General features: G+C 28.9%; 7 protein-coding genes and 1 non-coding gene across 10 annotated transcripts in view; 2 read left to right on the top strand and 6 right to left on the bottom strand.

The window, feature by feature from the left end:
* LOC124926322 (photosystem II CP43 reaction center protein-like) overlaps nucleotides 1–179 on the bottom strand; it is a 3750-nt gene extending 3571 nt beyond the window's left edge. The window contains 1 exon segment of the mRNA XM_047466521.1: nucleotides 1–179. This exon segment is cut by the window's left edge and continues 1902 nt beyond it. The gene's annotated coding sequence lies outside the window, so the exon portion shown is untranslated.
* A 62-nt stretch (nucleotides 180–241) lies between these two features.
* Nucleotides 242–313, bottom strand: TRNAT-GGU. Its single transcript has one exon. It is a non-coding gene; the product is annotated as a tRNA-Thr (tRNA).
* Nucleotides 314–2595: 2282 nt separating this feature from the next.
* On the bottom strand, nucleotides 2596–8661 carry LOC124925764 (SUMO-activating enzyme subunit 2). Its single transcript, XM_047465849.1, has 11 exons — nucleotides 8423–8661; nucleotides 8239–8328; nucleotides 7965–8048; nucleotides 7660–7878; nucleotides 6984–7085; nucleotides 6071–6526; nucleotides 5711–5940; nucleotides 5505–5598; nucleotides 5051–5233; nucleotides 4869–4966; nucleotides 2596–3319 (listed from the first exon to the last, which is right to left on the bottom strand). The coding sequence occupies exons 1-11, from the start codon at nucleotides 8453–8455 to the stop codon at nucleotides 2968–2970; spliced, it is 1941 nt and encodes a 646-aa protein (XP_047321805.1). The 5' UTR covers nucleotides 8456–8661; the 3' UTR covers nucleotides 2596–2967.
* Nucleotides 8662–19358: 10697 nt separating this feature from the next.
* Nucleotides 19359–20902, top strand: LOC124926358 (dnaJ homolog subfamily B member 4). The gene is made up of 3 exons (XM_047466566.1): nucleotides 19359–19745; nucleotides 19937–20262; nucleotides 20462–20902. The coding sequence occupies exons 1-3, from the start codon at nucleotides 19581–19583 to the stop codon at nucleotides 20898–20900; spliced, it is 930 nt and encodes a 309-aa protein (XP_047322522.1). The 5' UTR covers nucleotides 19359–19580; the 3' UTR covers nucleotides 20901–20902.
* Nucleotides 20903–21007: 105 nt separating this feature from the next.
* LOC124926357 lies at nucleotides 21008–28115 on the bottom strand. Of its 2 annotated transcripts, XM_047466565.1 has the most exons (6): nucleotides 27979–28114; nucleotides 26190–26401; nucleotides 23224–25232; nucleotides 22677–22797; nucleotides 22213–22272; nucleotides 21008–22120 (listed from the first exon to the last, which is right to left on the bottom strand). In XM_047466565.1, exons 3-6 carry the CDS (start codon nucleotides 25167–25169, stop codon nucleotides 21215–21217), a joined length of 3033 nt encoding a protein of 1010 aa, XP_047322521.1. In that variant the 5' UTR covers nucleotides 25170–25232; nucleotides 26190–26401; nucleotides 27979–28114; the 3' UTR covers nucleotides 21008–21214. The 2 variants fall into 2 exon arrangements, with proteins under 2 accessions (XP_047322521.1, XP_047322520.1); XM_047466564.1 differs by lacking the exon at nucleotides 26190–26401 and having other exon boundaries at nucleotides 27979–28115.
* A 4589-nt stretch (nucleotides 28116–32704) lies between these two features.
* On the bottom strand, nucleotides 32705–35944 carry LOC124926185. Its single transcript, XM_047466366.1, has 7 exons — nucleotides 35743–35944; nucleotides 34560–34602; nucleotides 34381–34473; nucleotides 34224–34286; nucleotides 34052–34147; nucleotides 33883–33960; nucleotides 32705–32962 (listed from the first exon to the last, which is right to left on the bottom strand). Exons 1-7 carry the CDS (start codon nucleotides 35871–35873, stop codon nucleotides 32876–32878), a joined length of 591 nt encoding a protein of 196 aa, XP_047322322.1. The 5' UTR covers nucleotides 35874–35944; the 3' UTR covers nucleotides 32705–32875.
* Nucleotides 35945–40559: 4615 nt separating this feature from the next.
* LOC124926849 (FRIGIDA-like protein 4a) lies at nucleotides 40560–43536 on the top strand. The gene is made up of 3 exons (XM_047467159.1): nucleotides 40560–41500; nucleotides 42214–42389; nucleotides 42780–43536. The coding sequence occupies exons 1-3, from the start codon at nucleotides 40627–40629 to the stop codon at nucleotides 43368–43370; spliced, it is 1641 nt and encodes a 546-aa protein (XP_047323115.1). The 5' UTR covers nucleotides 40560–40626; the 3' UTR covers nucleotides 43371–43536.
* A 12644-nt stretch (nucleotides 43537–56180) lies between these two features.
* Nucleotides 56181–63011, bottom strand: part of LOC124927446 (protein ANTI-SILENCING 1) — an 11339-nt gene continuing 4508 nt past the window's right edge. For both annotated transcript variants that reach the window (XM_047467852.1, XM_047467851.1), the window contains exons 8-13: nucleotides 61980–62058; nucleotides 61723–61813; nucleotides 57740–57848; nucleotides 57523–57639; nucleotides 57373–57433; nucleotides 56181–56583 (exon numbers count right to left, since the gene is read on the bottom strand). In XM_047467852.1, coding sequence (XP_047323808.1) covers nucleotides 57386–57433; nucleotides 57523–57639; nucleotides 57740–57848; nucleotides 61723–61813; nucleotides 61980–62058 — 444 coding nt within the window. In that variant the 3' untranslated portion in view covers nucleotides 56181–56583; nucleotides 57373–57385. The remainder of the gene's footprint in view (nucleotides 56584–57372; nucleotides 57434–57522; nucleotides 57640–57739; nucleotides 57849–61722; nucleotides 61814–61979; nucleotides 62059–63011) is intronic.

Raw genomic sequence — 63011 nt, 5'->3', positions numbered from 1 at the left:
GGGTCAGGTCCACTTACTTTTTTCTTTTGTTGATTGGCATAATGGAAAGTGGAGATATTTGTCGATTCAAAAGACGACTTATCACTATTCATGATAATTCAAATTTTATGACAAAATGCTCAATTTTATAACTACTATAACTCATTATATAACTTATAATACAATTGTTTTTTTTTACAACGATTAACAATCTCTTTATTCTCCCTTCAAACTTAGGAATACTTTTATCAAAAAAGGTAAAAGCCCCTTATCGGATTTGAACCGATGACTTACGCCTTACCATGGCGTTACTCTACCACTGAGTTAAAAGGGCCCGTTTGATTCAAATGTGGAATCATTCACTATGCGGATAAAATCCATCTCTGTACATATATTATATACATAAGTATATGCACTAAACTCATAGTGACTAGTTTGTGGTTCATTCTAGAATTTTAGAAGGAGTTACCTAGCAAGTCTAGAAAAAATACAATGAATTGTTTTAAATCCAACCTTTTGTTTTATTAACTTGATTTTATTCCCATTCCAACGAAATGAATTTGATTGATACATGTACACCTACCAATTCGACATAGATTCAAAATCTAGATATTTTTTTTGGATCGTGTGATGAAGAGATTGTCCTTGTCCCCTGAACTAAGAAAAACCTTTTTCGAAAACTTCTTGAGCCCTCTTTCATTTCCAGATTTAGCGGTTATTAATCCCCTAACTTAGTGTAAGCTAGAGATAAATATCTCTCATCTTACATCTTAATAATGAATGAATGAAAGTGGAAGAAATGGGATTTAATCCCCTTCTGATCTGACGAACAAATTGCTCTCTAAGGGAATCCTATTTTTGGATTATGTATTAATATTTAATTTTTTTTGTATTATCCTTTTTTATTATAATGTATTTTAAAAATAATTTGAAAGATTAAAAGTAATTGTAACCTTTTAACTACTCAAATACTTTTAACACTTAAATTATTTTTTAAAATGTATATTATATAAATATTATATATAAATTAGTTAAAGATAATATATATAAATTATATATATATATATAGATAAAAATAAATAATATATATATTATTTATTTATTATATAAAATATTTAATAATTATATAAAATTTAATAATATATATATATATATAATATTATATATAAGCGATTTAATAATTATATATATAAATATAAAATATAAGATTAAAGATAATATATAAAAAAAAATAATATTTTAAATGGTGACTTTTATAAAAGTTGAAGGGCGATTTGTTTCAAAAATTAATTTTATTTAAAGATATATGTAATATATTTTATTTAATAGATGTATTATTAATTTTAATTATATATGTTTATATTTATAAAATAAAGTATTAATTAAGTTTAGTGAGAAATATGTAATTAATAGGTTAATTATTGATTTAGAGAGAGAAATGTGGGTTTTTTAAGAATGAAAATGAAAAGGTGGATATAATGAGAAAATTGTTTGAAACATGGGTAAGACAAGAATTGGTTCTCACTTCTTATGCCCCGACCCCGAACCCAATTTAAAATACCCGAACCCGACTATCGGGTACCCACATATATCGAACATTCGGCTGCCCATTATCATCATACTTAAGAATATTTACTTCATATAATAAAGATTTTTAAGTTAAACAAATATTAATCATATATTATTATTTTTCTTTATATATAACTAAATATAAAAATTAATTTAAAAAATAAATATTATAAAATCTAAGTAGTAACTTATTTTTTAAATTATAAAACTAAAATTAATTTATAAAATAAAAATTGAATGAATTTATCTCATTTAAAATCTACCTCGTAGTCTCTACTATTTTAAATTTTAAAAATCAGCATTTTACTAATTTAAAAATCAGCTCAAAATATTTAATGGTAAAATTTTACTCCATAAATGAGTTAGAGTAACTTTTAAATACAACAAAACCATAATGGTCAGAATTAAGAGTTTTTTATTTTAATCAAATACTTATTAGTGTAACTTTAAAATATAGTGTTTGTTTAATTAAAAGAAATATTACTTGTATATTATTTTTATTTATATATAATTAATTTTTTTATACTTAACAAATTTTTAAAATTTATATATTTAAATATAAAATAATTTAAAAAATAATAATAAATAACACTATAATAATTATATTTATAAAATTTATTATATTAATTAATTTATTTAAATAAATAATAATTTTTAATGTGTAAATATAAATTTAATTTCTAATATAAAATAGTATAAAATTATAAAATCAAAATTATTTATATCTCGTATAATCTTATTAACGTAAATTTAAAATCGTAAAATTACTTTAATTTTATCAAATCATACCATCAGTAATTTTGTCTGAAATCATACCATCATTAAGAGTTAACTAAAAAAATAGGTTCATATCAAAACAATACATTGTGAATGATTTAAAAAATTGCCTTATAAAATAAAATTTGTTTCAATTTTTAACATTAACAGTTTTCAAATAAAATCTTGGTGGTGACAAAATAGTTATATTAAGTAGATTCAGAAATTCATTCACAACTTCAAAAGTGTTTTCTTGTCTATATTAACAGAGTTTCTAAGAAGATATGGATGCACAATATGAATTTCAAAGTTATTATGTTCTTTTAATCAGAATAAGCCCTTCAAAATTCAAACATTTGAAAACGATAAAACATATCCCTAAATTAAATAAATACAGCAATCCCCAGTCCCCACAAAACCCAGAAAGTTTACCAGGTATAAAAAGAACAAATTGCTCCTAAATCTCGAGGATGACGAGATGCAAGCAGCGAAAAGGTGTGTAAAAATATATCCGTTAGTTGTCAAGATTCGGATCAAACCTAACATACTAAAATGAAGAGCAAACTATATCTAGGGTTGGTGATCTAAAGCCAAAGAATAGCGTTAACAAAAATTAGCATGTCAAAGTTATAGGATTCCAACAATATACCTGACCTTACTGATCTATTGCAGCCTCCTCTTCTTACCGCTAATGTCATCGCCTTCATCAAACATGACAAGATCATCATCATCCTCATTATCATCCACAACTTGTTCCACTCTTTTCTTACTACCGCTTTCATCATCAGCCACCTTTCTTTTCTTGCCATTCTGGACGGTTCCAGGATCTGTAGTGATGACCAAATCAGTATCTGCTTCTTGTTCTTTTTCTGTCTCCACATTATCAACTCCTTTGGACGTGCTAGCACCATTCACAGCCGATGTGCTGCTGTTATTCTCCTTATCATTTGCAGGAGCTTGTGTCCATCCCAATAGGATCATGGCATCCGGTTCTTTCTCCTCATCAAATTCCTCCCTGATATATAAAATCACCAATGGCAGTTTTATATTTTATCAGTAGCAATCAGCATGTAACAGTAGATGATACTGGTTGTAGAAAATCACCCTTTACTATTATGGCCATATAAGTTTCTTAACCAAAGGTGGAAGATCATTTGGTAACACTTATTAGACAGTATTTGAAAACCAAATTTAGTGAGACAGATTCAGAAATTTAATTTTGTTTTCTTTATCTGGAAGCTGATTCAGGTACAAAAACAGTAACTTAAAGGGTGTGTTTGGTAACATTTGAATTTGGATTGGGGGTTTAATTTCAATTCCTATGTGATTTTGTAATTAAGAATTAGAATTCCAATTCCAATTAATATGATTTTGTAAATCTTACTTTTCCTAACTCGGAATCCCAATTCCAATATTTATTATTTCCATTCTTTTTAAGCAAAATATCTTGTTAATTTCTCATTTCAACTTAGTTAACGAATCAAACTGTATCTATTTTTTTCTTAGTTTAGAAAGCCAATGTGTTAAACCGGTATCCTTTTTTTATCTTAGTGGGAATCGAACCTTAGAAAATATTCTTGAGACTTGAGTTACCCTAGTGAGTTTTGTCGAATCCATATCTTAATAATATAGATAATATTTATTCAAATTAGTTTATTATAATTTTTTCAAACATAGAAATTGGAATTGAATTAAAATTCTATAATTTTTTCTAACATAGGAATTGACTTATAGTTCACTGCATAAGAATTAAAATTAGAATTCTAATTCCAATTCCAATCGTCGAAACACACCCTAAGTGTTTACAAATTGGGTTCTCAAATAATTAGCTAGCAATGAAGAGCTGAAGCAAATACTGAATCCTTTAAAAATGGTTATAGGAGATGGTATTTATTGAAGTGGAAGTAATGACTGTGGGGGTCACATGCTAGCTTCTTACCTTTAACAATAACAATAAAAATATATACAAAACAAAAGGAGATGATATTGTTTTTTGGGAAATTAACGGAAAACTAGCATGACACTCCACGGCCATAACCCCCGAACCCTTTTTGAACTGAAGTAGTGTTGTATTGATTTCTCCTTAAATAAATAGGGTCATTGTTCGTGTATACCGGTGAGCTCAATTATTTTCTTAAAACATCAAAATACAGAACTCCACACTAAATATCAAGTTGAATATTAACCCACTAGGGTAGTTCAAATGACAAGAGTCTTGCCTATGTGGCCAACCAAAGGTCACAGGTACGATTCCCACTAAAAACGCCTTAAGTTGTAAGTTATAATTGTATGGGGAGTGCTAACTTTTTATAATTCTAAAATTAAAACAAAAAAAAAACACCAAGTTGCATAAACTACATCCAGAAAAAAAAAAATCTACTTACAAAAGTAACAGTTATCAAATTGCATAATTCTAATGAAAACAGAAAGGGATGGTATTATAGAATAATTAACACCTAAAAAGCTTGAGGAAGGCAATTAAAAACCAGAACTTTGGGCAGCTTGGAAATATAACACATGAACCTAACATGCATATATTAAACAAGTCAAGCAATTAGACAAACCTGTGCTTGATATTGATATTACAGGAGAGTTCTTGCTGAAGATCCTCAACAGTAAGAATCGTCCCACCAGTAACAGGAGATGGAAGTGCCGACAAAACCTGAGGTTAAATGCAGTATAATTAACATAATGAATGGTAAAAAGGAAAAGAAGGGTATAGCCCATAATCAAAAATTGATGCTACCTTGTCCAGATTTGCTTCATAGTTTGCGACCATAGCTTCATCAAGATCATCACCGACCTCGTAAAGAAGGGCAGAACCATGCATTATCAATGGTAAATTCATCCCCAGCTTAGCTTTGACAATTTTATCAACAAACTCCCTCAATTTTGATCTATTAGTATTAATCTCGAGTGATAATGGCGTCTGCAGTAAGAGAAAATAGATGATATGGAAGAGCAAAAGTGAATAGATATAATATAATAAGATGATCTATAACTTCTTGTTTTGTTGTCCTTTCTGAATGTCTACATATCCCCATTTGTTAACACTTATCGTTTACGGATTCAGAATTTTTTTTTATAAATACAGAAATAAAAACAATAAATGTTTTGAAATGGGGATTATGAATTTTTGGGTCCCTTTTTTCCTTTTCTGTGGGAGGGGCTTGTTTGGGATACAAGGAAAAACATGTCACCTCAGAACAAACATAACAGGACTTGTTAGGCTCAAATGGTTCCACTGGCATAAGAAGCATCTTCCTTGAGGGATGCTCGAGACAATATGTCATCCTAAAAGGCGGCAGAGAAATACAAATTGAAATTTTAGTTGCGTAGAAAAAGATTTCAAATTTTAAATTATTGAAATACAAATCCAACAAAAGCCCATGGAATTTAGTTCTACCTATAAAGTTTTGCATCATTTTGCAGCACCTTTATTGCCTCAATGACAATCAGTCCAGCAACTATAGCATTTGTAGTTGCCACAGCATGCACTATATTGCCAGCAATGCCTTTAGCTTCAAAAAGGCTATGCAAAGGTATACCAAAAGAAGTTGCCCGGATATTTGCAGCAGCAGTAACGAATTCTACAGCTAACTGGTCATCCTTATCAAAACACAAGCTCCCTATTTCCTGCAAGAGATTCCAGAGGGAGGGAAATGATTAAGAAAACATTAGGTGAAACAGGCTGCAAGGAGTATTCTCTCAGGACACAACGAAAAAATTGAATTGAATTGAATTAGAAGATCTCTCAGGACACAACCTTCTCTCGTTTCTGGAAAAATAACTTAAGTGCCGCAAGGAGTATTCTTGAATTTTCCTTCAGGCTCCATATATCTTGAGGATTCTTCAGCCCAATAGATGCCATAGCAGACATAGATAGAGGTTCATCAACTGCAGAAGTATTACCAAAATCTCCATTTTGTTCAATCTCTTCATCATGCAGGATGTCTCTTATATATAAAGGCCTTGGCTTATTACGACTTTTCCACGTCTCCTCATTGGATAAAGCAACTTCAATGTTGTAACCAAAAACATGGTCAAATACTCTTTTTCCATATTGGTGAACATCATCATCCTTTTTTCTTTCGAAAACATTGTCTGCGTGTTCAGATGAGTTGGAATCACTGGTACGAACATTGAGGTCATTCTCTTGATTCTTGTCACCAAATAGCTTTGCAAAAAGCAATTCCTTTGCCCATACAATACAGTGAACATACTGCAACAAAACATTCTAAATAAGCATACAAATAAAACAAACAAAAAAATGAAGAATAAAGAATGAATAAATAATTCTTCTTGAAAGACTTTCTGTTCAGCTCACAATACTAATTCCCTTGATTTATTGAGTATTCTGGAGTTGTCACCACTAAATCCATGAGAAGTGAAAATACATAATCAAGATTTGAGAAGGCAGAATTCAATTTGGCATGTAGGAGGTTGTTTCAGAAATTTAACGTCAAAATATCCTAACCCAATTTCCATTGGGCATGTCAGTAAGCATCCACATAACAAAGTTAACTGGAAGTATTTTTGGTAGTATGAAAAATGATGGAGATGGCCCTAAAGCCACAATACAGTTCTTAAAAACCTTGTAGATAGTGGGGGAATGATGGAAATCATCAGATAAAAAAACAAATATAACCTAAAAAACAATGTAAACCTAGGATAAGTACCTTTGATGGGGTACTTGTAATAGTACACACAGGATAAGTTTTTGGAGCTGGTTTTGGCTGGCACTCATAGCATTCAGTGCGCCCTTTTATGTGTATGGTAACCTGTTTCCAGTGCATTATCCAGATAAAGCACCATTAGTAGTCGCAAAATCTAAGAAGAAGAAGCAAGTGAATGGACAACAATTTTCATGATTTATCAGAAGTTAGGGAACCCTGAAAATAGGAATAGAATATTTAACCATGCTCTTGTTGATATCAAATGTACAATAATTAAACAAATCTACAAGGAAATGTGGATCGGGAAAGGGAAATTTTGCTGCAGCTAAAACGTACTAGTAAAATTAGTACTAATCCAGATCCGCATACAAACATATCAGAAATCGTAGAAACATTGTATATGAAAAAGAAATATTCATGGTAATCAATAACATACAACACTCTATTTTCTGTATACTTTACTTTAACAAAATGTATAGTCCCTGGAATTCATCAGCAGTCTATCTTGAGTTGCTTTCTTTCATCAGTATTTCTATTTGTATTCAATTATTAGCAGATACAGTCTAATTCCCAAACGGATTGTAACCTAGGGTATTTACATATGTTCTTACATATAAAAGCTCAGATAAACAAAAAGGGGAAACAAAAAAGAATAAATAGCTTAAGAATTGACACTAACCTGTCCCAGAAACCCAGTGGTTCCACTTTCTACCAATGGGACATCAGCTGCCAAACAGAGGCGATTTACATGCCGCCTAGCATCTAAGTTGTCAAGTCCATTGAGGACAACATTAAATTGCTTAAAGAAGTCAACATTGAATTCCGAATCTTTAACATTCGCATGGTAAGCAGTAATGTTAATGTGAGGTCTAAACTTCAAAACAGCATCTCGAGCAACCTAAATAAGTCAAAAAATTATATTAAATAACGAATAATTTCACAGCCAGAAAAATGGCCATGGGATGCTAAACATTGTCCACTTACTTTGGCCTTGGATTGTCCAACATGTGATTTTCGAAACAAGAACTGCCTATTCAGGTTACTCACTTCTATTGTGTCCATGTCAATCTGTATATGAACAAAAAAAAAAACTTATAATAATACAACATGAAGCTGAAATCCTTCCTAAGAACCGATTTTTAAAGGTATAAAATCATATTTAAATATGTACAACAGTCTAAACTGAAACCCTAGTAATTATCAGATCAAGCAAGTTGCAAGTTTCAAAGGGCAGATGAGAAAAGAAAAGTATACTCACAACATGAATATCCGGAAAGTCAGAAAGAGCTAGGGTTTTAAGAAGTTCACACCCAATTCCTCCAGCACCAACCATAAGTACTTTCGAACCCTAAACAGTGAAAAATAAGGTAAATCACAGTACAAGACAGAAGCATGGATAACGATCAAATAGTGAAAGACTATATAAATAAGTATACACAAACCTTGACAGCAGATAACCGTTGTTCGGCGGCCATGGAAGAAAGATTAGTCAAAGGATGAAAGGAATTGAAGAAGAAATTGGGGAATCTGGAGAGGTTTCTTGTGCGGGTATTCCAAAATTGTGGTGCGAAAAGGCGGCAAGAAAGGCTTGGCCTTTAGAAAATATAAGCAGCAGTTTCGAACCTACTATTTCCTCGTCCTCGTCGTCTCTCAGTTTAAGTCCTCTCCGTAAGTAGACTTTCGGTCTTGTTCGTTGATATCTAACCCATCTTAATTTTATATATATTGCCAAATGTGATTGCCCTCCTTAATTTTCAAAAAAAAATCCTTCTTTTTAATTATATTTTTTTATTTTATTTTTTATTATATTTAAGCCAATAAATAATTCTGAAAATAAAAGAAAACAAAACAAAAGTTTGTTAGGTAGTGAATTTTTCAATGGGTTAATTTTGAAAAGTTAAATTTTATATAGTAAATAAATTTAAATGATATTAATATATATTAATAAAATAATTTGTTTAGAAAAATTGGTTTATTAGAATTTTAATTTATGAAAGAAATGACAATTGATATAATATTTAATTATGCGATTTTTTTATTTCAAATATTGAGAATATTAAAAAAGAAATATTTTATAAAAATAAGTAACTTAAAAGTTTATAATAGAAATTGATTTTATATTATGATATTTTTTAAATCATGATTTATATTACTATAATTTAATGTTTTAGTAAAAAATTTGTTTTTAATATCATAATCTAAATTAATATAATAAAAAACTTTGGTATATATTTTTTTTAACTATTTTTAAGTCGGTATAATTATATAAATTGATTCTAAGGCATGATGACTAAGTATATCTCTCCTATTTATTAATAATTTCTCTCTCTTATCTTCGATAATAATTTTTTTTATCTCTTCAATCTTTATTAATAATTTATTTTAAATATTAATAAAGACAATAATAAATCAAATAAAAAATAAAAAATTTATATTTTCAAATATATATTATATTTGATAAATATATATTTAAGAAAATAAAAAATTTAATTTAATTATTTTAAATTAATTATTTCTCCATTCTCTTTTTAAATTTTTCTATATTTTAATTTCTTATAAAATATATTATAAATTCAATCAATTAAATCAAAATGTTATATATTATCAGTTAACTCTTATAATAAAGTATTTTTTTTATTTAGGTTGAATATTAATAGTCTATAGTTTGAGTTATATTTATTTTAAAAATTAGAATGTATGATTTGAGTTAGATCTTGACACATTCTTATTTTTCCTATTATAACTCATTTTAAAAATAAATAAATTATTAACGCAAATATATATATATATATATATATATATATATTAATAAAGGAGAGAAATAATTAATTTAAAAAATTAAAATTTTATATTTATTTTATTATTCTTTTAAAAACAAAAATTATTAATCATTTTATTCAATAGAATGATTATCTTTTTTAAACTCTCTTAAGTCTCTTAAGTGTTATTTCTCTCTTTTCTCTCCTTAAAAATCACTTTCTTTTCATGGGATTTATTAGAAACTCAATTAAGTTCAGTCAAAAATGAGATTTTTAAGAAAAGAAAAGAGAGAAATAACACTTAAGAGTTTAAAAAAAAATCAATCAGTTGAATAAAATGATTAATATTTTTTTTTATTATTATTAATATATATTATTAAATTGATAGATGATAGAATTAATTAATTGAATTAAAAAATATTTTTTTTATTCTCTTATATATAAATTTTAATTAACATAATTAATTATTATTTATTTTAATTTGAGTCATTTTTATTATTGAAAATAAATTTTATTTTTTTAATAAATAAAAGAAAACAAATTATTGAGAGAAAAAAATAATTTAAATGCATTTATAATGGTATGTATAATAATTTTAAAAAAAATATTTATAATAATGAAAATTAAAGAGATAAATTATTAAGTGTTTTTTAATAATAAAAAATTAATTTTTTATATTGAATGCGTCTTATTGAAGAGAGAGAGAAAATGTAAGTAATGAGAAGAAAGAATATTATTAATAAATATAAAAGAGAAAAATAAATAAATATTGAGTCAGCATGTCTAATCAGCCATCCATGTCGTTCGCTGCCCCATTCGGCTACAAATCTTTCGCTCTCCTATCATTACTTTTATTTTTATTAGGGATGACAATACAACGGTTCGAAGCGAGAAATGCATTTATCATCTCATCCCGTTTTATTTCAGAATTTTTTTTTTACTACATCATTGTCATGTTTGGTTTCGAAAAATCCTCGCAAGATACGATTTATATCATATTTTCTAAAAAAATAATTATATAATAAAATTATATAAACTGATATTTTAATATAATATATATTATAATATGTTGAAAATCTATATTATTATAAAAAAAAAATTAAAACTCTTATAAAATATAATAAATAAATAAATATATTGGTAATTTTATATATTTAATTATATTTATAGTGTTCAAAACGGAATCAGGATGAGATTAAGGCGGGGACAAAAATATCATCCCACCGTGGGATGATATTTTTGTCCCCGCTTTAATCTCATCCTGATTCCGTTTTGAACACTATAAATATAATTAAATATATAAAATTACCAATATATTTATTTATTTATTATATTTTATAAGAGTTTTAATTTTTTTATAAGAGTATTAAATTATTTATTTATACTATATTTTATAAGAGTTTTATTTACTATATTTTATAAGAGTATTAAATTATTTATTTATAATAATATAAAATTTTAATATATTACAATATATATTATATTAAAAAATTGGTTTATATAATTTTATTGTATAATATTTATTTATTTATTTTAAATAAAAATTATTAACGGTGCCCCGCGGGATTCTCTGAAACCGAAAAAAACCGAACGGGGCGGGGATGGTATTAAAAAAATCCCCGAAATTAAAACGGGGCGGGGATGGTAATTGCATTCCCCGCCCCGAACCGCCCCATTACCATCCCTAATCCCACCCCATCCCTAGTCAATCCGGGAAAAAACTGCTTCAAACGGAATAATTTGGTTTGATTATCGTTGTGCGATTTCAAATTATTATCAATTTTGAACTTTTTTTTAAATGATTTCAAATGAAAATCAATTATAACACCGTCCTATTAAATCACAATATATTTTAAATTTTCACATTATATATTAAATTTAGATTTACAAGTCAATTTGTTTTTTTAAAATGATAATGTATTAATAAAGATGGTAATGTCTTTCATTATTTCTAATTAGTGTGAATTTTGCACTGGGAGACATGTTATCATATGTAAAAGCTTTGTTTATATTTTTTCCAACAATTTTTTTTTTTTTAAGATAATAATAAAATAATTTACTTTGTCAAAACCAAGATAGGTTATCAATAAAATTTTCATTTATTTGTTCCTCTACAATTTATTAATTCTTTTCTTGTATGCAATCATCAAATACATTCAAATAGTATTGTTAGGTTGTTCAGGTTTAAAATTCTTAAATATTCATTCCTTTTGTTTTAACTTTAGTCATTATGCATTTGATTGGAGGAAAAATATAAGAGATGAAGTGTTCATAAAATGAATCTAAGAAATAGTAATGCGGAAATGATTCTTTCTATTTTAGTGTCACGTTTATAAATCTATCAATATCCAATCAACCAATCAAATAACATAATATAAAGACACACAAATTTTAGCATGAAAATCTCTTCAACAATAGTAAAAATTACATAACCTTAAACTATTTAAATCATCTATTATATCACTTATAATGGTTATACAATATTCTTATAAAATTGAGGTTTACAATTTAACAGATTACCTAAACCTTTAAAAATAACATCATCATTTAATGATGATACATACATATATAATTTATCTTCACCAATAATATAAATACATAAGCATAAGTATCTATGGAGAGAATAAAAGTAGTTGTCTCACCAAATCGAAAATAATCTGAAACGTTCTCTCGCTAATAAAGAAAAATGATTTTTTTTCTTCCTGATGGTTGACTTTGTCTTCCTCTTTTTGTGATGGTTGACTTCATCTTCCTCTCTCTAACTTGTAAGTTGTATCTTATCTTGGACACCCCAACAAACTCCCATCTGGCTTATATGGTGCGCTTCAACAAACTCGCTCTTCGTCAACATGCCTCGAACTTTTCACTCGACAAAGGCTTCGTTAACATGTCTAATTCGTTCTCACTAGTGTGCACTTTTGACAAATATAATTACTTTGTTTCAAACATGTCTCGAATCTAATGATATCTCACATCAATATTCTTCGACCTAGAATGAAATGATGAGTTATTGGAGAGGTGGACAGCACTATGGCTATCGCTAAACACAACAAATTTCTCTTGGTTCAAACTCAACTCTTCGAAAAATTTCCTCATCCATAAAGCTATTTTACAACCCTTTGTAATTGCAATGTACTTATTTTCGATGGTAGACAACACAACAATATTTTTCAGTTTTGAATGCCATGAAACATCTCCCCCTACAAAAATAATCAGAAATCCTGAAATAGACTTTTTGAAAAAAATACTGATAACACCAATATAATAAGCAATATCAGGCAGAGTATAAACCATGGCGTACATCAAACTACCAACAACAGACGAATAGAGAACTTTACTCATTTATGCTTCATCTTTCTCACTCTTAGGACATTACTTAGAAGTGAGCTTGAAATGACCTGAAAGTGGAGAACAAACCATCTTGGTCTTATTAATATTGAATCTTTCAACAACTTTCTCGATGTATCATTTTTTAGATAACCACAGCTTCCCATTCTTTCTATCACGAGAAATGTTCATGTTGATTATCTTCTCCGTCGGTCCAAAATCTTTAATTACAAAAGACTTACTCAACTCTCTTTTCAGTATATCAATCTTATTGGTATCACCACTGATGATTAACATGTCGTCAACATATAAGATAAGAATAATAAAGTCATTTTTTGAGTATATTTTGATAAACACATAGTGATCTTGAAATATTCTATTGTACCCATGACTCAATATAAAAGAGTCAGAATTCGTGTGTCATTGTCTTGGAGCTAATTTGAGACCATACAAGCTCTTTTTTAATTTTCATATAAGATACTATTTTCCCTTGACTTTGAATCAATCTAGTTGCTCCATATACTTTTTTTTTCCAAATCACCATGAAGAAATGCAATTTTCACATCAAGTTGTTCAATCTCTATGTTCAAACACGATGATAAACCAATAGCAACTCGGATCGAGAACATTTTCACAACCGGAGAGAATATCTATTCAAAATCAATACATTCTTTTGACCAAACCCTTTCACAAACAATTGAGTCTTGTATTTTAGTTGTGAATTATTCTTTTCTTTTTTCATCTTGTAAATCAATCTATTTTTTAGAGTCTTCTTGCATTGTTGCAACTTTACCAAGTCATAAGTGTGGTTCGCATATAATGATTAAATCTCTTCTTCCATAGCTTTCAACCACAACTTTTTCTCATCAATATAAATTACATCTTTTTAAGTTTCTGGTTTCCTACATTTGTAAGCATCACATACTCACCTGAAGGGTACCTCATTGAGGAACGATGCACTCTAACGAATTTTCTCAAAGAAGGTTCAATTGGTTCATCCTGAATTTCTTCATCAACTTTTTCGGTTTGATCAATATCACTAGTCGGTGGAATTTCATCATTATCGATACTATTACTATCATTTGACACATCTTCCCCATGATTAAGATGCGCTGCATGTATATGAACTAGATCCAACTCAATAAAATTATCACTATTATTCTTAGTTGTTCATGTTTTATCAATATCTATTATATTTTGGTTTTCTATAAACACAATATCTCGACTTCTAATTAATTTTTTTTCAAATCATATCATAGAATATGTAACCAAACTCATCCAACCCATAACTAGTGAACGAACATTGTCTCGTATTCATATCAAGCTTAGATCGTTCATTTTTTGGAATGTGAATAAAAGTCTTGCATCCAAAGACGTGTAGATGGTCATAAGAAACTTATTTTTCTGATCATATCTTGTCTGGAACCTCAAAACTAAAAGGAACGCATGACGTAAGATTCAAAATATGGACCAATGTATTCAAAGCCTCGTCCCAAAACGGTCTTGGTAGATTTCATTACGAAGTCAAATATCTCACACTTTCAACTAGTGTCGATTCATTCTCTCAATTAAACCATTTAACTGAGGTATTTTTTATATTGAATTCTAAGTTAAATTGATATCACCAAGCCCTTCTCACTTATATGACTATGTTTGTTGTGCCAAAGTTCTACATTTTCTTCATCATCAATTGCATTGACTAAAAAGTTTGTAATTGTTGTCCGTATCATACACAATTAGAAACAGTTATCTCCCTTTCCCAATTTCAAGGATCCTTTAGTATGTTTTCATTTTTCATCACAAAAAGTATTGCAAAACCCTTCATCATCGAGCTTACTAGTGGAGATCAAACTCATACGGATGTCGGGGATGTGCTTTACATTCTTCAAAACCATTTTGGTGTAATTTTCAAACTTTAGGCACACATTTCCAAATTCAATAACTTTGGCAATACTATTGTTACCCATTCTAACACTTACATAATCATTGGAAGTGTAATATAAATATATATATATATATATATATTTATAAAATTCATTCTTCGATGTGGCATGTATTGAAGTGCCACTATCAACCACCTAGCTAGTCTCTTGATGAGTGATATTAACATCACAGTTATACAAAATAAAGAAATTATCGGTGGTCATAGTAACTTTCTCATATTTATCTCTTTTATTGATTTTTCATTCTTTATCATTTGTACAATTGTTCTCTCTTAGAACATTTGGAAAATTTTATTGATAAGCCCATTTTTGCCACAATAAAAAACACTAAATGTTAGTATTGTTACAAAATTTTCTTTTGTTTATACTTTTCTCATTTGGGCCTCTACTATTAGTCATTCATCTTCTTTCAGTAAGTAGACACCAGAATGCGAAGAAGAATCATATGATTTTTTTCTTATCTCTTCATTGATGACACTACCTTTTACCACCTCCATAGTACAAATACAATTTATGGTTGAGTTGGACAATGACATTCTAAACGTTTCCCATGAGTCCAATAGTGTACCAAGAAGCCATAATCCTTACACTTCATCATCAAATTTGATACTCATTTCAACCAACTAATTAATTATTCCCTAAAACATATTCAAGTGATCGAACGTAGTTTTTCCATCTTAGTACTTCAAGCCCATCATTTACTTGATTAGAAACAATTTATTGTTATCATGGTTGAGAATATTATCATCCACTCATTGCCTACTATAGTCACACACCTGATGATGACTCAAATTCCATTGATCATCAATTTTATCTTCTAACTTTTCACTAGCAAGTATATATAAATAATAATTTTAGATTCGAACCCTAATTGTCAGTATAAAATGTTAAGACTTTAACCACTAGACCATTTATGATTGTTGAAATAATTTTATAATTGTGTATATGTATACATATTTGTAAGTTAAATTTTGAATAAAGGGTCTAATAGTACTTATTATTATATTTTCAACCCGGCAATTCGAACACTTTTAAAATTAAGCATCATTATATATATATATATATATATATATATATATATATATATATATATATATATATATATATATATATATATATATATATATATATATATATATATATATATATATATATATATATATTTATTAGTTAGTTAAAAAGTTGAACTTATATTGTTAAAATTTCTCGCGTTCATCAAATTTGGTGTTAAATTTAAAATATAAAGTCTTATTAGCCTATTTGGTTAAAATGTTGTACTTATTTTGTTAGGTTGCTAGGTTGCAAGTTCGAAACATACCTATATCATTTTTAATTTTAGTTTTAGCCGTTTTAAGTTTATGAGCGGGTCAACCCACAATCCGACTCAAGTATCCATTTACTCTCACATATATATCCAAATTAACCATAACTCTCGACCCGACAATTCAAATACTTTTAAAATTAAGCATCATTATATATATATATATATATTTTGAAAAACATAGGTTCTAATTTTCTAAATTACCTAAGCAACGGTAAAAAAAAATCGTCACTATTATAATTAAAAAGAAGTTATATATTAAAATATATATATATATATATATAAAACAATATTTCCAAAATTTCTAAAATAAAGATGCCACATGCAGCATCCTTGATAAGACGACCAAATCAATGGTCCAGATTGTGTATACTTTCTTTCATCTCCAATGTCGCACTACTGCTTGAAAATTGCGAAAATATTTTATTTTTGTATAAGATACTTAAGTTACGTGTTCGATTATCACTTAAAACGTCTTAAATTTATAGAAGGTTACAACTTTGGTAATCGTACTATTTTCCTAAATTAAAAATATATATTTTAAAAAAATTGTATTGTAATGTAAGATATCATCGGCATATAAATGGTAGTGTTATATAGTTCCTTTAACTTTTTTTTTTTTTTATAATTCCACCTATTAATAATAATAGAAAATTGACATGAGTTGTTATGAATTAATTAAATTATATAAATATAACCCATTATTTGTTTTTATCTAAACAAATCTTCTCAAGCTTAATAAGATATAATATACTGCAGGTATAGTATACTTGTACTTACAGTGTAATTTATCAATTGTTTGGTTGGACAACTTGATACCTACAGTAGCTTATGTGGTATAATTTATCCTTCAAATAAGGTATAAAATTGTAACTGATTTAACCAGTTACAAACCTTCATTAGAATTATATTCCATTATTATCCTTGTATATTTTTTTTTTATATTTATGTTTTTATAAAACTCATCTTTTTTCTTCATTTCTTTCATCTTCAATTCATCTTCTTCCATCTATTCTCAAAAAAAAAAAAATATTACCTATTATGTCAATTTTATTATTTTGTTTGTATACACATTGATAATATTATTTATTTATATTATTATAAAGGTTAAATTACAAGAAATTATATATAAAATAATGTAAATCATATAATAATATCATTTATTTAAAAAATACATTTATTTAATAATTATATATTATTTTTTTTTATTAATTTCAATATAATTAATAATATAAACTACCTATAAAATAAATATATTAATTTTAATATGATTAATAATACAAACTACCTATAAGATAAATAATAATTAAAAATAATTTATATAAATATAAGAGTAAAATAGTCTTTACACTTTCGTACTACATTTTTATACCATTAACCACACACAAAATAATAAAAATTTTATATAATTTATACTTATTTTATACTCTCAACCAAACACTAACAACCTATATAATTTATACATTATAATACATCTTTACAATTTATACCCTTTACAATTAATACCTACATAAATAATACCGCATACCAAACACTACCTAATAGTAATGGAATTGATTATATTTTTGTTTTTATGAGGGAAAAAATATTATATCTTTCATTTACTAAAAACTTCTCTTAGACTTCAACTCAACCTAAGATTTAATTGAGAATATCATTGTTAGGTAATATCTTGATTTGAGAGTAACTTTTTATTGTTAAATATATTTGTCTACAAATAAGTTATTATAAACTTTGAATTTAGTTTTTGTTAGTTGAAATTGAGAGAAGATGGACTAAGTAAACATTATATGTTATTCAAAAATTTAAAATATATTAATGTAAAGATTAAGAATTTTAATAGAGTGGATTAAATAATCGGTGAATGTATTTATCATCTTCACTTTATTCTATCATTTCATATCTGATTCAATTTTAGGGAATCTTCGTGAAAAATAAATAAATATATTAGTTATATATCTAATTGTGTTTGTTATTTTATGACAAAGAAGTCAATATATCGGATCAATTAGAGATGACAACGGTACCCTAGTGAATTATTCATTTCTGAACCCAATTTTCATTCTACTATTCGGCCCCCATCCCGACGAGTATCTTTATTTCTATCATTATCCCCGATTTGTCGGATACCACATTACCCAATTAAAAACTTAAAAGATTATAGAGGTTGAAGAAGAAAAAACATAACTTTAATAAATAATAAAATTAGTAATATCAAAATGTAAAAAAAAAACAAAAGCATTACTTCCATGTATATATTCTTTGTTGTAGATCTTGAAAAAGATTTGTTGCTAAAATGAAGAAAAATGTAAAATGATTTGAAGAACAAAAATTAAAGATTGAATATAAAGAGTTTAAATAGAAATACATTTTTGTTATTAAACAAAAGTTGAGGATGATGAGATAAATAAATGTTTTGGGAATATAAACAAAATAATATTGGAGTGTAGTGTGGATAATAACAAAATATTTATGATGATATCTGTAATAATGATAGGTTTGAAATGTCACATTAAATTTTAATTAAAAAAACATTTTATTTTTTTATATATAGTCTGGTATCGGGTTTGGGTTCCGCACACTCTCATTCCCGATTTCGTACCCAATCGGGTATCTTCTCTCATACCTCATGTCCAATCCGACTCTGTATCCGATTTAAAATACTTAAACTCGACTATCCGATACTCACGAATATCAAACACACGGGTACTTATTATCATTGATACAAATGTCATCACAAATATAGAGTTCACGTTAACTTTTTAATTAAAAAAACTTAATTGTGTGAATATGATTATTTAAAAAAAAACATCAATTATAATAAATCAAATATTCAACGCCATCTTATTTTATTTTTTTATGTTTATGATGATTTTATTGAGAGATCTCATCATTATAAAATTAAAACCAAAATTATAAATAATTAATAAAATATTATAATTAATTAACTAATAAGCCAGGTAATTCGATCATCTGTTTTACAATGAGAGGTCAGGGCCTTGAATTCTTTTTACAATCGTATCAATAAACCTCCTTTCTCTCTCCTCTTCCAAAAGGAATGAAATTGATGATTCAAGGTCACGCGATCCGATTCGAGAAGATGAATTATATTCAAAGATAGTAGAAACGTGTTTGAAGATTTGGATTTCCGTATAGATAGATAGCATAACGCAGAGAAATCGGCAATTTTGATGGTTTGAATCTAACATTAGGGCTTTAATCAGATAACACACGCAAAAAGAGAGAAAAGATGGGGGTGGATTACTATGAGATACTGGATATGGATAGAAACGCGACAGATGAAGACGTGAAGAAATCTTATAGAAAGCTGGCTATGAGATGGCATCCTGATAAGAACCCTACAAACAAGAAGGAAGCTGAGGCAAAATTTAAAGAAATTTCAGAGGCTTATGAAGTAATATATCTTCTATCCTTTATTTTTATTAATTTTTAATTGGATCATTGATTGGTTGATTGGGGGCAAAGAAGTTTAATGATTTCATACCTCAAGAACCCTAAGAAACTTAACTGATAAAGTGTGATGTTTTTCGAATATGAATTGTGATAGTTATCATTGTATCTTGTATGCACATTGTGTTTCTACAGGTTTTGAGTGATCCAGGCAAAAGGCAAATTTATGATCAACATGGGGAAGAGGGGTTGAAAAACAGACCACATACAGGTTCTAGTAATGGTGGAGGATTCCCAAATGTTTTCAATCCTCGGAATGCAGAAGATATTTTTGCAGAGTTCTTTGGGGGTAGCCCTTTTGAATTTGGAAGATCCATGAGGTTTTCTTCAGATGGTACAGGTGCTAGTGGACCAAAGAAACCTCCCCCAGTTGAGAGCAAATTGCCTTGTACACTTGAGGAACTCTACAATGGTTCCACTCGGAAAATGAAGATATCGAGAACTGTCGTCGATTCTAATAGGTGTGTGCACCCAAATCTTGTTATATGCCCATTTGGAAATATAAAAATCTGAATTTGTGTAATGATTAAGAATCTCACAATTAAAAAAGTCTTTCCAAATGGGCATGTGTTTAAACTTATTGAACTGTTTTTGGATTTGGATTTGGATCTACACCAAAATATCCCAACTAAAATAAGTGTTTTGTAATGTTTTTTACAGCCGATTGCTATCAGAATCGGAGATTTTGACAATTGAGGTAAAACCGGGATGGAAGAAAGGAACAAAGATAACTTTCCCAGACAAGGGGAATGAACAGTTGAATCAACTACCAGCAGACCTAGTGTTTGTAATAGATGAGAAGGATCACAATATTTTCAAGAGAGACGGAAATGACCTAACCATGAGCCGCAAGGTGAAGCTGGCCGAGGCACTGGGAGGCACATTTGTCAATCTCACCACACTTGATGGGAGGGAGTTGTCCATTCGGGTGCCCGAGATTGTTTCACCTGGATATGAAAAGGTGGTTTCTAAAGAAGGAATGCCCATAGCAAGGGAACCTGGGAACAAAGGTGATTTAAGGATCAAATTTGAGGTTAAGTTTCCCAGAAAGCTAACCCAGGATCAAAAAACAGCTCTCAGACAAGCTTTAACTGGATGATCCCTGGATGATCCCAGGATCATATATTTTCTTTTTCATTTTTGTAAAGAAGCAAACATCTATCTATTGTAATGATGACATGTACAAATACCATTTTAAAACATGCAAATATAAAAAAAGAAGTTTATTATTCTAGAAGATGGGGTTGGTGAAAAGAGTTGCTTTGACAGTACGCAAAAAGAAACAAGTTTGTATGATAAAGAGTCTAAAATCCTAGCTTTTTTGGGTTGCCTAATTACATAACTAAACATCAAAAAAAGCATTGATCTAAAATAATAATCAATAAAAACCAGGCTTTTTACATTGACCAAAATTCAAAACCCCCTATTATTTCTCGAAGCAGCTTCCGTTCTCCTATCGATTTTCGGCGGCAATTGACCATAATAACCACCACCAGATGTCGGCGGCAGCTGGTGGGGACCTGGCGGCCTCGCCCACCTACCATCACTTCCATGAATTGATGGCCTAACCGGAAACTGTTCATTTGTTTGAGGTAACATCATAGGCTGCTGCCTAACAGGATATGTTTGGGCTGCCTCAGATTGAGGCTGCCATTCAGGTATATCATCATCGTCATCATTCCAAGGTTGAAACCCAGTGGTGGTAGTAGAAGTATTTGATGGATTTTGACCATATTTCAATATAAGTTCTCGAACTTGAGATACAGGGCGAGTCATTTTGGGTGTAGCAATAGGTCTAACCCCACCACTTCTATTAATTACTTTAGTCGGGAGAGAAGGCATGCTGCCGCTCGTAAAGTTAAATTCAGGCAAGTCATCTTCTTCCCTGGTTGGAATTTGGCCCGGACCAAACCCAGGAGGGACTTCGTCGTCATCATCGTCATCATTATTATTATTGACGGTTGGCACCACAGGTCTAGCTGAGGCTATACTAGGTGGTGGTCTATATTTAGAATTAAGAATAGGGTCTTGTTGCTTTACTAGTTGTTGTCTCCTGGTTGAAGAAAAGTGATGATTTTCTGAAGAGTGTTTGTGTGCAGATGATGAGTTGGGTGAAATGACAACAACTTTTCTCCAAACAACAACAGCTATTAGACCGTTGTTAACTGAATCAATGGTTGTTGTTTCATTAGAATTCCTAATCAGATGTTTTGCGATAAGTGCTTTGATTCTTGGGTGAGGAGGACAGAAATAAACTTCTACTCCTGTTTCCGGTTCAGCGAAACCAAGTCTCTCATCAACCACATACGAATTCACAGCCTGAAAAATAAAAAATAATTTTGTTTTAAGAAAGACAGTTCTATAACCATGTCATTATATTAACAAGACCATACGAATCAAACAATTTTTACCTCATTAATAATTACTTTATCTTCCTCAGAACGCTCATCCTTCAAGACAAAATGTGCAATCTGTGAAGAAAAAAGATTATTCAAGAATTATGTAGATGCAAAAAACATATAACAATAACAGAGCCTTTCTTTACTATTATTATTTTTTAAACGCTTTTTTGCCTGCAAGGGTCATTTTTATAGTGGTCTTGAACATTTATTTCTAATACTTATTCATTAATCTACAGCATGAAATTGCAAATAGTTGTATTGTTTTTAAGACTGTCCATTAGCAAGCACATAATTACGAGGTTGAAAATGTTGGTTAACAAGGGTGCCATAACTAACTCTTTAAAATGATCTTGGACAATGCGATTTTCAAACTTATAAAAAAAAGAAGATATAAATTTATATAGACTAAGGAGGGTTTCAGTATATAATAAAAGTATAGTACAATGAATGACACATTGGGGGAGCTGAGATACCATGACTGCTCTACTGCGAGACATGGGGAGCTCTTGAACAAACTTCTCAAATGCATCCAGCCTCACTCTTCCCTTAATCTCCAGGGATCTCGTCCACTTATTTATTACAGCTTTCTCGCCACTGCACCACAAATGTTCGTACAATTAGGTTATTAGTACACACAACAACAGCAAACAACACTATGTTCACTTTTTAAGAAAATTTTGGACCTGTGTGACATTTGCTATTTGAGATTAATTTCAAATAAAACAATGTCCAATCAACAATCACTCATCTAATCATCAACAAAAGTGCCATCTAACTTTTGTTTTTTAAATATACATATATTTTCTCATTATTTATACCCTCTAATGTCTTTGTACCCAACAAACTGATTTCCAGGCTAATCAACAAGATTATTTGGAGATAACACCTTGGTTATTCAAATAACCCAAAATCAAAATAAGAGAAATAGTACAAAATGAGGAACAAGCAACCACAAGAGATAATGCACGTATTGAAGAGTGATGAAGAAACTAAAAAACATAGAATATTAGAAGAGCAAACCTTTTATAACAGCCAATCATCATGACAGAAGATGAGACACTCATCTGAACTGAACCTTCCCAAACTGCATCAATCTTGGTAACATACTTCTTGCTTTCTTCTGAAGCTGCTGCTGCCTGTTTCTTCTCACCATCATCTGGAATTGACCTAGAATCTTCATTTTCATATTTATTGTGTTCATCCTCTATTATTAATTTTGCTTCACTACTGGCCTTTGCTTTCAAATCCATATTTGAACTCTCATCCGTTTTAGACTTACTACTAGAGTCCACCTTCGCACCATCTGTTGTGGGCGATGCCAATTTCTTGATGTTTGGAGAGCACGACGAAGATGGTGATGCAGTTTTCTTTACATCCAAGGGCAGGTTTTCAAAAGGAGGTTCAGCATCTAATGACTCCATAAACTCATCCAGGGAGACAATAGGAGGAAGATCAGAATCTTTAAATTCATCATCTACCATCAACCCTTGCATTAAATCCGTACCATCATTTGGAATGGTAAACTTGTCTGAAATAGTATCCTGTTTGTGAACTGCTGCTGAACTTCCAGAATAATCTCTAGAAACGGAACTTGGAGCTATTGAGACCTCAGCAGAAACAACATGGTCGTCTTCTACCTCTACTTGAAACTCACCTTTGTGAGTTTTCTTCACCAAACGCCTTACATTTGAATCCGGCAAAACAACCATCTGTGCAAGTTCTTCAGCTTTTGCTATCCGCCATTGTGAAAGCTCTTCCGAAGCAAGATCCTCGGCCGACATTGAACACAATCTTTCAGGACTGATTTCACCCGATATAACTTTTTCTCTCAACTCCGGGTTGCTAGGATCTTTTAGATTAAAAAGAAGGGACCTACCCTTTTCTTTATATTTCTTATTCACACCTCCAAAAAACTTGAAGAGTTCAGCTTCGATCTTGGAAGCAAGTACTATAGGACATTGCTCCTCTCGCTCTTCTTTGATGGTTTCATTTGCTGTTGTTTCTACATCCATAGGAAGATCATATGCCCAAGTAAGCCCGTTACCCTGCAAAAGCTCATCCTTTGCAAAAAAACTATCACCAAAGGGGGTATTATTTTCATTGTTGACATGAAGGCCTTGCCTCCATGTTTGAACAATACCTTGAACAATACCTTGTCCTTGAGAAGTAGCGATATAGACATCATTAGACTTATCCATGGTATTGGGTAATCTATCTACAGAATCAGATAATTCAGATTTCTCTATTAACTGCTGTTCCAATTGTTGTCCTCCCTCACTCATCGTGAAATCGTTCTCAACCTTTTCATTGTTCAAACTTTTATTTTTCTGAAGAGAAACAAGACGCAAGGCAGCAACTAAGGATTCCCTCATCTTTGACCTAACAGTTTCAGAAGAGCCGTTTCTTACTTTTGGAGAAGGTGACTCCATTTGTTGCATAACTCGATTTCTAGGAACCTGCACTTGTTTAGAGCCTGGTCTACCAGAGATAACAGGATCAATGCGCACGGTTTTCTTATTTTGAGATAATTGGTTTTGAGTATCTGAAGGAGTGAGCTTTGCATTTGCCTGTACAATTTTCCTGGGTGGTTGTTGCTGAAATCCAGGAACATTGACCTTATGTTGCATTTTTGACAGCAAAGGTTCACCATTGTAACTTCGTTTGATTGGTAAGCTTGGATTATTAATCATAACATGTCCCATACTACCTAATTGCTGATTTGGTGAAACAAAAGTCTGCACTCCAGAACTGTGTACTACCACAGGTGGTTCCATAGGAAGGTTTGCTTCACTCAACATGGGCTGCTGCAACAAGCCCCCCATCTGCATATTTGATATTTGATTATTCATTGCAATACCTGGCACTCCTGTTTGCATGGTTTCCATTGATGAGTCCATGTTGTTGGAAGAATGGTCCATCTGTAATTCCTCCATTGACAATGGCCTCGAGATAAGATTGTTGGACATGATATATCTGAGTATTCAAGTATGCTCACCACATCCTTCTCTTCTCCAGAACATCAATCCAATCTGCATAACAATAGGACATCAATGTCAAGTGCTTATTCATGAACTATTATAATCTATAACTCTTTAGAATCATCTCCTAGGATTCTTCACAATTTAATTTGTTTTGCAAGATACTTTGGATAAAAAAACAAAACAACTCGCATTCAAGTAAAGTAAATAAAGAAAGTAAAGCCATCATATTTCAAACAACTGAAACAGAAAAAGCCCAAAAGTGGAACCTCTAAAATATACAAGAATTCTACCACATCAGTGGTCTAAAATAAACCTGTAGATCCATAAATGACTCATCGACATGGAAAGTAGTCAAAGTTATGGTCCAAGTATCAGTAGCAGGTTCTTGATGAAATAGAATACGCAGAATGATTAAGTGGCAATCATCTTATCATTCGGTCATGCTTTGTTCTAGTGTCATTAAAGGATAAAGTTCTCAATATACACACGAAGTACTCACTAAATGACATACAAAGCATCATAACTTTTGGTAGTTGATCAAGGGATGTTATTTGTGACATCTTCACCTAATTCCAGGTTAATGCAGAATTTATATAATTGTTGTTTACAAAATCTTATGTACTCACTTTTTTCCAATTAAAATATTAAATTAACCACCCTTGTATTAACTCGATTATAATGCCCAAATAATTACAGAGATTGTGTTTTTGTTCCTTCAGATGGATGTTTAGCTAATAGCATAGATGGATGTTTAGCTAATAGCATAACTACTGTAACAACAACCCAACACTTTTTACTTCACGTTTGAGTTAAATAAAAATATATAATGGATGTGTATGTGTATTAACCAATGACATACATTGAGTTCACAAACAACTTTTAAGATAAGAGGTCTTTAAATAAGATAAATAACTTGTCTTTAACTTTTAAGATAAGAGGTCCATCAAAGCAGAGTAGATGATCAATAACCTGTTTTTCATGTATAATATAATTGGATACCCTTACAATATATTATAACATATAAGTTGAGCCAGAATCGGTAGAAGATCCAGTTGAAGAAGTTTCAAAAAGGTCTTCTTGAACATGAAAAGTCCTGTTCCTTTCTGACAGGATATTAGACATATGCAAAAGGAATCCTGTGGCACTACCCTCCTCCAACCATTTGGTTACCCAGCAATGAGAAGACTCCGAAGAGAAATTCCCACCAAACAGAGAGCCTGTAGACGATTCATCCATCAATTTTCTTTGTCATGTCATAGAATCATTAGAGCTCATCAGGGGCTACTATTTCTTCTATTTATTAATTTTAACGTGATGTTAGCATTATATCGTTTCAGCATTCAGACATGATTATTTTGAGCAGAAGATATAAGAGCCAATTTATACAAGGCACGGGCAGAATCCAGTATAATAATCTTGTTAGTGCCAACATATCAAAAGTCAGAATTTCCCAGCTCAATTAAGGTAAGCACATATTATCATTATAATAAGTATTCACCAACTTTCTGAGGCAGCAAACTTCATTTAAGAGGAATGGTGGTGAAATTTTGATTTGATTTTTCATAAGAGAACAAATTGAGAAAATATTCTATGCAGCTGTTCATCCACCAATCAATTTTTGTATGAAATTTGTTGTGCTTTTCTTGGAAATCGTGAACATTCTTATTAATTGCTACAGAAATTAACAATTAACTACATCTTCTTCTATCAATGATCCTTCACTACAAAATTGAACTCTCCTACTTATTCACCTAATGTATATAGATTCAATACTCCATCTATGAAATGATTTGACAAGGAACTTGAGTTAATCATAGTTCATTAGAGTTTGTTTGAAAAGATCAAATTTTCCTAAATGGACAGATACTTTACTGCAGGAAGCTTAGCAACAGACAAGTTCCATTCAAATATACAAACTAGATATTTTGGGTACTATTAAAGTTCTGGGATATGGAGTATGGTGCTGACAAGGCTTTGTGGCAAATTGACACCAGAACATTTAGATCCATACAAACCCATGGTCTTCAGGGTTTAGAGCTTTTCAGAGCAATCCAAATCGTTCAGGTATCTGCTCCAAAGGAGGAGGCAAGAACAAAGCTATAGCGAATATGTCAGCTGAAAACTCTTGTGAAATAACATATAATATGTGGCTAATGCTCAAATGGTAGAATAGTACATCAACTAAAAGCTAAAGCCTTGCACTCTCCAGAAATTGAATTATATCATCAAATATGCAAGAAACTAAAGGATGAATGAAAGATAAAATAAAATACAACAATACCACATCAAATACATGACAGGATAAAACCAAAGATGTAACAACAATAGCTCCTGACATAACTAAGAACTACTTCCATGTCATAGTAGATGCTCTTTTCACATGCCTGCTCTCTAGATTGATTAATTAACAAAGTCGTGAAAATCAAATCAAATCAAATCAAAACAAAACAGATCATATGGATTCAAAGCCAAGACCTAATTGCTACACCTGCTAATCCAGAAAATACTGGAACCATGTCTAAAGATCCAAACCCTCCTTTGCTTAGAAATTAAAATATTTTGTGAACAAAATAAATTGCCTCCTTTTGGGGCGATAACACATCTAAATTGAAGAAAAGCCATAATCGAAAATCATGAAACTATGTATGTACATCTAAATTGAAGCTTATCGATAACAACACGATAACACGGAAGGGGTAAGGGTTAGAGAGAAAAACGGAAATGCCCTAATGGGATATTGAACTTCCAATTTATAAAAGAAAAGAAAAGAAAAGAAATTGATAGGGAAGAATACCTTAATTGAAGAGAATATGGTTGTGGAGTAGAGAGATCACGATGCGAGCTCCAGAGTCGGCTGAGAGATGAGAAGGAGAAGCTTATCTATCTATCTTCCTGTGCGTATAAGAAACCCTAGAGAGAGAAAGAGAGAAGATCCGGCTGGGGTCTTGAAATATCGAGTTTTTTGCCACGAGTCATCCGCTTTGCCACGTGTTTTATGGACACAATTAAACATGCATACTCATCAATTATAATGTCTTTCTTTGCTTTTTTCCCTAATATTAAAAAATAATAATAAATAATTGATGAAAATACTTTATTTATTTTATTCTTTACCTTATATATATATTTTAATTTATTTTTACTTATATTAAAAATAATAATAAATATGAATATTAAACAATAAGTGGATTTTTGTAAATAATAATGAAAGTAACACATAAATGAAATTCCTTAACTCATATTTAAAATCTTTACCATAATTATATATTATATTTTTTATTATTACTTATATTAAAATTTTAATCAATAATAAATAACAGATATATTTGTTTAATAAAAAAATGCTAAAAGATTGGTCTGAATGATTGAAAAAGTAAACAAATGGTAACTCTGGACATTTCTGGTCTCTAGATTAGAAATTTTAAGTAATCTTGATTTGTCGGTTAATTTTTTAAAAAAATTATTTTAATATTTAAAATTAATTATAATAATAATTAAAATTTATGATCAATTTTAAATAATATTTTAAATTAAAAATAATTTAATTAAAAAAATCTATATTTAAATTAATTAAAAAAATTATTTATTTGATAAGAGAGTAACAAATTGATTTTTAATTTAAAATCAATAAAACCTTTTGTATACATGTATAAAAGTAATTTCTATCGGAGATTTGATTATGTTCGTGTTTGATGATACTGAGAAAAAGGCAGTCTATATTTATTTGATAAAATCTTGACTTTTAAAAGATATTTTTGTTACGCTTTATTTAACAAATTAATTTTACGTCATAAATATGCCTAAATTATTTTTGCATTTAAAACTGTAAAAATAATATATAAAAATGCTAGTAGCGGCTAATTATGTCGATGATTATTGAGAAAATCACTTGAAAAATATACATTATAATTAAAAAAATAAATTCAATCATGCCTTTATGAAAATATTTTTTATGAAAGTATTATAAAAATATTTTGAAATTGTTTTATATATTTTTTGGAATTTTAGAAAATAGTTTGGGATTTTTAATTAAAAATAATTTTAAAAAATTAAAATACCAAATATACCAAAGTTTTAAAATACGCGGTCCAATCGGCGTTCCAACCGGTCCGACCGCGAAACGGTTGAATGGGCAGTCCGACTTTTGACTTTTATACGGTTACCTTCCGAACCGGCGAAAAAACGGTTCACTGGACGGTTCGACCGGAAATCCGAACCGGAAATTTCCGGTTCGAAAGTTTATCCATTATTCTATCAAATCTGTTATACTTTTTCTCCTCAGTAGGCGACCTTGATTCTAATCGTTTTCGTAGACAAAAGTTCAACTAGTGGCGGACAGTGACCGACTGACAGATGTCTTTAAAGCATCCGATGAAGGAGACAGAGAGACGGGAAGAAAAGAAAGTCGGAGATAGAGAGATAAGAAGAAGAAAGACAGAGATAGATAAGAAGAAGAAAGACAAAACATTAAACAAAGAGATAAAAAGAAAGATAGAGAGAGATAAGAAGAAGAAAGACAAGACATTAGATAGTGCGGTCTCTAAACATTTAATGGGTTGACGATGGGTTAAATTACAGTTAAAAGAGTAACTAAGGTTATGTTAAAAAATGAGAAGTGATAGATTAAAAGTGTAACATGATTCAGGGTAACTATGATTAAGTTAAGAAATAATTTGTTCAGGAGGTAAAGTGTTTTTTTGGTATTATCTTCTCATTTATTGTCATTTATTATTTTCAATTAATATAAAAATTAAAATCCGGTCCGACCACTAATTCCACCGGTTGAACCCGGCCGAACCAAGTTTGCCCAAAAAACTGGGTTGATGACTGGAACGGTTTTTAGAACCTTGAAATATACCCTAAGACTAGTCTCCTCGCTCGTGGACGTTGGTCTCTCAGTCCGGATGCAGGGGATCCTCGGTCGAGGCTAGAATTCCTCAGCCGAGACTAGGATTCCTTAGTCGGGTGTAAGAGATTCTTGGTCGAGGCTAGAATTCCTCGGTTGAGACTAGGATTCCTCAGTCAGATGAATGGGACTCACGGGCGAGGCTAAGATTCCTTGGTCGGGCATAGGGAATTCTCAGTTTAGGCTAAGATTCCTTGGTCGAAAACCATGTCGGGCTTGTTTTCTTAGTCGAAAATCAAACCCAGGCTAAAGTACCTCAGTCGGGTGCTAAAAAGTCCTTGGTCAGGGTTACAGTTCTTCGGTCGGTTGTAGGGAAGGGTTTGATTTTCTCGGTCGAAAATCAAACTCATGCAGAATCCTCGGTTGGACGCTAAGAATACTAAATGGTAGGTTTGGTGATTTTGATTGAAGTCTTCGTTCTTCAACCTGAGGGGATGGGGAGCTTCCTCTAACCTCAATGTTCATTTATAACATTATCCTGATGCATCATTTAATTGGGATGATGTCACATTAGATTCGAATAGTTCTTGAGAAAAAATCGGGATTTTGACATAGAATTCTGATCATTGGTTTTGTCTTGGCTTAGGAGGGCTATTTATAGCCTCCCTAAGTTTGTTGAACGACAAGTGGATCGAATTTCAGACGAAATGTTATTAATGGCTTTTGTATGTTTTTCATCCAACTTGATCGTTCAGGTCATGATTGAGACTATGACCGATGTTAATACTTTTCGTCGCGAGGAAAAAGATAAATCAGGGTCGAAAACGACCTTGTTTTTTGCCAAAGTGCGGACGCCTAGGTATTTCGCTTGTGTTCGGGCTAACGGCATTGAGACGCATGTTAGTTAAACATTTTAAACAATATCAATAATTTAATTATTAATTTTATTCATTTAAATATCAAAATTATATTCTCTATGTGATCTTATCATTTCTCTCCCTAAACTACCTTATTCCTTCTTTCTAATCCAAAATTCTCTCACATTTATTGTATTTTTTTTTTTAATTAATGATAAATTAGTCTTAAAATTCTAAAAACCATTTTTTCCTAATTTTTATCCAACAAAATATTTTTAAAAGAAAACTAGTAAAACTAAAAACCTACCTCTAACAAGTCCCTTGTCTGTCAAGTTTTTGTCAATATCCTTCTTTCTCTCTCCTTTTTATATATATATATATATATATATATATATATATATATATATATATATATAATAATAATAATTAAATTGATAACATAAAATTGGAACTAGGGTTTAATTTAAATTTATAAGTTTTTATTGAAAATGGAATTAGAATTTTAATGAAATTTAAAACAATATAATTTTATAATTCTCAATTTTATTAAGTTTAGTGAAGAATTAAAATTTTAATATAATTTTTTTAATATTTTTTAAAATAAAATATCTTATTATTTTATCATATATATATATTAATTTTAGTAAGTTAACTTTTTAAACCGATTTTTTTTTTATTTAAAATTTTTAAATTTTGAACGAATTAAAAAAATTAACATGTCAAACTAATATATATATATTTTTTATAAGAATAGGATCCTAAATAATTTGTTTAAAAGTTGTCTGAGTTATCCTAAAAGGTAAATTCAATATTTTAATAATATAGATAATATATATTAAAATATATTTATTATTATTTTTTTTAAATTTAGAAATTAAAATTCAATTACAATTATATATTTTTTCAAACATAAAATTTAATTTATAATTAAATGTCAATTATTGTAAAATTATAATTTAAATTATAATGTCAATTCAAACACTTAATTACACAATTTAATGAAATTTCAGAATAAAATTGAATAATCGTCTACATCCGAGCTTGCGTTCTTATTTGTGTTCTCTGATGTTCGAGTTCGTCGCATCTAATACTGCCGGAGCATTGCTGGAAAACGCGGAGGGGTTCATCGCCTAATGAATGAACACCATTTCGTGATAGGCGGAGTTTTACCTAGGAGCAAATTTCGAGAGGTGCCTTAAGACCACCCTCCGGTGATCGGCCCATGGGGGCGTAGTAGGCCTTGCCTTCACCGGGTGCATAGTATAGGGAGGAAAGAGAGTCCGGAAACATGATTTTTTTTTATTATTATTTTGATTCATACCTTCCAAAATAATTTAATTCTTCAATAAATTGCATTTGAAAAAAACCCATAATCTCATCAATTATTCCTATTCCATTCTCGATTTCGATATTCAAATAATCCACCCTTAATAACACATATTGCAGAAGTTTGAGAAACTCACTCTACATATATTTTTGTCTTCTCCAATCCATCGATCCCTAACACGTTCTAATACTTCCAAAACAACTCAGATCTAAAATTGAAGCCTAGCCTTCAATTACTCTAAAAAAATGATCTTCAACCTTGGAGCTTTTAAGTTTATAAATTTTACAAACATATATCTCTGAGTTAGATTTCTTAGGCTTTTATAAGTCCTAGGCCCTGTTTAGAAGATAGAAGGAATGACCGGTTAGGGTAGACACACCCTGCCAGCCCAATGACCCCAACATTTAAAAAAATAAAAAAAAGCCCAATCTTTTGTGTTGGCACTATAGCATTTTAAAATTAGATTTTTAATTAAGCAGCAAAGAAATGTGTGAGATTTCTAGATTTATTTCTTAATTAACAAGCCATATATATGATTATATCTTATACATGTATACTATTTCTATTATCACTACATTTCTTTACAAAGAAAGATTGTATTTACATAATTGGGACAAAAGTCACCTGACATTAAGGTCGCCATTGCAGACATTTTGACAAATCAATATGCGACACCACTCGAAAAACAGTCGCCGTCATTTAGAAGTGACTCTGTCAGCCAGTAGCCATCCCAAGAACCACCAATCCTCTACCATATAAAATCAAAACTTAGTCATCAACCAACAAATGATCACTATGTAAGTAACTATGATGGCTGAACAAAATTTTGAAATGGGAAGTATAATGTTTTCTGTTGTCATCATCATGATCAGTTGAATCAAATAAAATTCTCTGGAGATAAGATTAGTGAATGGGGAGGGTTCTTGAAAATATTAAATGCAGCTCTTTCCGTATTTGATAACACAACTTATCAGCTTATTGAATTATCTTCATTTTATATCTGTTACTAAATATTACATAATTGTTTAGATTCAACTATAATTAAACTATAAATCTGACTTAATTCGTGACATTGAATAACTTAACTCAATAATATATTAACAGCATTCAAAAGACAACTTTAATCCTGAAAATTAACTTAAATCATTGTGCTTTGTTTTGTCCGCATCAACGATGAAGTAAAAGATAAAATAGTCTTTAAGCAATTTCCAGAAATTAGTTCCACCTTTTTTCAAATCAACTTTCATACAAGTACTTCAAATTTAAATATTTTCATTTGGTTTATTCAACATTATTTTTCACATACTTAGCTCATTTAACTTTTGAAAAGTCAATATTCAATATTGTACACTTAATTTTCATTTTTATCCTAACCACCCAGAATTTAGCCAAGCATCAACTTTATATTCAGATTTCAAAATGGCCTACAAGTTCAGGAGAACCTCAAATTAGCTTTTAGAAGGGTCATAGTAGAAGAAAAGCCAGTTCTAATTTAGGACTTAGAAATTAATGTATCATTGGAAATGCCACCATATAATAGAAAAGGATATTGTTTGGCCTGAGAAGAAAAGCACAGCCTTCAACTACTCCAAGAAATCTACTTATGCATAATAGAGAATTATCCATCAGTTGATAACTAATGCTAACACGAGAAAGCATCTGGCTGACCTGAACCATGGTAAACTGGAATACATCTTCCTCCTCGGGGCGAGCTCCTAGTATCCATATACGTTGCTTGAATAGATTCTGTTTCCATAATTGTATATAACATAAAACTTGTAAAATTTTCTTTAACTTAAAACTTCATGTTTAAGCAAATAGAAAGTAGTATACCAACCTCTTCCACCCATAAACTGCTCAGTATCTTACTTTCCCTGTGACCAAGTAATACACGATATGTTGAGTGGTGGAAAATCCTCCTAAATCTTTCAAACTACAAGCACAGTTAGCAACAACCCATAAATTACCAAGCTCTTATTCGTAGCAATATATCGTCTTCTTTTACTAACCTGCCCCAAATCAAAGAAGCGACCAAAGTAGGAAGACCTTTCAAAAGGATCAAATCCAGCAAACTATCAAAACAGTAGATACATTATGATATGATGCTACCCATATGGAATAAGCTATACCCTAAACTGAAACAAATCTAGAAATTTGAGAATATACCCTGTACATGACTTCTATACCATAATCTTGACTAGGTCGGTCATTAAATTTCAATGCATCGAGCTGGTATCTTATAGCTTCTTCTGCACGAAACTAAAACAAGATGCCAATGTAAACTGACATGGCACAACTTAGCAATAGTGGGTTCAGTTTATTATTTTAGGGTTGTGAGTAATTACACTGAGTCTGGGTCCAAAAGGTCTCTTCCTGCGAGATTCAAGCCTGAAATGTCAAATCGTCAATACTAATACATACAAATAGGTAAGACCATACTTTATAAGCTTGAGTTATTTGATTATTTCAAAGAAAAAACCTTTTTCACATTAGCTATCATTTCAACCATCAAATTCACTCAATTCATCAACCAACCCTTACATTATTTATAATATTAAAATTTAAATACACAACGACATTATAGTACTTAAACCCAAATATCTCAAATAATCCAATTTTTAATCAAACAAGATTTTCAATTCATAATCCAGATTTTTCAGATAACCCAAGATCAAACAAGCTCTATGTCTATGACCCATAAATGTCTTGATAAGGGAATGTTCTTTGTAAAATATCATAGAAATAGACAACCCATTCTGAAAATAAATGAAACTCAACAAATGTTAACCAAAGAATTCAACACTTCAAGGTCTAACTCCTTTTCTTCATGGAAATTCATAAAAAATCACGTATAGCAACTTGCGATCATAAACGTATAAGCAGGCTTATTGTCTCGAGTGAGTCAAACTGAACATCAGAAGTGTACTGGATCATCAAGAAAGTTTAGTAATTTGTATCCCATTTGATTGAAAAAGAACTTTTACAAAAGGAGGACATAAGGTAAGCAACTAGTGTAAGAGACTATACATCTCCAATGAGAAATAAAAATAGAAGCTTTTTTTGAAATATAAAAGTCTTTGAATGAAAATTATACATGTCAGTATAATAGTGTAGGTAAGGACCCTAAGGGGTGGCATGATTGAAGATAGTAAGAATGATCTGATTGTATTGAGGCAATTATGTTCAATTGAAGAAACAAGATTTATCATCCCCTTTATCTCTAATTCTAACTATAGGGTTCTGCTCCTATTCTGTTCATATTTTTTATAATCATGGTGTCCAATCTTCTTGCAACTAAACTACAATGGTGGGTTCTACTTCTATCATTCCTATCTTTAATGCTAACCTTTTATTTGACACAAATCAAATTTACGATTTAATCATCAGCCCACAAGATAAGGGATAAGACAGTACTGATTTACGATTTAATCAAATAACACAATCAGAATTTCCAGCCTCTTTGATTATTTGAACTTCCATTTCAATTGTGAATTCACTTTATCATGGAAAATAAGAGAAATTAGGTACCAGTCTGCCGAAAGAAAGTCCGGTACGTCGGCGGAAGCTCTGAAGCGAGCGGTTGTAGGTCTGTAGCCTCCTTTGGATGATTTACAGAACGAAGAAAACTGGGGAGATGGTAAATAGGTACAGAGCGACATCGGTTTTCCGATCTCTATCTCTCGTGGGCTCAATCGGTGCTGCAAAATATTAGCAAAGAGAAAGAGGCATCATGCCAAGGAAATTTGTTATTACATTTTATTTTCCAAAATTATAGAGATGGTTGTCAAAATAATAATATCTACAACATAATAATTTCAACCATAATTATAAAAATAAATAAATTAATTGATAAATTATTTCTTAAAAAAAAAACACAATAATTAAGGTGTTCATCGGTTCGATTTTCGGGTTATTCGAGGTCATCGGTTCGAATTTTTCGAATTTTATTTTTTTAAGCAATTTAAAAACTGAACTGAATATTGTAATTCGATTTCGGTCGGATATTTGGTTTTATTCAAATATTGAACACCCCTACAAAATTGTACTCTTTATTACCATAATTGTACTTGCACTTTTTTTTACCTTCACTTATAACAAATATTAGGGATTAAGTCTTAAAGATTATGAAATATATAATTATTTAATTATATCTAATAAATTATATAATATATATTTAAAATAAACAATAAAAATATGGTGCATAAATATTTTACAATTGCTTGTTTCAAAAGTTGTACGAAAACACCAAGGTCCAAAATCTTTTTAAACTTAGACTAAAGAAAATAAAAGAAATAGTGAAAAACAATAAAATTGATAAACTTAACTAAAAACAAGAATGCAAAATCACCCAACACAATATATTTTCAAAAGAACAATGTGATCACCCATAGAATCCTGTTCTTACTGAAAATTAACTCAATCTCTAACAATTAAAACAAAATTCTTGCAACTAGTTTCTACTGTTGCATTGGAGACGAGCATAAAATTCATATCGGGAAGGGCTTAAAAGATCCTTTGTTTTGTAAACTCATATGTGCCTCATTCCATTGGCATAAATCCCTTATTCCGTTTTAGTATCCTAGTAGCTAGTTACTCAAATGTTCAAATTATTAATATTGATTATGATCACTTTAAACACTCTAATGCTCAAATTATTAATAATGATTACGATCTCGCTACACAAATTATTAGCTTGTAGCCCGTGTTGAAGATGAGTTTTTTTTTTTTTTTGAGAGATTCCACTTCTAGGAAACTTACATCAAAATGAGCATATAATTTAATCTTTAAGGTCAACAACAATCAGATTAACAAAATTTGAATTGGAAAAAAAAAATTAAGTTGAAAATTAATAACAAATTAAAAAAATCTTCATAATTTGGAGAGTACTCTCAATTGCCTTCCAACTCACTTCCTCATTTATATTTCCTTGAGCATGAGGTATACTCTCACCACAATGAAACTACATCACACACTTTCATATCTACCCTTTCGCCAAAACAGTAGGGTTCAGATCACCTTGGTCTATCTATTTTTGAGAGATCTTGATTTGCTGAATTGTTCAACCAAGTATTTGACTCATGCATACACTTAAGGGGACTTGCTTCAAATAAGGGAACGAGAATATGAATAAAATCGATAGATTTGTGGAATAAAAATTGATAAAAGTGTAGTGTTGGTTAAGACCCTGTAATAATTATCATTACCATTATAGTGTTTAGATTGGTTAAAGAATTTTTATTGATAGTATTTTATTTGTACAGTAATTAATTTTTATATTTAATAACATGCAAAATAAAACAAACAGAACCAACAAATATGAATTCAAAACAATATTTGTTTTTTATAAATACTGTTATATCTATTAATTTTGTTCATTCATGTCTAAAAAAACAAAAATCTTCCCGATTAATACAACAACCATTCTTCGTTTCTTTTCCTAAATATATAAAAGTATTTAAAATACCTCATATTCCATACATAGTTTACAGATTGGAAAATGGATGAACAAACCCAAGCACATAGGATCGTCTCAAAAGACTTGGCAACGCGAACATAATATCCACTTTCGTAGGGTCCATGTAGCAAATTTCAACAGCTTTACCAACATCTATTTGAGGTATAATAACGCTAATTAAGTCATGAATAACATCTTGCATCTTTGTAGCACTTAGAGATTCAGATTTAGATTCAGCAATCAAAGCATTTGTAACACCAATATATCGTGATGCAATTTGGTCACAAATGAAAATTTTGGTATTAAAGTTGTCCAACTTTGAGTAAATCCTTTGTTGAAGGGTTTTTCTGATTTTTTTTCTTGTGGAAACTTTCCATTCTCGATGAAAGTTTGTTTCTTTTATAGGATGATTTGTTGTTTGATGAAATTGTACGTGAGCCTTGTGAGTGAGAAACGAAAACGAGTTCGTCTGTACCATTTAATGAAGAACTCACAATCACATTCTTCTACCAACTAGGATCCATGTTTGCGTCAAATATATCTTCAGTTCTGAGCCCTGTCGCTCTATCCTTACCCCACACCATGTCTAGTTTGCGCAAATATGAGAATGTAAAATCCCGCAACCCAATGACATTCAGGTGAGTCTATACAAAAGAAAATAACATAACATTCAGAATATGTACAAATAAATAGAAAGAACTACCAAAGTAAACGCTCAATAAATAATCGATGTGAGTTTAGAACGTCTTACCAGTCTTACCAGACACCATTAATCAAACCACTGTTTTTCAATTTGATCTTATGCCCAACCTCATCCCACTAACAACTACTTTGCATACACATCTCTGTAATGAGATTGTACTTGCCTTTAAGATTTGTTATCTTTGATTCAATGTGAGGAGTATATTTTTTTATTGAAATCGGGAATCTTACGCATTATCATCTTACGTAGTTGACCCATGTAATTGTTCTGAAATTCAGAGTCTACTTTTCATAATGGATCACAAACTAACTCTTGGAGGGCATCAATCAAAGCATCAACCTCATCATCAGTCCAAAATTGTTTATTTTTCTACGTTGTCGATAAATAGGTGTAGATGTAGACATCCTACAAAAAAAATAATAACAGGAAATTAAATACAATATAAATATAAACTTTGTTAAATATAAGTTATAATTACTGAATTTTTAAAATATATGAAAATCTAAAACACAATAAATGAATTATAGATATAAAAAAAACTATCAAGTACAAATCATTCAAGCATTCACGTTGTTGTCATAATAAGCATAAAAAACAAGCATTAATCAGCATTATTGTCATTGGATCTAGTGGATCACGTGTTATACATATGAGTAGCCATATTATTTTTAAATTCTAGCCACTCATTACTTGGATTAATTTGTGTAATATGCTCCTTCTTCATCATCATCATTTTCCTCGTTATTTATCTCTTCTTCTTCAATAATTGACTCTTGTGGATTGACACTAATAAATTTGTGAATCAAGTTATGCAAAAAAAACAACATGCCATTATGATGCAAACTTGGATTTGAATGGTAAAGAATGAAGGAGATGCAAGAATCTTCCATCTTCCTTTTAATAACCCAAAACATCTTTTTATAACATTTATGGCTTTAGAATGCTTCATGTTGAAGTATTCCTCTGGGTCTCTAGTCGATGTCTATCAAATTCTTTGAGATGATGTCATTGTCCTCGATAGGAAACAAGAAATCTTCTTGCATTGCAATATCCAGAGCCAGTCAAGTAATAACAACCTTCATGGTTGAACAATAAATACATATTGAGTAATATGAAAAAATGAAAATAAAATTTACATTGATGAATAGATATATCAATGCAAATTTAACTAAAAGGACTCTTAAACCATTAGGTCTTGAAATTGCATCGCGAAACATGCGACCATCATGTGCTGAACCCTCCCACCCAAACAATACATATATAAATTGCATTTTTGGGCAACACACGTTTGTTGAAATACAATATTTTCTCGTGCGATACTAAGATTTATTTTCATTAGATGGTGTAACTTTAATTAACGTTTCATTTTTAAACAACCCTAAAAATTGAAGGAGTTTACAATAGTCAACATTTGTGAGAAGGAACATGAGAGCATGGACATTTGAGAGCAGACCTTAGACTAACCTCTCTATTTTTTTTTTATCAAATTATTAATCAATGATCTTGAGACTCCTTTGAAACTTAGACTTATACCATTTAAAGCAATCAAATTAAATTTAATCATAGGATGGGCCTATGGAGACTTTGTAGCAACAATCAAAATAGTGGGTTGTAATTCAAATGGAGATATGTTACACTCTAATTTTTTTTTGACTCACTACTCTACATCAATTTTATAAATAGATTATTCATTTCAATTCAAGTCTTGAAGTATAGACCATCCAAAATTCACTTATGACACAAATGAAGATCCAATGGAACGAGATTAAGTTGTGCCCGTTTTTCTTAAACGTAGTACCTTCACGTTATAATGATTTTTCATGGATCCTTAATTCCCACGAATCCACGAATACGATTAAAGTATATAGCCCCGCTTGAACGAGATTAAGTTGTGCCCGTTTTTCTTAAACGTAGTACCTTCACGTTATAATAATTTTTCATGGATCCTTAATTCCCACGATTAAAGTATATAGCCCCGCAAATAAATTTAACTAAACGCAGAACTTTGTGTCTGACGGACTCAAATCTAGAATTTTAAGGAGATGGAAGATATTCATCTCTTGTTACCGTTAGACTAGACCAATGATTTTTTTACTCTAAACAAAATAGAGAAAATGGTAAAAGAAAAAACATAAATTTGTTAAAAGAAAAAAAGAAACATAAAGTGAAAAATGAGCAAGATGTCCCAATTCAGTTGCTATAGATAGTAAACACATTTTAATGTTTGTGGAGGAACTGAAATTCTTAAACCCCAATGATGGCAACAAACTTGGCAGCGAATGCCGATCGGCACAAGCGTTTCTTCGAGGAGCTCGAGACTAGAGCATCAATACTCACGACCATTACGAAGCTCCACAAAAATATAGCAGGTCACTTCGCGACACTTGAACAATCCGTCTCTCAGAAATCTCAGGCCCTAGATTCAGAAATCGAGGCATTCAATTCACAGAACAACATAACCCATCAATCCCTTTCTAACCGCGAAAATTCCCTCCCAGAGATAGAATCATCCGAGGCCGTCCGCGTCAACGAGAAGAAGGATGCAGCGATGTCGGATATTGAAAACGCGGAAGGGAAAGGGGAAGAAAATGGTGAAAGGAGCTTGTCTGAATCATTAAGGATGTATTGTCGGAGAATGGATTCAATAGGGTTGATGAGATTTCTGTTTGCTAAGAGAAAAGAATCAGGAGTGTGGAGGACAGAACTCAGTTTAGCGTTGGAGGAGGCAGTGGACACTATGACACTTGTTCTTGATGCAATTGAGGATTTCCTTGATATGAAGAAAGATGTGAGGGGTGGAATAGCAGAAAGAAGACGGTCTTGTGGTATTTTGATTCAAGAAGCTATCCCATTAGGGGGAAGTTACTTTGGGGCAGTGGCTACTAGTGTGAAAGAAAGGGCTGTGAAGGTGTTGGAAAGATGGAGAAAAGCAGAAGGGCGTAGCGGTTTGGTAAATAGTAATGGGATGGTTCCAGGTGAGGTAGCCATGTTTCTGCACACAGTTGTTAGGTTTGGAGTGAAAGATTACTTTGAGAAGGATTTCTTGAGTAATTTGGTGATGGAACATTCATCTAGAAGGGACATACCCAAAGTTGCTGCTGCATTGGGCTTAGGGGACAAAATGAAAGGTAATGTTTTGAATCATTGTTAGAATTAGTTATTGAAGATGGATACAAACATAACTATGAGGCTAATCAAAAACAGTTTTGCTTATTGAAACGTCGAACATTTGGTTAAAACCGATTTCAATAGAGAAATACGATAAATGAGTTGAAGTTTTGTTAGAATATGAATGAATGAGCTTTTGATGATTGGAACAAATTGGTCCATACATAGATCTATGTCTATAATCTTTGTACTTTATTTGAAGGGTACAATTTTATTGGCTTAGAAAATTTCTTAATCAATTTGCTGTCAACTTTCTGTTATTGCATTACCAGCATATGATCACAATGTAATTAATGAATAAGAATTTAACCATGGAGAATCAGGGTATAAGTCAAGTCTAGAAAATAAATGTTTGAATAAACAAAATGAAAATATATGAATTTTAGTATTTGTTATGTAAGTTGATTTTATAAATTGTCAGAAAAGTGCTTAAAAGAGTATTTGTTATGTAACGTCTTACTATATTACCGAGTTAAGTGAACTAAGAGCTATATTATTTATTTTGTTTAGTTTGAGTTGAATCTAAATAATTATGTGACGTGAATATCAGTTATTAAATGAACTTAGTTCAAATAAACACTTAAATCATTTAAATTGGTTAACAGGGCCCAATAGTTTATGCAATATGTTTATGATCTTTATAACTTGACAATATATGTGTTTTTCTTTCCAGACATAATCAATGAGTTGGTGAAAAGTGGGAAGGAGATTGAGGCTATATATTTTGCTCATGAGTCTGGTTTAACTGACCAATTTCCTCCAGTTGATCTGCTCAAATCTTGTCTGGATAATGTCTGCAAGCGCTCGATAAATGTCTCAAATGACAGTAAATCTAGTGTTTATGCAATGGTGCTTTTCTTTTTCTTCCTTAAATCCTATTTTTTGCTACATATATTTATCTTATCCTTTTCTTTTACCATCTCCATCAACATTTTATAGTTCTATGAAATCAATTCCCTTAAAATGTAGTGTTTTTGTGAAAGTAAGGGCATTTGGGTCACCCAAAGTTTATATAACCAATTACTCTTAAACTGCCCAGTGACATTCATGTTGAGAATCTTTTGAGATGCTTCCTACAAAGTGCAGTCAAATCTATCATTTTCACCTTTTTTTTCCCTTTTTTTTGAGACAGTTTCTTCCATGGAAGAACCCAATATCATTTTCACTTAATAGTTGCTTCTTATCTGTTATCCTAAATACTTTCTTATGAAGTGTGGTATTTTGTTTCGTTTGTTTCAGGAAGATGCTAACAATGAAGAACTGACAGTCACAAAAGCTATCCTAAAATGTGTGGAAGATCTGAAGCTTGAGCAGCGGTACTCTACAGAGTGCCTCATGAAGAAGATTGCAGAAATGGAAAAAGACAGGGAAGAAAGAAAAAAGACTACTTCTGTGCCCCCCACAGGAAACCCCTCAGGCAAACGATCTAATAGAGGACGTGGAGGTGGAGGTGGAATTGGAGGAGGAAGAAGCATGACTGGTCCATCTCCCTCTTTCCGATCAGCTAAATCAGCAAAAATTTTCAATAGGACGAGAAGATCCCCTTCTTTCAACTCTAGAATCCCAAACTCATCCAACCAAGCTCCTCGAACAGTTGGGCAATATATATATACTAGCCATGGTACATATGATGGAGTCAGTAGTGGTGCTTCTTCTTCTTATTTACTTGGCCATAATCCGAGTCCTGCCACTCTTCCTCCTCAATATTCTTATGTTCCTCCTCTTGCTGCTACCCCTACAGAAACCAGTAGCTCATACGGACAGACTATGTACAGTGGATATGATTATGGTGCTCTGGATCCTTCGTCGTATCCTCAATACCAACAGTAGAGTGGAACTAATTTATTATCTACTGTGGAGAAGAATTATGATAAACTACTCTATAGCACAATGTAGTAGTTTCTTTCATTAATTTTCTAAGATTTGATGCTCTTATCTATTTTGTGTTTTCAGCAAGATATAGTCTCTAGCTAATTCGTTAGAGTGTTTACTGAACCGAGGTAGAGAGTTTTACCCTATTTAGCGCATTTCGACCTTAAAAAAAATTAAGTTACCCCTTCTGAGTACATTTGAAAAACACTTTATGAATTTGGATTATAACCACTTTTTCTATGATATTTCACTTGTTATTCAAAAATTTATTAATACTTTCTTGTGTGAATTTAAGTAGAAAATGTTTTCAAATGTATTAGCTGTTTCCTTGCAATGGCTAGATGTTCTTTGCATAATGTTTTGCTTTCAAAACTTATGTGTACTAGTAAAAGTCTTGTTTGTCCTTGACCTTAGAGGGTGAAAACAATTACACTCAGGGTTGATGGTATTAGTGTAGTTCTGAACCCGGTTTTTAATTTTACTACAGTAACCTGACCCGATGAGTACCTCTTTTATTGTTGGGATACTCTGAAACCAAATGGTATGATTTTATCAATCGAGTCATGGGTATCTAACATATTCATTCAAATGGTATGATTTTATCAATCGAGTCATGGGTATCTAACATATTCATTCGTAAACAAGAAAACGAACAACCTGTTTCAAATAATCACAATCAAGAAGTACTCTATTCTCTTTTGAACAGGCTTTGAAAAAAGAAGGAAGACTGAACTGCCAAACAATAGTCTAAGATAATATTTTTTATTGTTCTACAGGCTAAACTTGGATATGCATAAGTACTTGCAGCAGGCCAACATGGTCAGTATTTTCCCTTGTCTAATGAAGACACAACATATTCAATTTTAAGCATTTCCCCAAATTTACCATTATTTATAAATATTTACATGAGCAGGGACGAGATTGGATCTTCTGCTCTCAAACATTTCCTGCTCACAGGGAGGGACAAAACAGTCTTTTTTTTAAAGAATTCCACTTTTACCCCTCCCCTGTGAGAAGGACAACAGGAGAACATGTGAAGTTTGGTAGCAGACGATCCTACGAGGACAAGGACAAATATATTAGATCCTATAACACAATTCCTATCAAGGTATCCGGGTTATAAATATAGTTTATTAGTCTTAAACTTATAAAAGACCATATTTCATGCGATTTTCTAAAATGAAACATACAATCTTCTAAACTTATTACGCCTACCTTTTTGTTTCATTCCATCATTAGTCATAGCATGTCCTTGGATAGGACTAACAATTTGTTTCTTAATGAGTTGACACTCCTATGACACTAATTTAGTCCTACTACCGAGTTGTCAATTATTTTTATTTTTTTACGAGGAAACTAAGGTGTTCTTATCTATACTATTTTAGACACAATTAAATTAATTAATCAAAAGAATGCAATTAATAGAAGTACCATCTTTATTTTGTTAGTGCAATACCTATCTTGACATGACAGTGACGACATGCTGCACAAAGCAACGAAGATCGACAACAAGCAACATACGATATAGTTATTGTGATCTAAGGATAATGTAGGTTGAAAATGGATTTATAATATTACAATTATGGTATGTTTATGGTACACAATCTAGGTAATGAATGATTATATTCAACTGTAGGAAACTATGTATTTTGGTGTATAATATTGACATTAGAAAATAAGATTAATACAAAAAGAAACTAGATCTTTTGTTATGAAAATACAATTAGGAAAATATGGTGAAAATATTATAGAGACTCAAGAGTTTTGGACAAAATATTGATATTGATCTAGTTGAGACTTATTTAAAGGTGTAGCCGAACACTTTAGAAAGTAAAGTCTTTGACTTGAGAGCCTTTATGTATATATTTTCAAAAGTGTCCGGATTATCGAGTCGAGACCTATGGTTAATTTGGATATACATGTGAGAGTAAATAAATACTTGAGTCGGATTTTAGGTTGACCCGCCCATAAACTTAAAACGGTTAAAAATAAAAGAGAAATGATTGGGGGAGTGAATTTATGAGAAGAAATTTGAAAGAGAATGACATGACGTAATTTGATTTGTTGAAAAAATAACAAATTTTTTCTCTCTTCTCTCTCACTTCATTATTTATCATTTTCCATGTGATGATACATCATTCACTCTCTCAAATTCCCTTCTCTATCACTCCTTAAATAAAATTAATAATACTATAAGTATGTTTCGAACTTTTAACTTAACAAAACAAATACAACCATTTAACCAACTAAGCTAATAAGACTTTATATTTTAAATTCAACACCAAATTTGATAAACACAGACATTCTTAACGATTTAAGTTTAACTTTATAACTAACTAATATATATATATATATATTGATGCTTAATTTTAAAAGTGTCTGGATTTTCGGGTCGAGTGTTGTGATTAATTTGGATATATATATGAGAGTAAATAGATACTTGAATCAGATTGTGTGTTGACCCGCTCATAAATTTAAAACGGTTAAAAATAGAATTAAAAATGTTATATGTATGTTTCAAACTTTCAACCTAATAAAACAAATACAACCTTTAACCAACTAGGCTAATAAAATTATATATTTTAAATTCAAAACCAAATTTGATAAAAACGTGACAGTTTTAACATGTGAGAGTAAATGGATACTTGAGTCAGATGATGAGTTGACCCGCGCATAAACTTAAAACGGTTAAAATAAAATTAAAAATGCTATACGTATGTTTCGAATTTACAACTTAACAAAAACAAATACAACTAACTAAATTTAATACTAAATTTGATGACCGCGGGACATTTTAACAATTTACTCTTAAATGGTTAAGTGTGTTTGACTGTACTTATTCATTTTTCCCATTTTTTTTCTTATTTATAATATTAAACCTATGATGATTACCCCCTTCAACATGTTCTTATTTGAACCGGCTAAAAATCTAAATTCTAATTTGTTCAAATTATTAATATCTTGGTCAAAATTCGACATATCAATTCATTAAAATTCTTGATTAATATTCTCATATCTTTATATTGTTTGATAAATTAGTGGCCTAGTCCTTCAAATAAAATGAACTTAACTTGAACAAACAATAAAAATATCTTTAGGTTGGGAAAGTGTTGCGTCATCCTATGGAAAATAGGAAAAGTCAAAATCATGTCCACTCACATTTATAAAAGGGTAAATTACCTGGGCGGTACTCAAACTATCTCAATCGCTCACTTTTGACCTTCAAATTAATTTTTGAAACAAATCGTCCCTTCAACTTTTATAAAGGTCATCAATGGCTCCTCCGTCAACTTTTTGGTTAAACCTAACGTTTAAATTTAAAATATTATTTTTTTATATATTATATATTATCTTTAATCTTATATTTTATATTTATATATTAATTTTAATCTTATATTTTATATTTATATATATAATTATTAAATCGCTTATATATAATATTATATATATATATTATTAAATTTTATATAATTATTAAATCTTTTATATAATAAATAAATAATATATATATTATTTAATTTTATCTATATATATATATATATATAATTTATATATATTATCTTTAACTAATTTATATATAATATATATTTTAAAAATTAATTTAAGTGTTAAAAGCATTTGAGTAGTTAGAAGGTTACCATTACTTTTAATAAATTATTTTTAATATATATAAAACAAAGTTTAAAAATAAATTATATGGATTATCTCTAATCATTAATTATATATATATATAAATAAATTTATATAATTTATAGAATATATATTTTACAAAATAATTTGAAAGATTAAAAGTAATTGTAACCTTCTAACTACTCAAATACTTTTAGCACTTAAATTATTTTTTAAAATATATATTATATAAATATTATATATAAATTAGTTAAAATAATATATATAAATTATATATATATATAGATAAAAATAAATAATATATATATTATTTATTTATTATATAAAAGATTTAATAATTATATAAAATTTAATAATAATATATATATAATATTATATATAAACGATTTAATAATTATATATATAAATATAAAATATAAGATTAAAGATAATATATAAAAAAAATAATATTTTAAACTTAAACCGTTAGGTTTAACTAAAAAGTTGACGGAAGGGCTACGGGTGACATTTATAAAAGTTGAAGGGGCGATTTGTTTCAAAAATTAATTTGAGGGCCAAAAGTGAGCGATCAAGATAGTTCGAGGGCCGCCCGCCCATATAATTTGCCCTTTATAAAATATATATATTTATTTTAAGATACACATTTATAAATTTTGCAACAACTTAATGCTCTTCAGCATGCAGTAATTAACCCTGAAGATACCACTTACAACAATCTATATATATCTAATGACGCTTAATTTTGAAATGATGGAGGTGTACATCACGCTCTTTCTAAAATGATCTACATCATAGATAATTTTATGGGTTAGATATATATATTTCTCTCTCTTCATTTATCTTTATTAATTAATTTTTTTATTTCCCTTACCATATATATATTTTCTCACTAATAATATAAAATATATATTTTTTCATCAATTCTATTAACTAAGTTTCATAATTATCTATGTCCGTTACTCTTTTATATATATATATATATATATATATATATATATATATATTAATATTTTTTATTAATTGAATTTAACATTAATATTAATTATAAAAATTTGTTAAAATAATAAAAGTTTCAGTTATTATATTATATTTATTATAAAATTATTTTATTTATATTATTTCAATTTTGCATTAAATATTAAATATAAAAATATATAAAAATAAAAATTTTCAATTATTATATTATAATTAATGAAAATATGTAAAAATAAAAATTTCAGTTATCATATCATAATTAATGAAAATATGTAAAAATAAAAAATTGCAGTTATCATATTATAATTATCTATTAATTGAATTTAGCAATAAATATTAATTATATCACCTAGCAATAAATATTGATTATATCAACGTATATAATTACAATTAAACTAATATATTACTCCATCCAAATATTTTATTCCTATAAATAATCTTAGATCAATGAGGTTCAATTGAAGAGAGAAGAATGATATCTTCATATACAATACAGAGCATTTTATTTCGTGGATCTCATTTTGTCGTGTGTGCTATCTCTATTCATAATCTTCTCAATTTCAATATCAATATCATGCTTTCAATAATTGAATTTGCATTATGTTATGTTTCAACAATCCGTTTTCACTGATTTGTATTTTTTTCCAGGAATTTGATCATTTCAGGCAGTTGGAAAAACATCCTTGGTCTCTTTTGTAGCTTATAACTCTATAATCATTCACAAAATTCAGGTAATTTCTCTTTCCTAATTTATTTATCTTACTTATTTTCTCTCTACTTATTTTCTCTCTCATAATATAAGATCATCTCCAACTCACCAGCAAACAACTCCATTATAAGTCACTCATCTGCATTTTAAGTTTTCCTACAAAATCTTTCTCCTCCAAACCCAAATATGCAGGGACATTTTTCACATACTCAAAAGGTTTTCAAAACTTTCATCTAAGTCATTTTAGTTTGTTTTTAATTAATTTATAAAACTTATTTATATTTTAATTTGTTTACATATTTTATTTATTTATATTTTAATTTATTTATATAATTTATTTATATGTTTAATTCATGATAATTTTAATAAGGTTTGTTTTGTTGTATTTTTTTGTTTGTGAGAAGTAATTTGAGTTTATGTAATAATGTTTAATTTATTTTATGTAGTTGTATAAATAATTGAATGAGAATTTTAAAAGAATTAATAAGTTGTTGTAAAGTTATGGGTTCAATTTGTAATTTTAGATAAATATATAGATAATATTGAAAAAATTAAAATTTATTATAAAAATGAATATTCTAAAAATATTATTTTGAGTTTGAGTTTTTGTGTTGGAGATAAATTACTAAGATGTTTATTGCATTTTAAGTATGAGAATAGGTATTTGAGTTAGAGATGTATAAATTTCTTTCATAATATATAAATATTTCTTTTTCTTAATCTAATTATTAAGTATTTTTTTCTATTTACTGTATAAATTTTTATATATTTCACACTAATAATATAAAATATTATTTTTATTAATATTTTTACATAAAGATATATAATATTACATCACATATTTATTTATATATATATATATATATAATAACAATATATATAATAATGTTTAATAGATGAATATGAAGGTTTATACACAGATTATTAACTCTATAAATTACTCTACTTTCTAAATTAATTTCTTTATATATTTTACATCTCTTTCTTAATCTAATTAATAAATATTTTTTTCTTACTTTCAATATATAAATATTTATATTTTTCATACTAATAATATAAAATATTTTTTATATTAAAATATATAATATTACATAACATATTTATTTTTATATATAATAATAATATATATAATAATGGATGAATATGAAAGTTTATACACAAATTCATTATGATTTTTATCTCATTTCATAATTTCTCTCTATTAATTAACTCTATGTAATTACTTTACTTTCTAAATTAATTTCTTTATTTTATATTCAAGAATTTTTTCATTTCATAATTTATCTTTCTAATTAATTCCTAATATTACTCTTTTTTCTAATTTAATTTTTTTTTCACTTTCATAATATATAAAAATTTAAAATTATATATATATATATATATATATATATATATATATATATATATATATATTAGGTAAGTTATGACTATTTATTTTAAATTGGTGGTTATATATAAATAAATATTTTAAATAACAATATTAAATATTTCTCTCAACTAAAATCTAATATATTAATTTCGTACTTAATTTATTATTTTTTTATCTCTAATCTTTATATATATAATATATATATATATATATATATATATATATATATATATATATATATATATATATATATATATATATATATATATATATATATGATAATTTTAATAAGATTTGTTTTGTTGTATTTTTTTTGTTTGTGAGATGTAATTTGTGTTTATGTAATAATGTTTAATTTATTCTATTTTGTATAAATAATTGAATGAGAATTTAAAAGTAATTAATAAGTTGTTATAAAGTTATGAGTTTAATTTATAATTTTAGATAAATATATATATATAATATTGAAAAAATTAAAATTTATTATAAAAATAAATATTCTGAGAATATTCTTTTGAGTTTGAGTTTTTGGGTTGAGATAAATTACTGAAATGTTGCATTTTAAGTATGAGAATAAATATCTTTCATAATATATATATTTCTCTTTCTTAATCTAATTATTAAGTATTTTTTTTCGACTTACTATATAAATTTTTATATTTTTTCACACTAATAATAAAAAATATTTTTTTATTAATATTTTTTACTTAAAGATATATAATATTACATAACATATTTATTTTTATATATATAATAATGTTTAATAGATGAATACGAAGGTTTATACACAAATTATTTTTATCTCAATTCATAATTTCTCTCTCTTAATTAACCCTATAAATTACTCTACTTTTTAAATTAATTTTTTTATATATATTTTGACTTTCTTTCTTAATCTAATTATTAAGTATTTTTTTTCTTACTCTTTTTCACACTAATAATATAAAATATTTTTTATATTAAAATATATAATATTACATAACATATTTATTTATATATATATAATAACAATATATAATAATGTTTAATAGATGAATACGAAGGTTTATACACAAATTCATTATGATTTCTATCTCAATTCATTATTTTATATTCAAGAATTTTTTCATTTCATAATTTATCTTTCTAATTAATTCCTAATATTACTCTTTTTTCTAATTAATTTTTTTTCGCTTTCTACTTATCATAATATATAAAAATTTAAAATTATATATATATTAGGTAAGTTAAGACTATTTATTTTAAATAGGTGGTTATATATAAATAAATATTTTAAATAATAATATTAAATATTTCTCTCAACTAAAATCTATATATTAATTTCGTACTTAATTTTTTTTATTGCTTAAGAGAATTTTTTTAATTTAGTTGTTCAAGAAATCATTTATTTGTGGAAAATATTATTTTTTTATATCACAGTTTTTATTATTTGGTAATTTTCTGTCTTTTTCTTAAATGTTATGGTGATTACTCTACTAAAGTGTGGTTTCATCTCCAAAATGACCGAGTGTGATGTATACTTTTTAATAAAATTCTATCTCTAAAATATTCTTATTTTTATCTTGACTCTGATAAATCTACACTATCTCACTTTATTAAAAATACACAGGTCTAAAGAGAATTTGATTGAGCCAACTTATTTTTCTTTAAATAATACTATTATTTTAGTTTAAATTGTTTTAAGAGAATTTTCTTAATTTGGTTGTTCAAGAAACTATTTATTTGGGACAATATTTTTTTATATCACAGCTTTTATTATTTAGTAATTTTTTGCATTTTTTTAATGTTATTAATACCGGTAATCACTCTACTACACTACTACAGTGGTTTCATCTCCACAATGACCGAGTGTGATTTAAACTTTCAAACAAAGTTCTATCTCTAAAATATTCTTTTTTTTTCTGACTCTTGTATATCAATACTATCTCACTTTATAAAAAAATACAAATGTCCAACTTATTTTTTCTTTAAATAATATTATTTTTTTAGTTTGAATTTTTGTAAGAGAATTTTCTTAATTTGGTTGTTCAAGAAATTATTTATTTGTGGACAATATTTTTTTATTACAGTTATTTATTATTTGATAATTTTTCTGCATTTTTCTTGAATGTTATTAATACTGGTATTTACCCTACTACCACATAGTTTCATCTTTTACAGTGACTGAGTGTGATCTATCTCTAAAATATTTTTTTTTGTCTTGACTTTTGTATATCTACCCTTTCTAACTTTATGAAAAATACAAATGTCTCAACAATCCTTTTACTAAATTTATTGAAACTCATTTCAACAATTTTTTTACTAAATTTATTGAAACTCATTGCAAAAATTTGAAGCAGTCAACTCTAACAATTAAAAATAATTAATATACATATGATGGAAACATATTTTATATTATATAAACATATATCTTGCTTTTAAGTTAAAACTATTATTAGAATTAAGTTACTATTATCAGTGATATATTTTTTATTGAACAAAATATATTAAAACTCACTTAATCTTTGATTATAAATATAGAATTTGTATCATTTGGTTAATCTTTTTTTTTACAAGATACTGTTTAAGAGAATTTTTTTTATAATTTAGTGAAGGAGTTTTATTAATCTAAATTTTTCCATGACCTACTTTCAAATTTTTTGGACTAGGTTGGTCTTAGAAAAAAGAGATTTTTTGAAAATTGGTTATAAATACTTATTTATATGCTGAACTATAATATCAAACTATATCAATGATAGGTAAAATGTGTTATATACTATTTTATCATTCATCTCGTATGAGTTTATCCCCTCTTTTATCTTCGAGTAAATTACTTCGTTTATTTTGTTAGAAAAATTTTCTAACAAAAATTAGTCTTCTATAAAAAAAAATCTAATTTTTTAATTACATTTAGAAATATATAAAAATAAAAAATATATTTAATAAAATATTTTAGAAGTCTAATAACAATCCTCTTTTTTTCAAAAGATAAATTAAGTTTGAAGCCAATATAATTTATTTATATTTATTCATTTTTTAAATTAAAATCGGGTATTGACTATTAAATTATGTTAGTTTTTTTTTATAAAATGAATTCTAATTTCGTTTTTTATAAAGTTCGTAAAATGAAGAGTAATGTTATCTTCATTTGATTATGAATTTGTTTTTATTATTGTATAACAATAATTCATAAAATAAAATATTTTTTAAAAAACAATCAACAAAATTATATAAAAATTCAAAGAATTTGCATAGCACTTTGACACAAGAAATTAAGACAAAAAAAATGTAACTAAAAATTAGAGTCACTAATCTCATCTTTAAGAATTAAGAACCATCCAGTAAATATACAAATGTTCTATAAATTAAATTAGAGTTGAGAGATTTAATTTAATATAAGAAAAATAATAATATATACTTTATTTACCCTACATCAAAAAAAAAGATTAATTACTTTTTTTAGAGTGAAATTTAATTTTTTATGTTTTTGTTAATAGTACATTTTTATATAGGTATAATAATTTTTATAATTAAAATTACAAATTTATAAAACATTTTTTATTTAAAAAATTTATATAATGTAAAAAAATGATATGAAATGATATAACCTTTATTTATATAATAATAATAATGTAATTTTAAATTTTATCTTTGTCTTTAATCAAATTTTCTCAATTTTTATTTTAAGTTTAAATAACTTAAATAAAAATAAATTATTTTTAAAATTATAGTTATAAACTCATAATATTATTTATTTATTTAATTATATATATATTTAATTTAAATGTTATTATATCATATAAAATAATATTTAATATAAAAAAATCAAAAAAATTATATGATTTAGAAAAATGACATAAGATTTTATTATCTAAATTAAGTTTAAATATTTTCAAACATTTATTATATAATAATAATAATAATGTAATTTTAAATTTGATGTACCAAATTTGTATTTTTTTTTTTTATTTTTATCAAAATTTCTTAAATATTTTTTTAAGTTTAATTTATTTTTTTATTCACTTTTTATTTTCTATCTCATAATTTAATTATATTTTTGATTGATTATGTATATAAATATATAAATATATGAATTATATTTTTTCTTTTATTATTTTTCTTGAATTAGGAATTGAATAATAAATAGGTAGATAATGAATCTAAAATAAATATCATATCATTAAAAGTTAATTAGAAAATTACATTAATTTTTAAATTTTTATAATTTATTTTATTTTTCTAAAAATATTTAGATTAACCTTTTAAAAGAACTTATTTTTTTTCAAATAGTTTGATAATGTAGTTTTATTTTGTAAGCAAAACTTATTAGTTAATTTTTATTGTTTTATTTTTTTTATATAAAAAAGGGCCTAAAGATCATATTTTTTTATAACTATGATATTTTTTATATTATAATCTTTGATTTAAGATATTTAAAAATATTTTTTTATTTTTTTATAATAAAAAAAATGCAAATATTTTCACATTTTATAGTTCGACAAATTATTTAAAGAAAAAAAGTAATTGTGAAGCTAAATTTTACCAACTAAAAGTTGAGTAATATAATATAATATAATGGTATTATTTAAATTTTATATTAATTTTTTTTATTAATTCTAAAATTTGTTTGATATATTTATTTATTATAATATGTCAAATTATAATATTTTTAGGTCAATAATAAAGTTTTTATATCTGAAATTGATCCAGATAATGAGGTGGACCGATTAAATATAAAAAAGCGGATAAGCAAGAGAGAAAAGGCCAGGAAAAGCTCAGATATATTCTTTTGAATTACAGTAGGAACTGAACCAATCTATCTTGAAAGACTCCCATATCCCGCTAACTTCTAAAATGTAAGGTCATAAAAATAGCTCATAGATAGTAAAAGTTGGGTCTCACATAATCGGAGCGACTCCATGTGCTCTCCTCTCCTTTAATTCTGTAATTGTTATTTGTTTATTTTATTTATAAGATTTTTTTTATTATATTGTTAAGATTTTTTGATTATTTATTAATGATTAATTTCAGTTAAATTTTTTGTTAAACATTTTTTATATCTATAATTTGTCATATTTAAAGGTATTATATGAGTCTTCTCTTAAAAGTTTAAAATAATATCTATTTATCTTTTAAAGTACTTAATATTATAAAAATGAGAAAAAATATTTAAAATATAATTTATTAGTATAAAAATATGTCATTTTTTTTAAACTCACTCTAATATTCATGAATGGTGGTGTGATTTATATAATATTATAATTTTAACGTTATAATGTAATTAATTTACACTTATTTTTTATCTTATTCTAAATTGTAATCAACAATATTTATCTTTAAAAAATTGTTTATCATGTGTAAAATAACCCCTACAACGTAGGGAAATAACTCTAGTTTGTTTAATGAGTGAGACTAAATCAATTAGTGAATATTTCGTACATCTTAATATCTTATCATTCAAAACCAACAATTTTACGAAATTTTAGATTATTTCAATATTACGAATTTACAAATGCACAACAATTTTAACTTCCTTGACTAGATTACGAAGGGACAAATAAGAATCTTAAAACATGAAGTAAAATTTTAGATTATTTCAATATTACGAATTTACAAATGCACAACAATTTTAACTTCCTTGACTAGATTACGAAGGGACAAATAAAAATCTTAAAACATGAAGAAAACCGCCCTAGAAGAAAAACAGTGACAATATTTGAACAATAATTGGAGGAATTACACCTACTTTTATTTAGGTAGTCTATTTCGTAAACCCACGAAACACGGACAGACCCAGAATTTAGGTTAACTTGAAAAAAAAATTTAGAATGAACTCAAAATAATAACGAGAAAATTTTAAATAAAACGAGTGAATAAAAATAAGATTTATCATTTTTTTAATAATTAAATAAAAAACGGTATATTATATTGAATTTTTTTAATAAATTAGGGAGTTCTGTCACATTTTACTGTAAAAAAAATTTATATATATTTTTTTCCATGTGAGCTAAACCCATACATTAGATCCATTCCTGCATTGAAGAATTTAAAGTTATCACCCATAAGTTCTATCTCCCAACAAAAATAAAATAAAATTCAAGCTCTATGATCTAATTAAACAAATTGCACAACTGTCAAGTTAGTATATAGTTTTAGAACAAACTAACTAGGTCATAGAAGCTTCCCTAAGAGAAGGTTTATAACTTCAAAGTGATATTTACATAGTAAACCCTTTGACAGATTAGCAAAAAAGAAAACAAATAAAATGATAAACCCCATTTGTACTACATACCAAAGAAATAAGATCATGGAGTCTGCCAGTGACATTGTAGAGATTGCATTTGTGATAAGAAAGACTAAGGTTAGATAATGTCTCAAAAGCATGGGGAAAATAGACCAATGCATCAAGATTAGTTGGTATTTAGGCAAACAAAATGTTGGTCTATTCCCTCAAAATTAGTGATGGTCCTACATTTTCCTGTATTAGATCTTCCTTCTACTTACATTCACTGCAAAGTAAGAAAGATGGAAAACATATTAGAAAATAATCATAAGTCTAAGCAACCGCCAGACCAAATTATTAATAGTTTCCTTTTCTCTTTAAGTAAAAGAGAGAACTTGGATCAGCACCCATAAAGGGGAGAAAAACAAGATAAGATGGGTTAGTTGACCTGTGAACTAAGGAAAGATTTAACAAAATCAAACTCCACTTAAAAGAACACAATCTTGAATCTAAACTGCTAATCCCATCATCAATCAAATCATTCAAATAATCAACATACCAAATTACTCTTTATTTTCTATAAGATTTTAAATATTCAAAACAGATATGGGACTTCCAAATCTAATGGACGGTTTGATCTTAACAAGACTTGAACCATGAACATATAGTAAGAACCTCAACTTTTCCATTCCACTTTAAGGTTCATGATGAGAACCCAATCACCACCAAAGAAAAGAAAATAATAATACCCAATTTCTGTTTTTTCTTATGTCTAACCTAGTAGTTACATGCATCGAAAAGGCAAAAATCACCAAAATTACACAATTTCAATGAAAAGAAAAGAAAAGCTTCCTAGAGAAATCCTCTGAAAGACGCGAGGAAAAGAAAGTTGAACATGAAACTACAGTTGAGAGTCAACGACGAAGATCGACAATTTCCACCTAAATGAAAACACCATACATTTTGATAACGGCTATAGATTCACAAGATAATGAGAGAGAATCTGTAAAATAAACTAAATTAAATAGATTCCAGAAAGTGTGTCAAGCCAATCTTTACTTGTGGAGATGCCTACCTTACATAATTCATTATAACGTCAGACTAGCCTTGACTTTCTTAACCTCCTCTTCTTGTTTCTAAACAAACCAAAGGACAATAAACATTAATACTTTGGATAAAATTGAGGGAAAAGCATTGTAGATCAACTGTATGTAAAACTAAAAACCTTGTACAATAGCTTCCACCAAGTATCAGATCTTGCTTGAAGTAAGCGCCATTCCATGGCCATGTCAAACTCAATTGTGTTGGGCTGAGAACAGTGTGAAGTAGTCACCGCTTCTTTCTGGTAGAGTGCAAATCACATTATTAAAGCATTCAAATGCATGCATATGAAAGTTCGAGACGTATATTGACGAATGAAAATATCAGTCAGACAATCATACCACCCCTTTTTTAGTGAAACTTTTAACTCTATCAAGAACCATATGGCCCACAAAGGTAGATTGCTTCCCCGGTAATGTAAGGGAACGCACAATGCTGCCACCAAGAACCCTGTACATTTTTCAAAAGGAATTGGTAATGAGAACTCTTTCCAAAAGTTGAACACTATTAACAAGTACTTTTATGGCTAAGACAAATTGTGAAGTAGTGTTTAAAAAGACCTGTGACAATTCTAGCACATAGCATAAAGGAACATTTAAGTCTTCATTACATCTGCAATTCAATTTATGCATTTTTTAAGACGAGGACGGGTCTTTTTCCTTTGGAAGGAAAAGGCTAGCACAACATCCCACCTTTATGACCCTCGACTTCAATCAAGGTGCTTTTAGTGGGAATCAAACTTAAGAGCTCAACCTGTTAAGTTCAAGACTCTTATCCCTTGAGCTACCTTGGGTGGGTGCATTCTTTCTAGTTATCATTCGGAGTATTATTAGCTTAAAGAATTTGGTTTGAAGTTCAAGCAAAATGGGACTTAGAGACATAATAAGCCTAATTTTGACACCGGAAACTTTAAAACCAAGTAAATTAAATAAGTCTAGTTTGGTCCAAATAATATTTTACTCGTACATTTTTGTCTTCATTTTAGGAACCATTTGTTAGTTTGTCCATGCGAGGGTAAAGGGTCCAAATGAAAGGAGTGTCAAACTTGACAATAAAACCATAATCAAAATTAGTTTGGGGAAAGATGAAAATATTACAAGCTTGTTTTCCTATCAGCAATAATTGACACATACAAGATCTTAATTCAGATCACAATCAATCAGGCAAATATATTCTAAAAGAATTAAACAAATTAATAAAGTAAAGCCCCAAACCTGTTATGATTGCCTGTCTAAAAGGAAGTATTCAATTTGAGACTTAAATTTCATTTATGTTCAATTCAAAGTTGAAACTTGTAAATGTGTTCAAAGAAAATGTAGAACTTGACAAAATCTTCAAGTCCAACCTTAAAAAAAATGTAACTCTTCTGAATGACATGTGTCACATAAAAGACGATATCGAATTTTATCTATCACAAAAACGATTATATATTTAGTTTGATTGTTAAATTATATGTTTACTTTATTTATTAATTGAAACATTTCAATTAATAGAATAATTAAAATGAATACCACATTTTGGATGTAAAATTCTGCAAAATTTGATGGAATAATCGTGCTCTATCCATTGTATTGTACCCATTAAATACATGATACATGAGTTTCCTAGGATAACTCTTAGTCCTAAAATATGGATGTTTACTTGTTAGTTACATATGAGTATAAAATATTTAGTTAGTGTACCTTAATTGTCTGCCTATTTGTTCAACTATTTGAACATACTATGCAGTTTCTAAAACTGAAAAACCAAGTATAATTGCACCAAACTAATACATCTCAAAATGATATCATTTAGAGTTTATAATATTTCTATACTTTGATACTTTATTCATGATATTTATACTATTTAAATAACTAATAATTATATAAAGGTAAAAATGAAAAAAGGAATAGAAGACTGAACATCGAGCAAGAGGTGGTAGTAGGAATAGAAGCGCTTGGGGTGATGTCGGAGCAGTGTAAAGGGATTGAAGAATAGTAGATTGAACATTGAACAAGGGGGAATTTGGAGCAGGTGATGTAGAAGGAAAAAGTGTTATTAATAAATTTAATAAGCTGATCAAACTAAATTATATTGATGAGAGAGCAATAAACAATTTCAGCAAAAATGATTGGAGACTTTCCACATAAGGAAAAATTGCAATCATTATAAAGGCTAAGAAATGGATAAATAGGTAATCATTAGGATACAAGGTAGAATGTTTATGTTACTTATGAAATAACAATTGGGATGGAGCTAAATTATGGAGAATAGTACATTTCAAGGAATTAATATATGAAACATTATTAGAAAAAAGAGTAAGGCGGACATGTGACAGGAACATGAGTAAGTGTCAACAATGTGAGACCTTTTCAATGACATGATGAATTTGCATTCATCAAATCCCATTTTGTTCAGAAATGATCGAACAAGGAATGCAATGAATAATTCCACAATTAAGAAAGTACTATCCACGCATTCACAAGAATGAAAAGCACTAATCTTTATACTACAAGGGCGTAGAATAAATAGCTCAAAAGAGATAAATCTCAAATAAATTAAATATGGTGACAGAGAGCTCAAGGGACAAGTTATGACGCTCATACAACATAATAAACTATGCCAAAAGGGGTTTTACTTTGATGTTCAACATTTGCAAGGACAAAATTGTGCAATCTAAAATGATGATTCCAAACCAAAAAAGAGTATAATTAATATATGAGAATTTATACTAAGCATGTGTTCCTTCGTACAAGATTGGGTTGGAGAGTATAAACTCCATTCTCAATTTTGCCTTGCAAAAGGTCTTCCTCCAATTGTAAGTTGTAACATAGTGTGATGAGGCCAAATCCAAAGAAGCAAAAGTTGTCAATGGCAAAACATTTCCCATTGGACAAAGAGTAACTTATTGACAATTGGTATGGTTATGAAGGCATGGTTTATATAAATAAGAGGAATCTGAAAAAAGCTTCAAATATTAAAGAGCTTTTTTCTCACTATGTTAATACTTTTAACCCCATAGAATCTACAAAAATATTTTTCTATTTTCCCTGGGAGAGGGTGACATGGAAAAAATCCCCAAGGACCCCAACCACTTACCTAATTTTGGGGTGATGTTACAACCACCAACCTACCTAATCAACATGATGTCCTCTAAACTCTTCAAATTCCAAAGTTCGGTCCAACTTCTCTTCAAATCACACACCAACCACTTACCTAATTTTGGGGTGATTTTACAACCACCAACCTACCTAATCAACATGATGTCCTCTAAACTCTTCAAATTCCAAAGTTCAGTCCAACTTCTCTTCAATTCATACACCGACCCTAAGGAAATCTCCGGTGCGCAAAAGTATTTGGTTGCACATCTTTTTTGACACCCATTCAAACGATCATAACAAACTTGTTCCATGTTCCACCAAAAGCACTAAATGCTTTTATCTTGGTTACCATTCAAAAAAGTCTACACATGATAGTTACTAGTCATGAAGAAAACCTTGAACACCATGCATGTCACATTTTTTTAACAACCATATTATTCTAACTCTTATATTTTAGGGGGAGAAATTATGTGGATTTCATCATCCACGGTCTTATTTGTTTAGGGTGCCAAAATGATAGAACTAAAACATTCTTGAACCATGGTTTGATTGCCACCTACGGAAACTTGCATTCCTTCCATGTACATAAAGTAGGATGTGTCACAACTTAATCAAATAGTTCTTTCACAACTTGTAAATGTGCCAACTTTTAGCACGATAAAGATGAAAGAAGAATGTGGTTATGCATAGCATACCGAAGGGTTGGAACAACACATTAGGGTCCCACCACCTTAGGACTTGTGAGCATTCCATACTTTAAGTAAAACATAAGATACTTTGACAAAAATAAATATTCAACTATCGTCACCTTCATCGTAACTAGGTAACATAGTCAATGGTTCTTCTCGGATATAGCTAGAAAGCACCATTCAATAATCTTTATCATGTACATAAAGTAGGATGTGTCACAACTTAATCAAATAGTTCTTTCACAACTTGTAAATGTGCCAACTTTTAGCACGATAAAGATGAAAGAAGAATGTGGTTATGCATAGCATACCGAAGGGTTGGAACAACACATTAGGGTCCCACCACCTTAGGACTTGTGAGCATTCCATACTTTAAGTAAAACATAAGATACTTTGACAAAAATAAATATTCAACTATCGTCACCTTCATCGTAACTAGGTAACATAGTCAATGGTTCTTCTCGGATATAGCTAGAAAGCACCATTCAATAATCTTTATCATGCTCTTCAAATAATTATAAAATTTGATACTCCTACACCATCTTGCATACATACCTCCCATTTGATAACATCAAGCATCCATCTTCCAATTGTTTGACAATCTTTTGAGTCGTTTTCAATGTTTCCAAAATAATGAATGCTTGACCTAGGAAGCAAAATGGAGGGGTCAAATAACAAAGACGGCGACCATTTATCTAAGCTCCAATATATAATTATTGTTCAAAGTTAGAATTCCAGGCCTCCTCAAATATTTAATCAAGGAGAAACCTCATTAATCTTGTACAAAAAGAAACCATCAAGTCTTTCCATACCGGAACATGGATTAGAGATTGGTGTGCGTTGTGCCATTTTTGCAGAGCATGTTTCCTTAAAAGCTTGCCAAATGATATCCTGAAAGATAACATGCTAAAGTGTTGAGTAAGAGAACATATCTTTGACCCACAAAGCCGACTAAAAGAAGAATAGTTAGCATTATTGGTCACTCATTGCAAATTCTAAGATCTATGATGGACTCAAAGGAAGGGAATATATACCATTATAAGGCAAGTAAACAAATAAACTCAACAAGTGGTAATTCAAATCCGTTAAAGGACTCGTTAAGGGATATGCTAATCTAAACCATTTGGACAATCTCTGATTACTCTGTGTTGCATTAGTGGAAAGTTAGAGAAATTTCCAAAAGAGAGTTAACTAGAGGGGTAACAGGTCAATATTAATATATTTGACCCTAAATGTATTTTCGTTAATGTTATATACATTTACACCACTCTATTTTTATGTATTTATAAAATTACACTATCTAAAAGAAGCCTAACATCAAACTATTTAAATTTACCAATGTTATTAGTAAAGTATTATAGATAGTCACATTTTAAGATATATCAATCTAAACCAAATAATATTATTATTTTTTATTTTTTAAATAACTTTGTATTATGTTATCAATAAACCATATTATTAAACAGAAGCAAGCTGACTAAAGCAAAATGCCTAGCTAGTAATTAAAAATGACGAGTTAAAGAACCCCACCAAGGTAGCCCAGTGGTAAGAGTCGGCTTAAGAGACCAAAAGGTCAATGTTCGATTCCATCTGAAAGCGCTTTGAGTTTAAGCGGGGGACCATGACTGTGTGGTATCATGTTGGTTCTCCTTTATTCCAAAAAAAATGACGAGCTGAAGACTTCCCATGTGCCGAGATTGAACAACACACAAGAAAGATTTATATATCGATTTTCCTTATCTTGAGTGCTTAGATAAAGTGAAAAGAGTGCAGGCTTCTTGCTGTCCTAGACTCTTGATCGTTGGGGATATCGTGAAAGTAGTCGTTAGCAGCATGTTTGTGAG

Source organism: Impatiens glandulifera, chromosome 2 (assembly GCF_907164915.1).
Source record: "Impatiens glandulifera chromosome 2, dImpGla2.1, whole genome shotgun sequence".
NCBI classification, from domain to species: Eukaryota; Viridiplantae; Streptophyta; class Magnoliopsida; order Ericales; family Balsaminaceae; genus Impatiens; species Impatiens glandulifera.
Note: the sequence above shows the minus strand (reverse complement) of the source record. Positions and strands in the feature narration are given on the sequence as shown.

Coding starts and splice junctions, on each gene's coding strand:
- LOC124926185 (XM_047466366.1), bottom strand. CDS start 35,873: ATGTCGCTCTGTACCTATTTACCATCTCCCCAGTTTTCTTCGTTCTGT. Junction 34,603..35,742: donor GACTTTCTTTCGGCAGACTG/GTACCTAATTTC, acceptor TTGACATTTCAG/GCTTGAATCTCGCAGGAAGA. Junction 34,474..34,559: donor CTTTTGGACCCAGACTCAGT/GTAATTACTCAC, acceptor ATCTTGTTTTAG/TTTCGTGCAGAAGAAGCTAT.
- LOC124926358 (XM_047466566.1), top strand. CDS start 19,581: ATGGGGGTGGATTACTATGAGATACTGGATATGGATAGAAACGCGACA. Junction 19,746..19,936: donor AAATTTCAGAGGCTTATGAA/GTAATATATCTT, acceptor GTGTTTCTACAG/GTTTTGAGTGATCCAGGCAA. Junction 20,263..20,461: donor ACTGTCGTCGATTCTAATAG/GTGTGTGCACCC, acceptor TGTTTTTTACAG/CCGATTGCTATCAGAATCGG.
- LOC124926849 (XM_047467159.1), top strand. CDS start 40,627: ATGATGGCAACAAACTTGGCAGCGAATGCCGATCGGCACAAGCGTTTC. Junction 41,501..42,213: donor CTTAGGGGACAAAATGAAAG/GTAATGTTTTGA, acceptor TTTTCTTTCCAG/ACATAATCAATGAGTTGGTG. Junction 42,390..42,779: donor AATCTAGTGTTTATGCAATG/GTGCTTTTCTTT, acceptor CGTTTGTTTCAG/GAAGATGCTAACAATGAAGA.
- LOC124926357 (XM_047466564.1), bottom strand. CDS start 25,169: ATGTCCAACAATCTTATCTCGAGGCCATTGTCAATGGAGGAATTACAG. Junction 22,273..22,676: donor CTCGCAGTAGAGCAGTCATG/GTATCTCAGCTC, acceptor TTTTCTTCACAG/ATTGCACATTTTGTCTTGAA. Junction 22,121..22,212: donor ATAAAGTAATTATTAATGAG/GTAAAAATTGTT, acceptor TTTATTTTTCAG/GCTGTGAATTCGTATGTGGT.
- LOC124925764 (XM_047465849.1), bottom strand. CDS start 8,455: ATGGCCGCCGAACAACGGTTATCTGCTGTCAAG. Junction 8,049..8,238: donor ACTTTCCGGATATTCATGTT/GTGAGTATACTT, acceptor GTTCATATACAG/ATTGACATGGACACAATAGA. Junction 7,086..7,659: donor CCACTGGGTTTCTGGGACAG/GTTAGTGTCAAT, acceptor CACTGGAAACAG/GTTACCATACACATAAAAGG.